Consider the following 63,363-nt stretch of genomic DNA (forward strand, 5'->3'; position numbering starts at 1 on the left):
TGCAAATGCAATGCATGAATATGATAAATGATGAATGCAGGAATGATATGTCCATTACGATGCCATGAAGAGATGCATGATGCGATCAAGGAACATGCCAGAGCGAGTTTACTATGTACCCCATAATTCAGGAACCTAATGGAAAGGATCCAAAAGTCAACTTGTAGTGATAATTCCCAAGGGCGATTCCATGTAACTTTACTGGCTTTTAGAGATATCTTCCTCTTAGGTAATACATTATGGCGATAGGGACTATCAGTGACAATGCATCACTAAAAGAGAAAAACTCTAGATGAGGCTTCACTGTTATCAAGCGAGTCAGAGACCCAACATGACCACAGATCAACCTCCACTCCTTGTGGCTCACATATACTCGAGCATAAGGCCTAATATCTCAATGTGTGTGTGAGGTGTAGGTGCCATGTGTGCATAGAAAAAAATATTTCTAACTATGAATGTAATCAATAGACAAACACACACAAAACACAATAACATAACAAAGGTTATATAAAAATATGGACAAACAAAAGATAAAAGGTAAAAGGGAACATAAATAAAGAAGAAGTCATGATAAAAAACATTGCACACTGACTGAATGACCTAACTCTCTAACAATTCCCCAGTGGAGTCGCCAACTGTCGCAACCTACCCTTCAACGGGGGTGCAAAAAGGCCAAAACACATGGGCCAAAGCGTCTCTCTCCAAGGGAGAAAACGAGCGGAGTCACCACCAACGTGCATAAGGGTTCGAGAGTTGTTTACGCATAGGGAAGGTATTAGCACCCCACGTGCCCGTCACAAGGGACGAAAGCCTTTAATCGAGTGTTGAAAACATGACTTCAAAATTATGTATTTTCCCTTTTTTGTTTATTATATTTTTGGGGTTGACAAGGGTGTTGCCCTTGCTACTATGTATCCTCAGATTCGATGATTCAAACCTACGTAGTTCTTTAAAAGTCTAAAAGTTTGTTTGTTAAATTGATTTTATATTTTTTTGAAAGATTGATTTTAATTGCGAACAAAATTCGTTTAAGGCGTTGGACCTCAAAATGATGTTTTGCCTTTTTGAAAAGCGGGGAGAGTCGTTTAAGGCGTTAGACCTTGAAACGATCTCTTGATTTTTGAAAAGAGGAGAGATTCGCTAAGGCATGGGACCTTGAAACGATCTCAAGTGATATTTGATAAAAAGAAGAGCTTATGAATTGGTTTTATCTTGATTTTGTTTATTAACCTTCAATCCTTTTTTAAAGAGAACTTCCGGTACTAATGATCAGTAAAAACTTACTTTACAAAAGAAAAGCGATTATTGATGATCGGAGAAGGAGATGAAGATGCACAAAACAATAAAGAGGACCCATAAGGGTCCATGAATCATGTTCAAATCCTTAAAGACAAACACTAACCAGATGAAAAACGAAGAATGAACAAAGAATGATGTACTTCGACAGTGATTTTGCTTCCTTTTCTCTTCTTTCTCTCCAATCCTTCACCTGTGGACCTCAGAACCTCCCTCTAAGCCCTTCTTCACGCCTATTTATAGCAAAACAAGGCATTTACGGTCATGACAGCTTGCCCAGGCGAGTTGAGCTCGCCCAGGTGAGTTGTTACTTCATCGTGAAGCAACCTTGCTTGCACAAGCGAGCTAGTTACTTCTTCATGAAGTTATTTGGTGGCCCAGGCGAGCCCAAGGCTAGCCCGGGCGAGCCAGGGATTAGAAAAAGCTTCGAAATGACCCTTTTGCCCTCCCTTTTGGCTATTTTTCGTATTATTTTCCGAAACATTGAAAAACCTTTCGGATTGCCCGAGAACTGGTGTCAACCAGCTCAATTCGGCTAACAAAAATCAAAACGTTCGCAAATAAAGGTCCCCGGACGAAATTAAGATATGACACAGAGCAATCATCACTACCCCAAATGATGCAATCCTACCTCGCAAGGGCATTGGGTAGAAGACTCCAAGTAGATTGGGCTAGAGATCCAAGGGAAGACCCTAGTGTTCTCATGAGCCTTAGGGTAGATTTCAAGCCCATTGGCTAAGTATGAGCCTGCTTATTTTTGTAAATATTAAAATAGGTTTTTCCTTCGTCTGGGCCTTGTATATTGGCCATTCTAGTAGTATAGGGTTTTAGCCTTGTATTTCGGGGCATTTTGAGTAGTCTTTGTAGTAAGGACTTTTTTTTTGTATTTTCATGTTTTTTGTCATGGGGTGAGCTTAGCTATTATAGGGGGTGTGTAGCTAAGCTCTAGCTTCTCATCTCAAGGAGGTGAGCTTAGCTATTAGAGAGGTATGTGTAGCTAAGCTCTAGCTTCTTTAGGAATCTTCTTAAGGAAGCTTCTCAAGGAGGTGAGCTTAGTTATGAGAGGGGTGTGTGTAGCTAAGCTCTAGCTTCTCAAGGAAGTTTTCTCAAAGAAGCTTCTCAAGGATGTTTTCTCAAGAAAGCTTCTCAAGGAAGCTACCAAGTCTATAAATAGAAGCATGTGTAATACTTGTTGTAACTTTGATGAATGAGAGTCTTGTGAGACACAACTCAAAGTTCAACTTCTCTCTCTTTTTCTTCCTTCAATTTAATGCTCCCCCCTCTCTCTTTCTCTCCCTCTTTCTTTTCCTCCATTGAAGCATCCTCTCCAAGCTTCTTATCCAAGGCTTATCTTGGTGGTAAAGCTCCTTCTTCCATGGCTTATTCCCAAGTGGATGGCGCCTCCTCTCACCTCTTCTCCTTTGTCTTCCGCTGCATCTCCATGGTGGAAAATCACCATTAAAGGACCTCATTGAAGCTCAAAGATCAAGCCTCCATAGAAGCCCCACAAGCAAGTTTCCATCAAGTGGTATCAGAGCACAAGAGCTTCAAGTAGGTGCTCCTTAAACCTCCATTAATTTTTTGCTTTACCTTCTCTTCCATTGTTGTTTCTTCATTTTTCTCCATGTATCTCCTCACATGTCTTGTGCTAAATGTTGTTAACATGATTCTTTAGATTTTCCACCAATTAAACTTGCTATAGAAGCTAGATTTGATTTTCTATGGTTCAAATTTCTTGTTCTTGTTCTTGAACCATGAATTGTGTTGAGTTTAGGTTCCTTTGAGTTTTGTCTTGTTATATTTTGTGGCTGAAACCTAAACCATAAAATTCTTACAAAAATATTAAAGTAGAAGAAAACCTCAAAAATCTAGAGTGACTTGTTCACCTATTGTAGTTTTGTCATAGAAGTCATGTCTAGTCATGAAACTTGTCACATAAGATTTCTTATGTTGTGGTGAATTTTATTTTTCTTGTTTCTTTGTCTAACTCATTTGTTCATGAGTGTATGAAATTCTCTTAGCCTATTATTTGATTTGAGTCAAATCTTTCATGTTAATTAGTCTTTAACATGTTCATGCAAAATTCTTAGAGAGTCTTTGATTGTGAACCTTTTCTTGAACTTTTAGGTTTCCTTATGATTGTGTCTATTGTGAATTTGAGTTTTGGTGATTGAATTGCTGGCTGAAATGTTGATCCTAAGTGAATATTGAACTCCTAAAACTGTGGTAAACAATACTAGTGAGCTCAACATACATAGGAAGGTTGAAAGTAAGCCCAAGGCAATCAATATACCATGCTTAAAAATAAAGAAAAATCGCTGGTGCTGGCAGCTTGGACATACAAACTTGTAAAAATTACTGAGAATTGGTTACTTCTAATTTTGAGCTGAAATTTTTACTGAATTTTAGAGACATCTGGACGAAAGTTATAAAAAAAGAACCAAGTGATTTGGAGAAAAGGAAAAAAATATAAAAATCATACAAGTTGGAAGAAAAAATCAGTATCCAGAAAAAAGAAAGTGAAAGGGAAGTGTGCTTGTTGTTTTGGCTCAAAATTTATTCTATAATTGGTGCCTATGTTATACCAATCTTAGTTCCGAAATTTCAATTGAAAATTACTGTGAAAACAAGTGCCAAAGCTAGAGGTTTGTTGAGTCTTTTTTTTATAGTTTTTTTTACTCTACTCTAGAGTCATTCTAAGTTTCTCTTTGAGTCCTAGCTTGCTTCTATGACCTTTTCATTGCTTTAATTGTTAAGTAATCCTTGAAAAATTGTCTTGTTAAAACTCCATTGGTTTAGCTTTCATTTCATTATTTTTGGTCTTTGGTTATTGCTTGTCTCTTTGTTTCCTTGTTTGTGGGTTGCCATATAGGGGATTGGAAGGAGGATTGGTGTCATCTCTCGAAGAATTTGAGTCAAGAAGAAAGGGGCCAACCACATTAAGAGCTATTGGACTAAGAAGCATTCCAAATTGATTGAATCACCAAAGAGAGAACAACCACCAAAATTGAGGACCGTTTTGTAATTTTGTAATTGGCAATTTACTTACCTTCATTGCTTTCAAGTTTTGTAACAAAAAGGCCTTTCATTGGAAGTGTGTTGGGAGCCTCCAATAGGTTACCAAACTTCCATTTGTGTAATAATTTTTGGCAGTTTTTCCTTAGGATAGTAAGTGTTTTGTTGGGAACCTTGAATGTGGTCATCCAAACACTCTTAGGATTCGCCTAGTTTACATTTCTTAGTTACTTTCATAGCTTATTTCCTTTACCTTCCATTGTCAAACCACCTAGATAGCTTTCCTTTTACCAATTAGCTTTTTACCTTATCTTTCACACCTCTTTTAGTGTTTATTTTGGCTAGTTTCAACCATAGTTTCTTTTACCTTTTGTTTTCAAACCTCCAACAATAAAGAACCACAACTTAGAAACCAACATGAGTCATCATTCATCTAGTGTTAATGGCGAGGGTACTAGTCATAAAGACCCTTTATCTAGAATCTTAGATGAGTTGAGTTCCCTCAAGTTATGGAAAGAAAAACAAGAGAGAAAAGAAAAAGGAAAAAAAGAGTGGAAGAAATAAGTCAAGATGAAAGAAAGAAAATAAGAGAGGAAGAAAGAAGAAAAATAATAAAAGAAATGAAAAGAGAAAAACATGCCTCCTATAGTAGTCATCACTCTTGCAAAAGCCTAAGTGAAGAACTTCGTGACTATTACGAAGGAAGGCATAGGTCACATCTTAGACCTCACTCCCATAGAAGAGAAAAGGAAAGAAAGCCTCAAGAGGCTAACATTAAACTCTCATACTTCCATGGGAAGGATAATGTAGAGGCTAACTTAGATTGAGAAATAAGGGTAGAGCAACAACTTAAAAAGAAGTCTACTTCAAAATCTTATGGCTCTCACTCTTATCCAAAGAAAGACCAAGGTCAAGGCATCTTAGGGGTGACACCTTCTAAGCCCAAAGATGATAAGGGGAAGACAATAGAAAAGCAAGCCCCTAAGGCTAGTATGCAAGAGAAAACTAGCTCTATAAAGTGCTTTAAATATCTTGGAAGAGGACACATTACTTCTCAATGCCCCACCACAAAAACCATGATTATGAGGGGCCAAGACATTTATAGTAGCCAAGATGAGACTACTACTTCACCTTCCTCTAGTGAAAGTGAAAAAGCAAAAGGGGAAGAATTTAGTGAAGAAATCTACCCTCAAGAAGAAGGACAACCATTAGTGGTTAAAGAGAAGTGTAAGGAGGTAAGTGTCTCCTCCAAGAGTTTAGTTAAGAAGGAAACTCATTTTACAATAAAGACAAACATTAAAGAAACTTTCCCTCTTAGACAACCTCCACATTTTCTCTTTTGTAAAAAGGCACTTGCTAGCATTGCCACACCTCTTGGGCTTGAGTTTATTCCTCAAGTAAAGAAGTTGTTGGATGAGGGTTTGGTTCGCAAGAGCTTAAATCCTTGTGCTTTGTTGGTGCCCAAAATAGGTATTATTAGGCACCAAGTCCCTAAAATAGGTGGTATGATGAATGTTTTGAGTGGTGGAACCCTCTTTTGTAAAATCACTCGTACACCTAACATCTTCATGGTGTGTGTACATAGGGACCCATTAGGTAGGTTTGTTCTTATTTTTAGTTTCAATACAAACATAGGTACTCATATGGGACACCTTAGGTTTGTCATACTTTTTGGTAGGAATACTCAATATGAAAATACAGAAAAAGGTATGTTTTATTGTGTTACTTTTCTTAATTTTTCAAAGAGTGATCAAGGGGTTCCCATGAACCCTAAGAGAATAAAGGTCATTCCTGAGTGGCCCACTCCACCAAGTATAAGAAAAATTTGGGGCTTCCATGACTTAACAAACTTTTACAAAAGGTTTGTCCCAGATTTTCTATACTTGTAGCACCACTCATTGAGTTGGTGAGAAACCATGTTCCTTCATGGGAAGATGCCCAGGAAATGGGTTTTCAGACCTTACCTTACTTCAACATACCAAACACCACTAATACATATGTTTTTTTTCTTTTTACAGGTGTTGAGGGAAGGAGCCCAAGGTATGAAGAACCTCAGGATTTGAGGTCAAATCCTTTCCAAGGTGGATGGAAGCTTGATGTAAGCTCCATTGGAGCTTGTATGGAGGTTGGATCTTTGAGCTTCAATGAGGTCCTTTAATGGTGATTTTCCACCATGGAGATGCAGCGGAAGACAAAGGAGAAGAGGTAAGAGGCGGCGCCATCCACTAGGGAATAAGCCATGGAAGAAGGAGCTTCACCACCAAGATGAGCCTTGGATAAGAAGCTTGGAGAGGATGCTTCAATGGAGGAAAAGAAAGAGGGAGAGAAAGAGAGAGGAGGGAGCACGAAATTGATGGAAGAAAAAGGGAGAGAAGTTGAACTTTGAGTTGTGTCTCACAAGACTCTCATTCATCAAAGTTACAACAAGTGTTACACATGCTTCTATTTATAGACTAGGTAGCTTCCTTGAGAAGCTTTCTTGAGAAAACTTCCTTGAGAAGCTTCTTTGAGAAAACTTCCTTGAGAAGCTAGAGCTTAGCTACACATACCCCTCTCATAACTAAGCTCACCTCCTTGAGAAGCTTCCTTAAGAAGATTCCTAAAGAAGCTAGAGCTTACCTACACATACCTCTCTAATGGCTAAGCTCACCTCCTTGAGATGAGAAGCTAGAGCTTAGCTATACACCCCCTATAATAGCTAAGCTCACCCCCATGACAAAAAACATGAAAATACAAAAAAAAAAAGTCCTTACTACAAAGACTACTCAAAATGCCCCGAAATACAAGGCTAAAACCCTATACTACTAGAATGACCAAAATACAAGGCCCAGACGAAGGAAAAACCTATTCTAATATTTACAAACATAAGCAAGCCCATACTTAGCCCATGGGCTCGAAATCTACCCTAAGGCTCATGAGAACCCTAGGGCCTTCCCTTGGATCTCTAGCCCAATCTACTTGGAGTCTTCTACCCAATGCCCTTGCGGGGTAGGATTGCATCACCAAACCTAGGGAGAAATTGTATGCAAGAAGGGTGAAACAAAAAGGTTGGTAGTTTAAAAGATCACTAATTGTAGGACTGATGTGCCATTATTTTCTCCTATTTCTTAACCCTTTTTGCACCATTTTAAGTACTGATTAGTCTAAATTGTCAAATTAATTAGGAAGTTTTATTATTTGGGCTCATTCAGCTAATTTGATGTTTTAAATCTAATTTCAAGAATTAATGAAGCTTTGGGCTTGAATCTAGAATTGGGCTTGAGCTTGAATCCAGAATTGGGCTTGGACTTGAAGAGGGCAGACTATTTTATTCTACAAAATTAGTTCTTATCTTATCTAGATTTGATTTGATTTGATTTTACTTATGGGCTTGGATTTAAAACAGATTTGTAAGCTTTGGGGCTGAAAAACTATATAACAGCACCAAGGTTCTAGTTTATCTCTCTCTTCTCTCTCTCTCTCTCTCCTCTCTTTCTTCTATTTTTCATTTTTTTACAATTCAAGTTCAGACTTTTAGTTTTATCAATAAAATTTCGTTATCTATCTGATTAATGGAAGGCTAAGTCTCCAGCGTTGTTTTCTCTTGAGGAGCAAGCACAGTTCTCTTTGAGGTTCTATTATTATTGTTAAATTATGTTCAGTTCTTTTTCCTCTTCACTAATTACTCTGAATTTGTTGCTATTAATTCATGCATGCTTAGTGCTTGATTAATTGTCTTTGCGCTTAATTTACGTTCATGCTTAATGATCGTTTATGAGTAATTGGTGTATGTGATGCTTAATCACATAATGAATGCCTTATGTTGAATTTCGCTTAGTAATTTAATTTAGGGTTGGATTAAGTGGTTGAATTGAATAAGGATAAATTCTCGCAACCTAGGATAAGAGACTTGCTTGTGAATCAAGGGGAAGCAACATATTTTAATTCTAATATTTTCTAATTAAATTTTACTCGCTGTTTAATTTACAAAAGCAACCACCCCCCCCCCCCCCCAATTTGTTACTATTTCCTACTATCTTTTATGAACATTTGGTTTATCATTGCTCGTTGGGAAACGACCTAGGATCACTTCCTAGTTACTACATTTTAATATTTATTTGATTCGGGTACGACTTCGATCAAGGACTCTGAGGGGTAACATCTCTCATATCATCATTGGGATCCTCCCTAGAATCCTTCTTACTACTTTCCTCAATAAGCCACTCAGCTCCTCCTTGGGGAAACTCCCCACCAACTGTCATCGCTACCTCTGCATGCTTTGGGCACATACTCTGGTGTGTGTGAAAAAGATGATGAAAACAGTGAAGAAAAAATCTATATGATCTCCACGGATGCTGTCATCTGACCCTAAAATAAAAATGTAAGGGGTGAGTTTTTCCACTTCATCAACCAAAACACAGAAAGACCTAGACATAAGTCAAAACACATGAGACTACAAACCACTATGTTGTGGTTATCTACTGGATGTCATACACAGCTTAAGGCATCACATTTTCACTAACTCAACATACACATAACACTGGTCAGCTGCCACTAGAACTCCCAAAACTCAGTGGTCTTACCATATTTTAGTTCAAATGACAGTCGGGAGTACACCTTCACCATGATATAATGGTAGACTCTCGCCAACCAACTATGTCTTGCACTTGTGAAGATTGCCAAGTAAACTTGCAGGAAAACATAACCACAAAATCAATGCCACATAAAAAAAAAAAACAAGTTAGCACGCATACCACTCTATAAGGTCATCCCAAACTCCAAGGACTCCTACACCGTTGCTCCCTGAGGGTTTACTCTATTGTCATTGTGGGGCTAGACTGCACAAATACAAAATGGCATCGAAAGGTGAACCAAGTCCAATAATTATATGGACTTAACATCACAACAATAGGAATCTCATCCACACCTCATGGTGGAAAGCGCCAATTTATCATCGTCTAGTGAGCTCTCACAACTTCCAGTACGTCCCCCTACATGACTCTCTTGAAGAAGTTCCTACTAGAATGAGGTCCTAGCTAACACCAAGACTCATGCCCAAGTCCCTATAACTACAACACAGGTTTTAACACACAGATCATTATTGCCCCAGTTACAAGCTAATTGGGTCACACACAATACATCACATGCAACAGTGCCCAAGGTCACCCCTCTGTTGGATCGAGTGGCCTCAGAATAATTAAGAAGGGGGGGTTGAATTAATTATTCCTAAACCTTTACTAATTAAAAATTACTTTTCTAAGGCTTTTACTAAGGTTTTAAGAGAATAAGGAATAGAAGAGAAACTTAACAGAAAGTAAAAGCGGAAATTAAAATGCACAGCGGAAAGTAAAAGAGTAGGGAAGAAGGAGACAAACACACAAGAGTTTTTATACTGGTTCGGCAACAACCCGTGCCAGTCCCCAAGCGACCTGCGGTCCTTGAGATTTCTTTCAACCTTGCAAAAATCCTTTTACAAGCAAAGATCCACAAGGGATGGACCCTCCCTTGTTCTCTTTGAAACCCTAGTGGATGTACCCTCCACTAGAACTGATCCCCAAGAGATGTACCCTCTCTTTTTCTTAGTCAAACCCAAGTAGATGTACCCTCTACTTGTACCACAAAGGATGTACCCTCCAATGTGTTAAGACAAAGATCTCAGGCGGTTAAACCTTTGATACATTGTGAATGGGGATACAAAAGAATTCTCAGGCGGTTAGTCCTTTGAATACTTTTGTATAAGGGAAAGGGAAGAATCAAAAGAATTCTTAGACTGTGTCGTTTTGAATTCTTTGACAAGGGAGAAGGGAGACACAAAAGAATTCAGGCGGTTAGTCCTTCGTTCTTTTGGAAAAGGGAGAAGAGAGACACAAAAAGAATTCAGGCAGTTAGTCCTTGGCAAATTCTTTTTGGCAAAGGGAGAAGGGAATGAAAAAGATGAATAGCACAAGTTTTTGAACAAAGAACTTTTCTTGGAAGAGAAAGTTTTGAACAAAAACTTTAAGAAAGATAAAGAGAAGATGAAACCGAAAAACTGTTGAAAGAGATGAAAGAAAATATTGAAAGATGATTGAAAGAAATGATTGAGATAATTGAATTGTTTCATGCCAAGGTCACATATTTATAGATTCTTGATGACTCAAGTCAAAACTTGTAACTCTTGGAAATTCCTTTAAAACTAATCTCTTAAAAAGATATGACTTTTGAAAGAATCTTCAGAAACAAGTCACTTGAAGAAATGTGACTTTTGGAAATGAATTTTTCGAAAACAGTCACTGGTAATCGATTACCATAAAGGTGTAATCGATTACACATCAATAGATGTGACTCTTCATTTTGAATTTTGAAAATCTTAACATTTTAAAAACACTGGTAATCGATTACATGATTATGGTAATCGATTACAGTTTTGTAAATCAATTTGAAAAACAATGTTGGCTACTGGTAATCGATTACTACCTTCTGGTAATCGATTACCAGAGAGTAAAACTCTTTGGTAAAAGATTTTTGTGAAAACTTCATGTGCTACTCAATGTTTTGAAAAACCTTTTAATACTTATCTTGATTGAGTCTTCTCTTGATTCTTGAATCTTGATCTTGATTCTTCTTGATTCTTGATTCTTGAAACTTGATTCTTGAATCTTTGCTTGAAACTTTGCTTAACTCTTGATTCTTTGGCATCATCAAAATAACCTTGGAAGGCATTGCTTCCACACCCTCCCAGTCTACAATTAAAGCCTCACATTCCACAATTACAATTGTCAGGGATTCACACTTCCCTAGTCCTTCAATCATACACAAATAAATTATAACTCCCATGGAAATTATCAAATCATCACACAACACTTAGACAAAAATAACAAGGCAAATAATCCATACTTGGTCAAAATTTAAACAATTCAATACATTCAAGTAACATGCATTAAAAACCCTAGCTTTTAGAAAACAGACAGATTCAAGCATCTATAAAAACTTTGCAAATAATTTTATAATTGAAAATTTTTCATACATAATTGAACAAAATTTTAATATCTTTCCAAAACCAAAATGACGTCTACTTTTTACACAAAAATTCATCCTATGTGGTTTCATGTAAAATTTTCTTTCTAACATTTTTTCCAGACCTAAAAATTGTACTTCATGCAACAACTTTGTTTGCCTTGGGCCTTCATAAAATGAAGATGAGATCCATATTTTTTGTTATTTACATCTTTGGAAATAATGTTTTCTCTAGTTTCATAAAAAGTAAACCTTTGGTTCAGATGATAGCCATATAAGCCTAAAGTTACAAAAAATATCGAGCACTGCCAAACACTCCTGGCACAACAAGATAGTCACATTGCATGTCATAGATGGACCTCAAAATGACCTCACCTCTCAAGGGCTTCAACACAAAAGTTTTTGCAATTTGTGTCTAAAGAAAAGAAAATACAAGATTCATTAAAATCAAACCGTTAGATTTTGTTCTAGGCTCGAAACCCCAAGACTTATCTAGAGTATAAAATCTACCAGTCAGCCTCTCCCTTCTCATAACCTAATTTCAAAAATACAAAATTGCTTTATAAAATCTAAACAAAAAAATTGTACAAAGTCTCCTTTGTACTAGGAGCTCTTCCAAAGAACAAAAATGATCAAAAAGAAGAAGAGAAGGCATGCATGAAGTGAAAAGATCTTGGCTTTGCAAAACAGTTAAGATAAACAACTTCAAGAAAGCAACTTTTGATGAATGCAATGCAATGGAGGATCAATACACCACGGTTGCCTCCTCCCAAAGGCAACCATGAGGGTTGAGTTCAATACAAAGATCCCTTTTACCAGTGATTTTTAGTCTCCAACGAAAAAGAAAGGACAGTTAGGGTACAAGTTCTTGACCTTGCAACCACAACAAAGCTTTTGCTAAAAATTTAGGTGTGATCACCCTTGGCTCTTGGTGATTCACGAATTTGAGAGGGGCAGAGGGGAGAATTCAGTTTGCTTTTGGTGTTGGTTCAGCTGAAGAGAGGTGAGAGAAGAGAGCATTCGGTGTTCAAAGATTGAAAAGAAAGAAAAAAGAGTGCATGTAACACCCTGAAATATTACTAGTTATAAATTGATGTTTAATTGTATTTATCGTGTTATTTGACTATATGGTTGACTTGAATGAGTTGAGGTATGACTTGAATTAGTCATGTATGAATTCCTTGATGTGGATGCTGAGTCATGGGGAGTTTGTTGAACTAAGTTGGAATTATGAGATTTTAGATTTTACCCAAACCTATCTCAGTAAAATCACGATCCCGGATTTTTTAACCGTTGGATCATTTGCAAATTTTGTCTAGAGCTTTCCAAGCCACTTGTCCACATTCTGACCGTTGGGATTTTGAACATAACAACTTCTGGTGTCTCGCTTGTTGGAACAAATGGCCTCGAATAATTAAGAAGAGGGGGGTTGAATTAATTATGAACGTGTCTTGACTAATTAAAAATTTATCCTTCTTAATGTTACTAGATTCAATTAGGCTTTACTACTAAGTTATGAGAAAGTAAAGAATAGAAACAATAACTTAGACAAAAGTAAAGCTGAAAAAAAAAGTGCACAGCGGAAAAGTAACGAGCGTAGGGAAGAAGAAAGCAAACACAAGTTTTATACTGGTTCAGCAATGACCCGTGCCTACATCCAGTCCTCAAGCAACCTCTAGAGATTTCCTTTCCTTGTAAAAATCCTTTACAAGCAAAGAGCCACAAAGGATGTACCCTCCCTTGTTCTCTTTGAACAACCAAGTAGATGTACCCTCTACTTGAAGCGAACCACAAAGGATGTACCCTCCCTTGTGTTCACTATTACAACCAAGAAGCTACCCGCTTCTTACACAAAATTCTCAGATGGTTAGTTCTTTGAATTTAGTGTTTGTGCAAATAATTCTCAGATGGTTAGTTCTTTGAATTCTTTGTTTGGGGAATCAAAAGAATTCTCAGACGGTTAGTTCTTTGAATTCTTATGGCAAGAAGGAGAAGGAAAGAAGAAAAAGAGAAAAATAGAAGGATAACACAATTTTTGTTTTATTGTAGAATTTTCCTTTCTTCAAGGAAAGATTGAACAAAAACTTATAATGAATTGGGCAAAGGTTTTGCAAGAGAAAAGCAGTGAAAAGTTCTGTGTAATCAGATGTGTTTTTCTGTGTTATTGTATATTTAAAATGCGTGCCAAGGTCTTATATTTATAGAACCTTGATACCTTTTGAGAAAACCATGTTAAGAGTTATAACTCTTAACATTTTCTTCAAAAACATTCACTGGTAATCGATTACCATAATGATGTAATCGATTACCATAATGGTGTAATTGATTACACTATTTGAAAATCATTTTGGAATGTCGCAAAGCACTGAAACCAGTTTGAAAACCATCCTGGTCACTGGTAATCGATTACTACCAAATGGTAATCGATTACCAGAGAGTAAAAGTTATGGTAACTTAGAAGATTTCAGAAAATCCTTTTTAAAACAAAAAAGTGTGCTATTTGATGTTTTTTTGAAAAATACTTTTTACTACCTACTTTGACTTGGCTTAATGCTTTTTGATTTCTTCATTTGATTCTTGAATCTTTTAGTGGAATCTTGAATGCTTGATTATTTAATCTTGAAACAACTCTTTGAGCTTTGGCATCATCAAAACATCTTGGTGAATCATCATGGTAACTTTGCTTCCACATCGCTAAGCGAGAAAGGCGTGCTAAGCACAATTCCAACTCGAGAGGGAATTACGCTGAGCGATATTTGGCCCACTAAGCGAGCCCTAGTGCAAAGGGAGTTACGCTAAGCCCGAATTGTTGTGCTAAGCGCGAAAAATGGACTCCGGCTTAGCGAGATGAGCTTGCTAAGCGAGATTTGCAAATTATGAATACGTTCCTCGGCGTGAAAAACATGACTTTTCACTCTCCTCTTCTCCAAAATGCCACCCAAACCATAACACCTTATTTCCCACCACCCACGACCACTAGTGGCTGCTGCAAGCCACCGTTGCTTGCTGCTGAACCCCCACATCAAGAGGAACACTTTAATCAGAGCAAAATTCTCAGAATCCTCCTCAAGGATTCAGTGGAGAATATCCCCCAATCCTCCATTTCATAGCTTCTCTGAGGTAATCTTGACTTCTAAGCCTTTCTCCTAGTTAGTTTGAGTTTCTCTTAGTGTCTCTTGTGTGTTGGGTACTGTAATAGGGTATTTTTATACTTCCTTTCAAAAACCCTAGAGAATGAGACATTGTAAAAGTTATCTTTTTATAACATTGATGTTATTTTTGTAACATTCACTGAACCCTGGTCACATTCGCGTGATCAGAATTTCAAAATGATGTTTCCTTTTTGTAGAATCCGAAACACCCCTCAGCCCTTTATGTTTGACAGGGGTATTTGACACCGAATGTTGTCATTACCTTGTTTCGGAAATCTATATTAAATTTCCTTCAATTTGGCATATAGAACCTTGCATTTGGACTGGCGAGCGTGAACGAGAGAGACCTTTGAGCAACGCAAAGAGGAACTGTGAAGGAGAGATCACAATAGGTGAAGGGAGTTTATTATAGTTTGCAGCTTTTAATGCCATAGTTGGGGTCAGGGAACCTAATTATGGGGATGTACGCCTGTCCCTGTTGCATGCTGGTTTTCAAGAAAACAATGTCTTTGACTAATGGGATGTGACGTATCTATTATTGATTAATAACCTTACTATTAGACTTGTGTGGTCTGAAGACCTGGGAAGTGTGAATCTCAAGCATGAACTGTAGATGTATGTATATGCGGAATGTGACTTACTGTTGATGTTGCTATTGATGGCATTCATTGATATGAGGTGAGGTTGATGTTTATGATGATATTGAAATGAGATGATGTTGTTATTGATGATTATGTCAATATGAGTTGATGTTGTTATTGATGATTATGTTAAATATAAGATGATGTTGTTGTTGTTGATAATGTCATTGAGATGAGATGATGTTGATGTTGAGAGTGATATTGAGATAAATGTTGATGATGTATGTTGTGTATATACATCGGGGGTGCATTGACCTTGTTGGATGTCCCTGGTGAGGGAAATAGAGTGGTTAAAGAGTTTTAAGTGTCTCTGGAGGGGGATGGCTTAGAATCTTTAATTATCCACGGTCAGTGCATTTGATGGTGTCCATGTTTCATACGTTGTATATTGTGTATGTTCATGGGGGGTGCAGTGACCTTGTTGGATATCCCTGGTGGGGGAAATAGAGTGATTAAAGAGTTTTAAGCATCTCTGGAGAGGGATGGCTTAGAATCTTTAATTATCCACGGTCAGTGCATTTGATGGTGCCCATGTTTCATACTTCATATGACATGGAAACAGTATAAACTTTGTCAGTAAGTACTTGTAGTTTCTCGTGAGGAGAAAGACTTGTACTAGGGGGCATGTCACTCAGTTTGGAACTCCCTTGAGACTCAGGCTGATCACCATGGGTGGGAGTTGCATGTGCACGACAGGGTGACCTCGACACTTACTACCTAGTTTTCCTAAGTGAGAGTGTCGTGTGGACACCCTTAGGCTATTTCCTTGGGGATGGTACCACATTGCATTTGAGAGTTGAGGTCAGGTGCATGCATCATACTAAGCATGATTGATTGGAAATATGGACTGATAATGACTATTTGTTGAGTGTGTGTTGGACTAGTGAATGTTTGTGTAAGCTTATGATATTTGTTAATGTTTTCTTATTAATTGTGGTTATTTGGTTTTTGTATTGATTTTCTTTTATAATAAACTCACCCCTCGCAATTTTTGTACCGTGTGGTTGGTACCTGTGATGATTGCGAACCTTTGTTCGTGGGAGCAGAATGATAGCAATAGAGGACGAGAAGTGAGATTCTTTTGTGGAGTCGCTGAGCCAACGTGATGACGTTGGGATTATTTTCCGAGGGAGTTGTGTTTTGTTAATCAACTCTTCCATAGCTGGTCCCATAACTCTTTTTTTGATTTGAAGATGTAAATCACAAATTTAATTATATGTATGAACAAATTTTTTTCCATTATGTGTATGATGAGTTCTGAGTTACTATTCCTGTGTGTGTGTGTATATATATATATATATATATATATATATATATATATATATATATATTTACTTAAGTAATGGTGCGTTGTTTGGTGAATGTATGCCGAAAAAAAATTACTTTTATTTTTCATAAGCAAATTAACAGAGTTTTCATCTAAAAATAGAAAATTTTCTAGCGGTTTAGAGTGGTGATATCGTAGTGACGAGGTGGGTCATTATAGTGCATATGTGTGGGAGTGAGTGGTTGTGAGTTTTGACAGAGAGGGAGGGAAGTGGAGTGTTGAAATGGTGAGTGTGTTGTGATTGGGTGAGGGTGGTGCAAGCATGATCATCCATGTTTGTGTAGATTCCATGCAATGATGGCTAAAAAGTGGTTTACATTGTGTAATTAATTTACACAGTGTAACCCTACACTATGAAAATAAATTTCTTCCACCAAAAACATTTCTCTGTTAACTTTCATAAATAAAACCAATAAACTAATTTTAATAAACTTACCACTTAAGAAGTTTCTTTATTTATATAAATAAGGAAATTCCCAATATCTAATTATTTGTTTTCTAAAAAAAGATTTAATCAATTGCAAATTATCATACGCAAAATAATTTGCGAGCAAACGCTAAAATGTAAGCAATCACAAAGGAAGAAATTCATTAAGGACTTACCCCTCACAGAAAAAAGAACTCAACATTGTGATTTTAAATAAAATTATAGCCCATAGTCAAATCAAACACATGAAATTACTCAATAAGGACTAAATACACACACTGATTAAGTTGTAATTTTCAGTGTGTTACAAAAGTAGTTCACGATAATCTTGTTTTCATGATTTAGGGTCATTGAGATCTACCTCCTCTTGTTCTGATTTTGATCCTTAAGAAGTTTTTTGGTCATTAGACATAGATTGGCTTCCTTTTCTCCTTCTTCATTAGAAGTGGTGTTGTCCAGGTCCTCCCAAGTGCTCATGAGACTTTTCTTGTCCTTAGACATGTAATGCTTGTATTTGTCCTTAGAATTCTTCATTTTTGGGCACTCTGACTTGAAGCATCTAGGATTTTTACACTTGTAGCATATTATAGTGCTGTTTTCTCTGTCTTTCTTATCTTTGAATACCTTATTGGAGGAGTTCCTCCATCTGGACCCACTCTTGTTCTTCCACATCTTTTGAATCTTTCTTGATATTAAAGCCAACTCATCATCCTCATCAAATTCTTCATCAGAAGAGTTGTCTAGACTCAGTGCTTTAGATGCGTTTTTGGACGATGATCTAGATGAGGATTCCTTGGATGATGGAACTTTCTTTGCTTTCTAGGATTCCTGCAACTTGCTGAAATTCTATTTCATCAACCTTTAAGTTTCGAACAAGTTTTTCAAGGGACATCATGTCGAGATTCTTTAGAACTTTCAAAGTTGTAACCTGTGGTCCCCACCTTCTAGACATACTTCTCAAAATTTTGTCAATAGTTATACCTATAGATCTTAGTTCATTTAATATGGTTTGAAACCATTTTTTCTGTATTAACATAGTGGTAGAAAGAGTACTACACTGCTTCTAGACTTCAAACTATTCACTTTCGCCATGGTAGTAGTCCAAAATAATTGGTTAATAGAAAGCTTCCAAACATACATTGTATGTCTTTACCTTCCTACATAGTAAATAACTTGTACTTACGCATGAGGAGACTTAACTTGTTCTTCTTTACCTATGATGACCCTTCATATGTTATGGCCAGTGTGTCCCATATTTGCTTTGCACTTTTGAAGTTGTAGACCTTGGTGTATTCCTCTTCAAAAGGCACACGATAGAGCATTTCAAGCTTTGGAGTAGAGCAAAAATCTATGATTTTGCTCTTCCGATCCGTCCATTGGTTTCTTGGGATCGATCTCATTTAGCTCAACAACGTATGGAATGTAGAATCCATTTTCTATAGTGTCCCATAGATCAGTGTGTGTGGACTTGAAGTATGCAATCATCCTTTCTTTCTAGTAGTCATACTTGACTCCTTTGAACAACGGTAGTTTGCTGGTAGCATATCTTTTTCCATTTCTTTCTTTGGCTAGATCTTTTCCTCTATACTGTTAAATATTCAACCTGAGAGGTTAAGCTCTGATGCCAAGTTAAATAACAGATATCTCATAAAAGAGAGGTTGAATAGTGCATTAGATAAATATGAAAACTTTTTCGCAAAGAAAAGTTTTTCACAGGAAGATATGCTTAAAACCAAGCTATTGAAGGTATCGTCCAATAAATGAAAAAAAAAAGTTTTGTTGGAAACAAAAGACTATTGTCCAATGCTTGAAGAAACAAATTTTTCACAAAGGTTATTTAAAAGCAAACTTGTGTGATGAGGTGTGCAATTTTGTTTATTTTGAGAAATGTCATTCAGCTATGACCTAGGGTAAACATGTGTTTTGTTCATTAAGTTGAAAGACTTAATATATTGTGATACATGAGATAATACTCATTACCATTGGAGGGCCTATAACCATGATTCATGTAACATCCTAAATTTATGGACTTAAGAAATATTAATAAAAGATACCTTTTAAGGATACGTTTTTATAATTAATGGTTAAAGGATACCCTTAAGCATTATTAAAAATAAATATCTTATATTAGGAATTGACGAGGATAGAAGAATAGAACTCAAATGGGGAGCCAAAGGCCGAGTTAGGCCAAGGCCCAAGAGACCCAGACACACCCACGATTTATATGGAAGAAGGATATGAGAGTTAGTGAGAGAAAAAGAAAAGAAAGAAAATTAGAGAGAAGGAGAAGAGGAGAAGAATAGAAGAAGAGAAAAGCAAGAAAGAGAAGAAGCAGAGATCAAAGACCCAGGGTCCCAAACTTCAACCCAAGACATCCATAGTGCAAGTGTTTTCCCCTTAGCTCCATTGATTCTTTATTTGTGTTGGTTTTCCCCTATTTCCTTTGGCTGCACGCTAGACGGTGTGGCGGTCACCAGAAACAGGTGACTGTGGTTGGAGGTCACACGTTGAAAAAAGGAGTGAGAGGGTGGCTACCAAATAGTGACATAGAGTGTGACAATGTTCATCATGGAGACTGCACGCACGAAGTGGAAGGGCTCAAAGAGAACCTTAGTCTTGAATAAAGGCGTCACACACCGGTGTGGTAGCTGTGTAAAATGCAAACACTAGAGCGGTAGCTGGAGTGTGGAGGTGCACAAAAGGATGTTGGCGGTGGTAATTAGGGGCAAGGAAACATAGCGAAAGAGGTGACTAATTGGAATTCCAAAAATTTGGGAACAGAATGCAATGCAGAATATATAGTGGCTAGACAATTAGTATATATAAATAGTATTACATAATTTTTTATATTTATATAATAAATATATGATTTTAATCATTTTTTTATTTTGCTTTCATAATAACAAGTCGTCTACTAATTAAAATTTATCCTTCATTATAAGCCTACTATGGTATTTTTAAACCTATTAAAATTCTTTTATATATACCACCGTTGTGCTAAGTATTAATACGAATTCCTCTCAAAAAAAAGGGAATAAAATGTCTATTAATGAATTTCATAAATTCTATGAAGAAACCAATTCTCAGTTTTTACCACAATTTTTAAAGAAGGACAATAGATTAGATTATAGGAGAAAAAGGAGGCTAATAAGCTAAAGATGAGTGAAAGTATATTCATTCATCTTCGCTTTAAAGCATATGCATGATCACACCTTCACGAATAGCCTATGTTAGCTTGTTTTACAAATATGAATCGGCTCATTAATTTTCCATCCCTAGTCTTTTTTAAATATTGTGTAGTGTTGTTGGATGGTGTCAATGTCAAGACTCTTCAACTTCACAACCAATTCAATGTGTCCCTTGAGTGAGTGTCGCTCTCTCAACTTGCAAAATTTGATAACATCCACATAAGCATGATTGAGTTGGATCCAACAACTTCACCGCCAGCACATGGAGCTGTTTTTCAATTCATAACTGTTTCTGCCACATTCTTTTAAATTGTTGAAATTTTTTAAAAATTATAAAATTTTGTGAATTTTATATCATATTTAATTATTCTGTCTTTATAATTTTTAATATATTTTAACCAATAAAGAACGTGTTTGAATGAGTATATTCCTAGCACTTCTCTTATCATTATATAATACAAGAAAAATGACATATGCCTACAGAGACTTTTGCCTACACATATAAATTAGTGTATGTAAAAGTCAAAAAATACTTATACCTACAATTGTTTGTCATAGGTAAATTCAAAAGTTTATACTTACTATTATTTGATGTAGGTAAAACTCAAAATAACTTCTACTTATAGATGTTAGTGTTGGTAAAATTTCAAAAAACTTATACCTACGATTACTTAGTGTTGGTAAAATCCTATCAAACTTACCTATAGTCTATTAGTGTAAATAAAATTTAAAAAATTTCTACTACAAATAATAGTGTAAGTAAAATACAATAAAACAAATATATTAAAATAATTATTTTAAGAGTTTATTTCTCCCCCGTAGATCTCTCTCACTTCTCTCTTTAGAGGGTCCAACTTGCTTCCAGATCTCGCACCGATTTGGATCACTCTTTTGACTCTTCTTCTTCCAATTCATTCGCCGCCGCAGATCTCACTCTCCTATCCAAGCCGTCATGGCGGCTGCCAACGCTCCGATCGCCATGAGAGAAGCTCTCACCGTGAGTTCTCCGCACTCTTCCTTTTTCTCCCTATTTCCTTAGCTCAATTCGCAACTCCACTTCGCTACTTAACTACAACAAAACCTGCTATCTTGTGATAAGTAGCAGTAGAATAATAACTATCATGCTTTACTAGATTCTGTTTTTTTTTCTCTCTCTCCCGAATTGAGTATTCCGCGATAGATTTGATCGGTGCCATTACGAAGTTCATTCACTGCACTACTTTACTTTCTTGCTTTTCAGTTTGCATAGATCTAGATGTTTCTTGTGTTTTTCCTAAACTTTAGAGTTAGCGTGTGTTGTGAAGTGAGAGTGATGTGATTTGTGATTGCAGTTGCCAAGCATTGACATAAATCCGCAGTTCATCACTTTCACGCATGTGACGATGGAGTCTGATAAGTATATATGCGTTCGAGAAACGGCTCCGCAGAATAGTGTGGTTATCATTGATATGAACATGCCGAATCAGCCTTTGAGGAGGCCTATTACGGCAGATTCCGCTCTTATGAATCCAAATTCTAGAATCCTTGCTTTGAAAGGTTGGCTACTATTCCGTTGTATTCTTCTCATGAACTTGTGACTCGTGTTTGTGGCTAGTAATGATGATGTGGATTTGTGGATAATATAACAACCGTATTTTGGTATTGATTTGAATTTCGTACGTCATTGTAGATATCAAGATTTATTGGAAGCTTAAATTCTTTATATATTTTACATTAGCATGTAGTTATAGGTGCCATCAATTCTAACAGTTACATTAGCATGTAGATACCAAAAATTTGGGCCATCAATTTTTAAATGCAGGGGAGATGCTGGTTGGACCAGCTAATGCTGATATATTTTACATTGTAGATACCAAAAATTTGGGCCATCACTTTTTATTTGTCTCTTTATGGGAACATATATGTAAGAGACTATGTATGCTGAACCACGGCATCCCTTGTGCTTCTATTCAGCTTTCTTCCGTTTTTTTTAATATATTACTCTCCTTTTTTTAAAGAAAGAAGTCATGATAATGCATCACTACATCTCTATATATCTAAAGTTTCGTGCATGCATGTTTAGGAATGAAAAAAATTTCAGAAGAGGAGAGAAACTATTTTTTGGAATTCCTAATTATCTTGTAAAATAAACCAGTCTAACATATGATGAAAATTAAGGGTTAACTTAATTTTTATAATTTAGATCATATGGATTGCTATCTTTGCTTAAATTTTAAATGATCTAATCAAGTTCTTAATAACCTAAACCAAATATAAAAAGTTAATAAAAATTAAATGGTAAGATGAAAAAAAATGATTATTTGTGACTTTGGAATAGGATAATCCACAATGTAAAATATATCAGCATTAGCTGGTCCAACCAGCATCTCGATTCAGTTTTTGTTTTCTACTTCGTTTTACATTTTTTTCTCCATAATAACTTATCGTAAACTCTGTTCTGTTGCCTCGCTTTTTGTTTCTGAGAAAAAACAAACAGAGGAACTCGTTTGCTGCTTAGGATCATCAAAATTTCTCCAGTATTCTCTGCCAAGTACATATCTCAACTATTGATTGAGTATATAAGGTTAATGATAAGGATAATGATGGAAACAAAGTATGTTATTGGCTTTTGTTTTTTTTGTTCATGATGCTTCGACCGATTGATTGACAGAGCAATCGTATTTCTAGAGTTAATTAATATAGTTTGTTTTCGGTGTTTTTTGTGTGAAACGTTAGGATAAGCTGATGGTACTGTGGTTTGTAAGTTCTGTAGTTTGTAATGCATTATTGAGTGATGTTTGAATCTATATGATGAAGTTAAAATTGCAAACTAGTGTTGATGAATTGGGTTGTGACTTGTGAGTGTTTGAATGCAGCATCATGTCTTAATAATTTTTCTTACATTGCTTCTTTTAATCTCTAACTCATTAGTTTCTTTTCAATATTTAGCCAAGATTCTAAGGTGATGACTTTGTTTGTTTTGGTTTGCTGAAGCATATTGTTTCCTTTTATTTGAATATGAACAGGTGGCAGTTTCTACTAGAAGAACAACAACATCACAGATTCCAAACTACCCCAATCTTCCATATCAGTTGCTGTGTCAAGTTCAAAATGTCACACTTCATGTGAGTGTTGGGTGCTGGTTGACTTGACTTGACAACTTGTTGCATTTGTCCTCAAGAGCTTATTGCATTCAGGGAGCATGTTGCATTTTTTAGTCGTTGTCCTCATTTTCAGTGTAAATTAGAAAGCTATTATTATTAAATATTAATTAGAGTCTGCAGGTCAAGCAAATATTATTATACGCTCATATATCTTAATTCCTCACTGTTTCTATTTGATATGTGTTGAATTAGTTCTTTCACACTTAAATTATAGGGATGCTGAATGTAATCAAGCATTTAATTTTTCTTGATGTCAAGAATCACAAACCAGAAGGTCAGGAAGTGAGTGCAGCACGAGTAAACATTGATACACCACAAGAAAAATGACATTTGCCTACAAACACTTTTGACTACTTGGGAAGCCGCTCCTGCGATTGCCGCATCGCTGTTCTCGTGAGCCACCACGTACACATATAATTTCTTTTTGAAGGATTCCTTTCGTTTAAATTTAATAGTGGTAATTAATAATTCTATTAGAAGTAATCATGGAGGTTTTGTTTTATTTAATTTGAGTAATGCTTTTAATGTGTTGCAGATTTAATTTCACAGGGTTCAATTCTAGGTGTTGAGGTCAGCATTTCTAGAAAATCATATTCTACTCAACTGGTTGTCATGGAAGATGAGAATGGGAACCAAAATTCCGCGCCACCTCAAAACGGAGGGTTTCTCATCCCGAATATATTTACTTTAACTATACCGAAGGTTAATGAATAGCTTAATACGTAGCTTTTGATTTCTTGAATAGTTTGGTTGAGTTTTCTTGTTGTGGTACTGATTTTGATTGGATTCTTACTGGTTTGTGGTAGGTTGATGGAGGTTCCAATTTATGAATTAAAGTTCGGTGGTCATAATAACTTCTCAATTTGAAACTTTTATATAAGTTATTGTCAACATAATAATAAGAATTCTGACTTTGAAAGTGCTTTTGCAATGCTCAAAATCTTGAGAAGCAGTTCTCAATTTTTGTTGTTGCCTTTTGGTATAATAAAGTTGTTTTGGACACTATTGATCATGATAGGGACACAAATGTTGCTCTTCACTGTTACCATCAACTAACTAGTGCTAACTTATGTTTTGAAATTATCAATATGAGGGATCATAATATTCATTTCATTTTATTTTTTTGTAAATAGTTATGAGTATTATTATTTTCCATTTCGGGAAAATTAGACTATCATAATATTCCCTTTTTAGTCTTTTTAATTTCTGGTTTCTACTTAACAATTTAACCATGACTAATCATTAGGTAGTGCTAATTTAACAGGTTTTGCAATAATGTAGCTTCAGAAAATCTATTAGAAAATTTTCTTTTATCCTTTACTGCAGTTATACTACAAGGCCACAAGTTGTAGTATCATTTCATGATGAACCAGCTGAGTGATAGCAGCAAACCTGTCATAGATTCCACAATTTTCTTATCTCATTAGTGCATAATGGTAAGATGTTTTTGTTCAATATGTGAGTCTACACATATCATTACTAACATATATTAATTAGAAGTTATCCAAAGAATTAACCCTTCTTGAAGTGTTCTTTACGGGGTGAATTTCTAGGAATTTTTTACATTTCTTAAGTTTTGTTATGCTCATTTTTGTTTGTTTTAACATTATTCTTGCATCCGGTGCTGTAGGTAATGAGTTGAGTGGTAAGGGCATTGGTGCAAGTGTTGGTGTTGCACAATATGGGAAAGACTTGATAAAGCTTAAACAAATTCTAAGCACGTTATACGAGAGCTCCAAGTTCAAGCCTTCACTTGTCGAACCTGGGGGATTTTATGAAAAATATTGGTATGAAAGGCTTCTTCAGGTTTCGGGTTCAGGCATAATCAATGTTCTGACTCATCATTTATATAATTTGGGCCAGGTTTGATTGTCACTTACTTAATTCTTTCTACTATATAGGCTTTGTTACCAAATATTTGATAGTCTAAAATATCTAGACAATCCTTCCTTTGTTTCTATTCTCATTTCTTGTGAGTAGTGGTACACTGGCATGAAATCAGTTGAGGCAATAAGTCATGCTTAATTGGTAGGTTTTTGCTTCTCTTTCATTAACATGATGATGATGTTTATTTTCATATTTGTTTGTTCCATTTCTATATATTACATTCAAAAAGAAAATGTTGTCATGTCTGAAAAACCATATAATTGCAAGAGAGTTTGCTAAAATAGACTATGAAAGGCCTCTTTTGACAAAAATTGATATTATCTGGAGAGATAATATATGAAGGTTGGATTTGCTAATTTATGTAGAGATACGTCTTAGCCTCCCATCTCCTTGATTGTCTTCAAAGCTACCGAAAGATGTTTACATTAATATGAATGCCAACATGAAATTGTGCCATGTTGAGCTATCCCATCATATACTTTAATACTGATCATTTCTGTTTAATTTGTTTTTCTCATAAGTGCTTACTTTTTCCTTGCATTGAAAGATATGCACTGGCAACTGATATATAATATATTCATTTCAATATTTAACCTTATCAGCTTATCTTGTACCAAGGGTGATATACTTTGTTCACTTGCTTGAAAAATACTATTGTCTGTCATTCCTGATCAGTGTTTCTAAGTTGATTTCTCTTTCAGATAGTGATGAGCATCTTGAAAGGAAGATTCTAGATCCTGAGCGCTTGAGCAGGGTGGAATCAATTTTCAGCAATCTTTCAGAAACCATTAAAATATATGGTCCTTGGTCTTCTGCATGGGTAGGAGAAGCTGGAGGGGCATACAACAGTGGTGGCAATCATGTTTCTAACAGATTTCTAAACAACTTCTGGTGAGTAAAATTGGTTGTCCATTCCTTCCATCAGTTTTTGTTCTTTTTTAATTTCTAAAGGATGTATTATGATGTTTTTTTCTGTTATATTTAGCAAAACATGTTGCTAAATATAAAATTGGTTGTGATTTATTGTAAGTTTTGAAATTTAAATGGCTCAGGTACTTAGATCAACTTGGAATAGCATCCTGCTACAGCACTAAAGTCTATAGCAGGCAGACTTTAATTGGAGGGAACTATGGCCTTCTCAATACCACCACCTTTGCTCCCAATCCTGACTACTACAGGTAAGTACTAATTGAAAATTGCAACAAACGAAAAGCGAATACTTTTTTTCCTTGAAGGTTACTTGAAGATTTCTAGTGATTATTACATCATGTTTGAACATATCTAATCCTAGGTTCTGGCCTTGTTTCTAAACAGTGCAGTTTTGTGGCATCGGTTAATGGGAAAGAAGATTCTTGCGGTCTCAAGTGATGTTCATATTAAAGACTTTTACATACAGTTAGAAAATGTAAGTAAAAGTTAATGACTTTTACTTACAGTTGAAGATGATAGATACATATTAAAGACTTTTTACCTACAGTTAGGAATTGTAAGTAGAAGTTAATGACTTTTACCTACACATTATACATAGTAGGTAAAACCTATAGTGACACACAATTAGTCGTCATTATACCCTCCCTCAAAGTTGACAGAAGAAACGTCCGTAGGACAAAGTCTATCATACATTTACCTACAAATTTTTTATTTATAGTGACAGTTTTTGTCTGTAGGTATATGTCATTTTTCTTGTATATATGGGTAAGATGCATAATTCTATCAAAGTTTAGGGTAAATTACTAGGATCGAATTAGAAGTGGGATGGTTGGGATAGGTGCATGCAGAGGCAAAAGGAGGGGAGACATGGAGGCCATGGCTTCTCTAATTTTTTTCCAAACTGCATTTAATATTTTGTAAAAGAAAATTATGCCTCGCCTAAAATTTATAAAATTAAATATTGAAAAATGATATATGAAAATAAACATATTAGTTGACACTTAGCGAGCAAAATGGAAAAAAGAGAGAAAAGTACATGTATGTATAATGGATAATATAATGCGATAGAAAGAGTAAGATAAAGAGAAATAAATATTTTAATAAAGTAGTTGTAATGTTAAAGTGTCAACATAATTATACAAAATTATTTTATACATCTAATTTATCTCTTTTCTATTAGACTTGTATTAATGTATAAAAGAAATAAATAACTAGCATATCAAGACCAACAAAAAATAGCTAAGTTAGTTAATTTTAATTAAAATTAATATCATAAATTTAAATTTTATTATAGTAATACCCATATAATTCAATAATTTAAGTATTGGTTATATTTAATAAAAATTTCTGAATAAATTTTTTCACCTATGAAATTGACTTAAATTGTTAATAAATCAATGAATATATCCGCTTGTATATGAAGTGATTGATTGTCTCATTAGTAAACTTCACAATAAATTAAAGGTATACATAATGTATTTGTTTATTCTTATATAAATGTTTTAATATATTTAAAAATGAATATGTACTTTTTATAATTACACTAAAAAATGTATCTATTTGTCTCTTATAGTTATATAATTGATCAAATTTGCTAGATAGTAAAGCTTTTGTACTGGATATAGTTATATATTTAGGTATGATTTTTATTACCACAATTGTACATTAAAGGAAAATGAGAAAAAAAAAGTCAAAGTTTAGGGTACTTGACCTAGAAACCTCAGCATATCTTTTGGCATGCGCAACAATTTTAGAATGCTCATGGCTATTGTTTAGCATTAATCCTGCACCCCCCATTTTGAATCATGCACCTTTCAAAGAAAGTGAATGAAAAAAAAATGCTCCGCCATCTTTCTTTTGTCTTCTTTCTCTCACGCATCGACCCTCCACCCTTGCACTGACCTCCACCCCGCCCTCCAGCATTCTCTAATAATGACATCGCCCACTGTGCTGCTCACCACTACACCACACATCACCCATCATCACAAAATGTCAAATCAAAATAGCACCATTGTGCCACACACCATCGCACCACACACCACCATAATCACACACAATTGAGGTTGGGGGTCTTGTCACCTATTCTGGATCGGTTATTCGAGAATAAGATACTTTTCCAAAATATAGGTTTTCATATTCCATGATAACAATCTGGAATAATTTTCTGGAATGCTTATCCTATTCCATAATAGCTATTCTAAAACACCAAAATCATATTCCATAATAGCTATTCTGGAATAGATTAAGGATTGTAGAAACCTACTCCAAAATAGGTATTTTGGAATGTGAAAATCCATATTCCGGAATATTTATTCTAGAAAATAACCCTATTCCAAAATAGTTGTTCTGAAATGGGAGTGTCTTGTAAAGTGGTATTTTTGTCTATTGGAGTATGTTAAGAGGTATAGGATATAAATACCCTATTGTTCTTGGGGACTTCATTGGCTTGAAGACCATGCATTCTGCGCTAAGCCACAACCTATTGGGCTTCCCTTTCACCTTTACTGTAGTCTTTATTGTTTGTGAATGCAATCTAGGTCGATACACACATTGATGATTGAAGTTGAAGATGTGAAATTGAAGAAAGAGTATGAGTAGTCCAAAAGACAACTTGGGAATCTAAATAGCTTAGACATGTTGTATTTTTATTTAAAAATTAAAAAGGAAATATAATTTTTTTTGAAAAAATATTGTTCTCAAACAAGTCTAGTAGTTTTAAAAATAACCAAAAGTAGAAAAACTTGACCTATGTTTTCCCTTTCCCTTTTATTTTATTAAGTTATGGCATTCTTTTATCAAGTTTTCAAACCAAATGGGAAAATTATATACGTCCACACCATTTTGAGATTGATTCGAGTGAAAGAAGAGAAGGCCAAGAAGACAGAAAGAGAAGGTAGAGACAAAAAGTGATAAATGTAACAAGTGATGTAACCTTGTGTTTGGATTAGGAATTTCAAATTTTCAAGGAATTTGAAATGCTTATAATTTGAATTGCTTTGATTTTAATTTTCTTTATTTTTCAAATGCTTTGTTTGGATAAATCAATTCAAATTTCTTCCATTTTAAATTCTTGTTTGGATAGAGCAATTCAATTTCCTCCATATGCAAAATTTTAATTTTATATTTTAAATAGATGAAATTTTAATATTAAACTTTATAGAAAATAAACACAATCTAATTTTGAAATATTAATTAAAAAATATTTTCAATTTTTAATAATTTATAAATACAAAATATTAATAATTTTAACTAGGGTTGTTTTGCTTGACCACAACCAGTGATGTTTTTAAACCAACATCAACCAAGGCTATTTTTTTGTCGACATCAAATAGGATTATTTTTGTCAAAGTATGTTAGGAATATTTGCCAACTGACATCAGTCGGAGCTATTTTTTAGCTAACGTTGGTTGAGTCTATTTTTCAGTCGATGTTGGCTAAATTTTTTTTACAAACATCGACTAGGGTTTTTTGGCCGACACCGGCTAGGGTCTTTTCGAATGACATTGACCAAGGCTATTTTTAGCCAACGTCGGCCTAAAAAATCCTAGCAGGTGTTGACAAAAAAATTAACCAATATCGGCTAAAAAATAGCTTGGTCGATGCCGACCAATAGAACCTACCCGATGTCGACCAAAAAACATCATTGGTCAACATTGGCCAAAAAATTCCAAGTCGAAGTTGGCTAAAAAAATAGCCCTGACCAATGTTGGGCAAATAACCCTACCCAACATCGGATATAAAATAGCCTTGGCTAATGTGGGCTAAAAAATAAAACCGATGTCGACCAAAAAAACTCTAGTGGATGTCGACTGTAAGAACCTAGTCGATGTCGACTAAAAATAGTCATGTCCGATGTTGGTAAAAAATACCTAGCCTATGTTAGCAGAAAAAACCCTAGCCAACATCAACCAAAAAACCTAGCTAATGTGGTTAAGAAATAGCTCTGACTGATGTCAACCAAAAAACCCTAGTCAATGCCAGCAAAAAAATCCTAACTGACGTCGGCTAAGAAAATCTAGTTGACATCAGCCAAAACACCCTAGCTAACATCGGCTAAAAAATAACCTTAACCGATATTGGCTAAAAATAGCTTTGGCTGATGTTGGCCGAAAAACCCTAGCTGACGTTAGCTAAAAAACCCTAACAAGTGTTTACTCAAAAATTAGTCATGACTGATGTCAGTAGAAAAAATCTAGCCAATGTTGTCCAAAAAAATCATTGGTCAACATCAACTGAAAAAATTTGGATGACAACGGCAAAAAAAATCCTTGGCCGACATTAGCAAAAATTTCCCATGAGTAACGTCAATGAGAAAATAACCATAACTAACATCATCTAAAAAAAATCTTAGTCGATATTGACAAAAAATAACTTTGGTTGACATCATACAAAAAAATTCTGACAGAAAAACTTCGGCCAATGTCAGTGAAAAACAACTTATGTCGATATCGACCGTAAAAACTTTGGTCACCTGTAGTTGTGAGTGTTGAGCAAAAAAGAGTCGCGAGCATGAACGTGAGTTAGAGTGAGTATCTCCAAAAAAAGAATTTCAAATTCTATATTTTTTGAGAGAATTTGAAATCCCACTATTTTAGTCAATCAAAATGATTTATAAAAATACCTGAAATTAAATCTCCTTTCAAATACTCTATCCAAACAAGCTATTTTATCATGAATAATTTTAAATTCTTTGAAAAAATGAATTCCCCTGCTAAATTGCTCCATCCAAACACAAGGTAATAAAAAATGAAGTGAGACATAAGAAGAGAATGAGATGGAAGTAGGAGAAAGGTAGGACAAAAGTGAGTGAGAATGTATGAATATAAGTAGTCAACCAAATAACACATGTGGATCCTTCTGTTGTCAACATTAAATAGCTTTCATCAAGAACAAGTTCCGAACAAAATAATGTTCACATGTCACTATTGAATTTGAGAACCTGATGTGTTTCAGTTTTTTTTTTTCACAAAAGAATGTCATAGATTAAAAAAAAAATGAAGATTAGGTATCAATTTAATACTTCTAAACCTTGTTTTGGTGCATGTTGTCCCCGGCACTGCCTGTGAGTCCCATGCGGATTAAAAACTTGAGGATGTCAAGAGGAATATAAGTAATAATGCTGTAGATCCAGATTACACCAGCCCATCTCCATCCAACTCCATTGATTCTTGCAAAGTCCCAATGTGCATACACAGCAATGACAGTGGCAACCTAATAAATTGAGAACACTTTCTTGGTTAAAACCAATTTGAATTTTCACATTGAAGACAAGAAAAATGAAAAAAAAATTGTTTTGTATAAAGAAACTTACCAGCTGCGCACAAATGAAGGCTACACAGAGCATTATGCCAGGGCGTTCAAAGTATGACCAGCTCCGTGACCTGGTCACAAAGATGAGTGCCTGACTAATGATGCTCACTTGAAGGTAGAGAGCAGAGTTCAGCTGCTCCTCGCTTTCTGCAATTGGGCTGACACCAAAAATGTTCTGAAAGAGGGAGAGAAAGCACACTTTCGTGAGGTGATTCTATAATGGGTAGTGTTGAATGATGCATAGATACAGTAGGTGTATCATACAATATGAATCTGATACAACGATAAATTATTCTAGCATACATTACATGTATGATGCATATCTTGATATGTATAAAAGAACATCAAAAATAAGAAAATGCTATTCAGTACAAATGTACTTTTCGTGTAACCGCACAGCTGTTGATTTGTAACAAATTCCAAATTGCATGTTTTCAAATTTTCAATGAATACTTCGTAAAAAAATAACCACTATTCATTTTCCTTTTCGTGTAATTCGTGTAGGATAAATTTCGTACTATGTAGCAATGCTCAAAACATTACAAGTGTAGTATATAGGTATAGTTTTGCAAATTTAAACTAAACCATGCTTCTACTTAAAACAAAATAAAAATTATAAATCATTGCCATCATAAATCTCTTTCTATTCTCTACAAATTGGAATAGTATCTGAATTTCATTCCTTTCTTGTGATCATCTATAAAGAGGAGAGATTCCACAAGGGATATGTTTCTAAATTATATATGCTTCTATGTCTCATATGTAGCTATATTAGATTTTAGTAGCTTTTCTAGACTTGGATACTTTGCATATATGTACTGGTCAAGCATCGAAAAGCACGGTATCAGATTCGGGAAGCAAATGAAAGTATTTGTGCTTGTGAATTTTGAAGTTGGGGCTGTGTTACTTACAGAGAAAAAACTAGTGTCATGAACAACATAAAAGAAGACTGCGGTTATGATGGCCATGTATGCTCCAAGAACAATTCCAGTGGCAAAGATTTCCTTAAGCTTCCATGAGTCAGGCAAAGGAGATGGCTTGACCCTGTCCTTTGAGATGGTCATGATGGTTCCATCGTTCAAGATTGCTATGATGAGAACCATGAAGGGAGAGAAGTCGAACTTCCAGATCAGAGCAACGAGCATGAAGCCAAACACGATACGGATTGTGATAGAAACAGCATAAATTGTGTAGTTCTTCATCCTCTGGAAGATAGCCCTGCTTGTCAACACAGCACTCACAATCACACTGAGTCCGGGCTCCGTCAAGACAATGTCAGAGGCACTCCTTGCTGCGTCGGTTGCATCATCCACTGCAATGCCAATGTCTGCTTTCTTCAATGCTGGTGCATCGTTCACACCATCTCCGGTCATTCCAACAATGTGATTTCTATCCTGCAACCTCTTCACAATCTCATACTTATGCTCTGCACATGTAGAAAATCTCATCAGTTTTTCTTATTAACCTTATTCATTTCTCTCTTAATTTGTTGTCATCAAGGTTTTACATTGTCAATTAATTTTGATAGGATCATACTATTGTTAATTAATTAGAAATCTTTAGTCAAATACTATAAAAGTCAATAATTTTATCATATATGACAATTTATGATCAGATGACAGTTGAGATATCAATGTTTTTAATGTATAAGTCAGGACAATCTCATAATTACAATTGCCTGTGTAGTTTATTAAGTGCAAGGCAACAATAAAGGCTACCACAACCATCATTTAAACCTGAGTAACAATGTTGAGCATAAATAGATGTAATGTCCATACCGGGGAAGACTCCAGCAAATCCATCAGCCTTCTCAATGAGTTCATCAATTGACATTGTTGCAAGGGCATTATCCTTGGATTCACCAAGGAGGGAGGATGAAGGGTACATATTGGTGCCCATTCCAAGTCTGCGACCGGTTTCTTTGCCAATGGCAAGTTGGTCACCAGTGATCATTTTAACATTGACACCAAGTTCAAGAGCACGACGAATAGTCTCAGAACTATCATGCCTTGGAGGGTCAAAGAGGGGTAGGAGACCCAAGAATTCCCATGCATCTCCTGCACTCTCCTTGGTCCTTTCAGAAACAGTCTGACAACAAATATAGTGCACTTTAATTGTTAGAATTTTCTCATTTTTTATTTCTAGTAATGAATTAATTCATGTCCTTTTATTATGTGAGAAATTATCATATAGTCTAGGACCATCACATGTCTACAGTCCTTATTAATCTTCACCAGACTAATAAAATTTGGTTGTGTCATGTGAAGATTAGCCGAGAGTATGTAATAATTTCCCTTTTTAACGTTTATACCCTTCACTCACCTGGCGAGAAACACCTAAGGAACGCAGACCACGGTTAGCAAACTCATCAATAACCTTGTGGGCCTTTTTCAGAGTCTCTCCCTTGAGGCCACAAAGTTCAATGATCTGATACACATAAATGGGTAGTCAGATAACACTTTATTTTAACAACAAATATTCTATGGTAATTCTAATGTTTATATACAAAGCCTTACTTCCTCAGGAGCACCTTTGCTGCTTCTGTGCCAGTCACCATTGTTGTCAATGAACGTAATAGCAGTGCGCTTGTCCACAGGATTAAAAGGCAAGAAATGCACCTCGGTGATTCCTGCTCTTGCCTGAAAGAACATAATAGATCCCAATTGCAATGTTAAGCCACTTAGTAATTGCATATGCATACTCTATTTCATGTTAACATAAAATAGTGTGAACCATAGTACCTCCTTACGGTCATCTAGCATTCCAACAATTGATGCATCAATGGCATCTTGGTTTTCAGTCCTTGAAGCCCTGGCTGCATATAAGACAAGGGTGTCCTTGTCCATGCCAGTGGGGAACACCTGCATTTCCAAGCAATCAATTATTAGAACCAAGGAAGCTCTTGTTTGATGATATTGGAATCTAATACTAATGGAACATTAATATGTTTAGCGTCTTGTTAACCAATGTCCTTAAGAAATTCAAAATAGAAGGTTTATTGGAATTTAAATTGAAAGTGTATTGGAAATTACAGTATATGTACATTAATGTCAATTTTTAATGAAAACATTCCATTTTGAACTCCATAAACATTAACATGAGCATTTGCCATATGGTTATTACTCTATTTAATATCCATAAACATAATAAGTTTAAGCAAATGCAGGATACTGTAGTCTTAAACCAAAAAAAGAAAAAGAAATCCATAAACATACCAAGGAAAAGGTTTCATTAAACATAGGAATAAAACAAATTCTATGCATCTTTGAAGATTTTGAATATAAAAGGCTCGTTAATGAGTGGTATTATTTCGTTATCATATTTTGAGCAAATAAAATCTTGTAGGTGAGTCACTAACCTCAATCAAGCTCTTGTCCACAGTAAGCTTGTTAAGGGTGAGAGTTCCAGTTTTGTCACTGCAGAGAATATCCATCCCTGCCATTTCTTCTATGGCTGTCATCCTCTTCGTGATGGCTCCTTGTTGGGACAAGCGGTGAGACCCAATAGCCATGGTAACAGACAAGACAGTTGGCATGGCAATTGGGATTCCTCCAATGAGAAGCACCAACAAGTTGTCAATACCATCTCTGTAAGACCTCTTCTGGATAGGGTACATGACAACGAGCTCAATCAACATGCCCACAGCAATTGAGCAGATACAAAAGTTACCAATGGATGTCAACACCTAATGCAAGCCAACCAAAAACAAATCCAAAAAATTAGTCCAAATTTGGATCATGCTCAATCTCATTTTTTAAAAAATTTAAAGCACTTGACTTTAGGGATTGTTTGGATAAGTTTATTCAGAAACACTTCTAGTAAAAGAAAATAAGAAAAAATATTAAATAAATTTCTCCATAAATTAAAAATTAACTTATGGATGAGTTAATTTGTAGATGATCTCTCATATAACTTCTCCAAAGATGAGAGAACTATTACAAATTAGCCCTGTGCATGAGTTAATTTAGCTTATTGAAAAACTTATATTATTTTCTTCTCCTAAAAGTGTTTGTAGATAAACTTAACCAATTAGGCCTTTAAAGTTTGAAGATATGTATGATATGATACCTTTTGGAAGTGACCAACATTGTTGGTGCTGTCTACAAGGTGTGCAGCCTTACCAAAGAAGGTGTGGACACCAGTGGCAATGACAACAGCCTCAATTTCACCTTGTTTGCAGGTGGAACCAGAGAAGACTTGTTGACCAGGGTTCCTTGTGACTGGCAAGGACTCACCAGTGAGGGCAGATTGGTCAATTTTGAGAGGATCTCCTTCCAAGAGACGGGCATCAGCAGGGACAATAACTCCCAATTTGATGCTGATCACATCTCCTGGGACCAAAATTGCTGCCTCTTCCTCACTCCATTTTCCATCCCTCAACACCTACACAACATTGGAATTTTTTTCTTAGCCAGTGAACGTTTGTACTTTGTAGATGAGTCTATGGCAATCCAATCAACATGGAAAATTGAAACAGAAATTCTAGTGGCACTCTTTTTCTAACACTCTTTATGATTAGCTGAAATTTATTATAAATAACTCATTTTATTGGATCTCATTTCTAAATCATCATAGAATATCATTAAATGATAAGTGGATCCACCAAAATCGGTGATTTCCAATAAATTTGAACAAATCATAACCTGAGAGTCAAAAAGAGTGTTAGTAGTGTGTCGTTAGTATTCTAGAAATTGAAATGACTGAACAAATGTGTGTTGCCTTGGTTTTGGGTGCAAGACCAGCCATCAAAGCGGCTGCTGCATTGCCTGCGTTGTTTTCCTCAATGAAACTGATTGTTGAGTTAATGATAAGCAATACCACAATGCCGGTGAAATCTTGCCAATCCGGTGGCTTGCCCTGTCATATTAAACTGATTGTTGAGTTAACTGATTTGTTGGAGACTAGAAACCATAGACACAACAAAAAACATGTATACAAAAATTCGATTTAAAAATTAAAGACATTAGACATGACTATAAATGGCCACTGGTGGCACCAATAAGGATAGCAAATTGCATGATTTTTAGTCTTATGTAAAAGGGGAGAGGGATACCAAAAATTAACAAATACAAGCATGATAGCTTTAGAAAACAATATTTTTGACACCTTGAGTTAATGCATGAGAATAAGGCTTCAACTTTGTATTACATGTATCAAACAATGCTCTAATTAATGCCCCCAACATTTCCCTTTCCTCCTCTTTTGCAGCTACTCTTGTTAAAAGAGGTCATAGTAAATAATATATGAATATTTAGTTTTTAACAAAGTCGAATGACACCATATAATTTATGTATTCAATCTTATCTGGTGGAACAAAGTTTTTTTTTTAACTGCAAATAAAGTTTTTGTTATTGTTTGCAACATGACTATAATACAATTTATAAAGTTAATATAAAGTTAACATAAAATGAAAATCTAATTAAATCAAAAGAAAGAATGGATCTATAAAAAACAAAGTCATTGACATTGTAAATGCTATAAAATGATACAATTTATTTATTATATCGATATCAGTTAAAAAGCATATAAGAAAAATTTGTAAAATATAATTAGTAATATTGTAAGTATTTGTATGTAGAGTGACCAACGTGAATACTTTTCTTTTACATGGCTATGACAAAATATGACTACTGTATCGAAGCCTATTGATTACAGAACAACTCAATAAACTCTAGAGATATGGGATGAGAGAATTGTAATTACCCCTCCATTGGCCAATACAATGGCCATGATAGCTGCACATTCCATAACCCATGATAATGGATTCCACATAAAACCTAAGAACTTTCGGAGCTTGCTATCCTTTTTCTCTTCTAATTTGTTGGGGCCAAAAATCTGGAGCCTCTTCTCTCCTTCTGCTGATGTCAGACCCTCTCTGGTACACTTTAGCTTCTCAAAGACCTCTTCAACGGGAATATTTTCCTACACATATACAATCAATGTAACACGTCATGGAAAGAAAGAGCAAATTCAAATTGTAAACTGAATAAACAAATTAATTGTGGTATTAGTTATTGTTGTCATTATTACTAGAGCAAATAACATGAATCATTCCTAAAATTTTGTGAAATTACACAATAGTTTTATTCATACACTTTTTAGCAGCCAAAAATATATCCCTACACTAATGCATAAGGGAGAATGCTGAAAATTAAATATTAAAAGAGAAAAAAATTATATAACTTCACGAAACATCACGAGTAATTAGTGTAATTTATTCTTATTATTATACTCACAAGATCAATATTCTCCTTCTTGAGGTCCTCAAATGAGATATCATCGGAGGCCATGCTGAAAGAAGGAAAGCCTTACAAAAATATTTGGCTCTTTCCTTCTTTTTATTTTATTTTTTTATTTTTTTATCTGTCTTCTTTGGTCGCTCTCTGGGCCTCTAACTACCCATAGGCAGGTAGAAAGAAACTGCGAACGAAGAAGCCAGACAGTAGAATAGAGAGATGTTTTAAATATAGAGGTATAAGCTACCCCAAAGCGAGACAGCAACCGTTGCCCTGGTTTTACTTTCATTTTATACTAATACTAATGTTGGAGACACAATAGACTACAGAGAACATGTGATTGCCCGTGTAATGCTACAATTGTTGATACTTGCATGCATGTTCGTGTTCCTCGGAGCTTGTTTTGTTGTGGGTTGCTAGGCTTTTGTGGCATACCTAGCTCCTCGGTATTCTTTGGGGTCTTTACTATTACAACATGGATTTCACCAGCTTGTACCTACAAAGAAATTGAACCATCTCTTTGGATCATAATTTGAGAAGAAACGGAATCTTTGTGGCACGTAACTAATCATTAAAAAGCTCATTTAATTTAATATAAGCAAATTCAATCTGTACGTCAACATTTGTTTTAACTACTATAAAAAAATATTTGTTTCATGCACATTCTTTCATCTTTACATATTACACGTGACACTCTCTTGCCCTTTAATTTTTAAGTTATACACCTTATTATCAATATTGTACAACAAAAAGTTACGCAAATGTGAATCGAAAATGAGAAAATGAAAGTTGCACGAAAATTATAAAACCAAAAACTATATTTAAGAATAGGACACGTAACGAGCACATCAAATTAAAGTCCCTTAACTTTATGCCTAACAATGTCTCCTAATTAACATTTTAAAATTACTAACAAACCATGATGGCAATTGCTATTTTAACTCTCCTGTTATACTAATACACTTTCCTTTCTCATTTTTTATTTCCAAATTACCTGCTAGACACACACTTCCCTCTTTCTTCCTCTCATATAACTCTTCTGAAAAAAACACACTCCCCAAATTTATTAAGGGTTTTCCACCAGTCCTCACTAGTGGAGATGTCATCCTGAAATGGCACGTGGTGTTGGGTGCACGGTGGTTATGGAGGCTTGATGGCGGCTAGGGTTTGCTGGGGGAGGCAGGGACGCAGGGTGCCAGGTGAAGGGTTGTATGCCCCAATTAGCCACTTTCAGTATTAGGATCCAGTTTCTTGTTACTCAAGGCGTGCCTGGGATGCTAATAAATTGATGGATTTGATGGAGAAACTCGGGGTATAAGCCTAATGCTAAGAGAAAATCTCCCTTTGCATCGCGTTATTTGACTTCAATGAAGAGAGAAAGAAAGGGGTAGGCAAAATTAAATCTGGTATGTGGGAAAATTGGTCTTTCAGTCTAAGAGATTGTTCCCACGAAGCTCTCAAGCTCAATCTTCCATGTTTGTTTGAATTTGTTGATTTTGAAGAGATTGATGCATGTCTATGATTCGATCACACAAAGTGCACCACAATTGAGTCATCGATTGACAGAAAGCTCGGGTTCCGGTGTCCCTACCACGACGGGTTTGTCAGTGATGGGTTTTTCTCCCAGAACAGGTTGCTGGATGTTGAGTGGGTGGAAGGGGAGTGTGTTATTCTAGAAGAGTTATATTCCAGAAATTAATTAAATTGGGGAGAAAGAAAAAGGGGAGTACATTTTGTATGGGTAAAAAGAGGAAAAGAAAAGAGGTAGTATATTAGTATAAAATGGGAGTGAAAATAGCAAGTGCCACCATGTTTTGTATTCGTTATCAATTTCAATTTATATAAAAAAATCGCTTATTTTACTTATTCCTTTTCTTGAAATATCAATTAATTTGTTACATAGATTTTTTAAAGAAAAATTAAGTAAAAAAATAAAATTGGGCATATTTTTTCCCTGATCTAGAAGGGCTAAGCGTCTAGAAACAAACAAATAAAAAAATTACAAATATGAAATATCATCCAATTCGAATAGGAAGTTCAGTCAAGTAAAGGCATTTAACTAGAGTGATTACCCTTTTGAGTCTCTTTTAAAAATTTATTACGAAAATAGATTTGTTTTAAAGGCTATTGTTATTTCTATTCCCTCCTACTAATGCACCCCTTTCTCAATTTTATTCCAAAACTACGCCTCCAAACACACTCCCCTTATCTCTTTCTCCCTCTCATAATTATCTTCACTGAGATAATTCTCTTCCACAGAAAAGAGAAAAACACTCTTATAACAACACTTTTGATAAATTAATTAATGTTGGTGTTTTGTGGGTAGTTCCTGGAAAAAAGAGAATTATTTGAGATAAGAGAATTATGAGAGGGATAAAGAGAGGGGGGGGGTGTTTTGTGGGTAGTTTTTGGAAATAACAAAAAATGTCAGGTGTACAAGAAAAAACATGGGGTGCACAAAGCAATTGTCCAAATTGAATTTGTTATTTTGGACTTTATATATTTATTGATTTTTTTTTTTTTTTGCATTCGGATTGAAGAATTTAATCAGATAGTTATATGAGTGCAATAAAACAACTTCTTTTGAATATAATTTATAGAATACTATATTACTTATAGTTAATAGAAAAGATGATGATTTTAAATTGCAGTAAACATATTGAGTCTCATGACAAAAGATGTGTCAACGAAGGGTGTTGCTAGGTGCACCCAACAACATTGTTGGTGCACCCAACAATTATCTGAATGGGCAAAATTGCCCTTGGGTTAAATTTAAATTAAAAAACGCGCACCCAGCCTTTACGTTTTGTCTTCTTGTGTGGTTCTTTGGTCTCCTTCTTCTCCGCACAACTTCTTCTCCCTTGCAGCCATTACAGTGCCTTTTTTGAGCTCCATTGTGGCCTTTCCGCCATCGAGGTTAGTACAACGTCTCTCCCCTCCCCTTTAATGGCCTTTGATGTTGTAGGTTAGATGAAGATGGTTGTAGGATACAGGATTTAGGTATTCCGTAGTTGGGAAAAAATGGAATAGGAATTGTTGTTGTGCTTATAGAAGAACTTCTTCCGTAAGCAGAAGTTCTTGCTTACGGAAGAACTTCTTCCGTATGATGGCTTATAGGTTCATACGGAAGAAGTTCTTCCGTAAACTCATACGAAAGAACTTCTTCCGTATGAACATTTGAATTTTTTTTAATAATTTAGTTATTTTTTTTAATTTAATTGTAGTTGTTTGTTTTGTATTAAAGATAGGTATGTTTTGTTTTTTAATGAAAAAAATATGTATGATTGCATGGAGTATGAAATAAATTTTGATGTTTAATATATTTGCATCAAAATAGTATATATTAGGTAACATTTTTGTTTTTGATGTTTAATATATTTGTATCAAAATAGAAATTAGGGTTAGTGGCTAGGGTTTAGTTAAGGGCGCCTAGGACTGACTGTGTGGTTAGGGCATAGGGCGTAAAGCTTAGGGGGTAGAGGAGTGTTTTATGTTAGGGTTAGGGTTGAGCGTAAGGGTTAGTTGAGATGTTAGTTTTTAATATATATGATGGTATGTAGTTAGGGTGGTTGTTAGGGTTTAGTTTAGCGGCTAGGGGTGGCATTAGGGTTTCGTGTGGGGCTTAGGGTTTAATATATGTTGTGGTATGTTGTTGGTAGGTAGTTTTAGAAATGGTAGATATGTAAAGGGGTAGTGTTGGTGGTTAGGGTTTATTCTAGTGCCAAGGGTTGAGCTTGAGGTTTGGGGTTAGGGTTTAGGGTTTATTTTAATGGTTATGGTTGAGCTAATGGTTTAGTTTAGTCGTTAGGGTTTATTCTAGTGGCTAGGGTTGAGCTTTGAGCTTATTTTAGTTGTTAGGTTGTATTTTATTCATTAGGGTTTAGGTGTAGGGTTAGGTTTTAATATATATATATATATATATATATATATATATATATACACACACATATGGTGTTATGTTATTAAGTTTTAGAAATGGTAGATATGTATTGGTTAGGGTTGAGGCTTGGGGTTAGTTTAGTTGGTTGGGATATTTTTAGTTGATAGGGTTGAGGTTAGGGTTAGTTTACTGATTAGGATTTAGGTTAGGGGTTAGTTTAGATGTTAGGGGTTAGGTTAGGATTTAGTGTCTAGGGTTTAGCTTATGTAGTGCATAGGCGGTAGTGTTTAGGGTAGTGTGATTAGGATTTATAATGTAGGGCTAATGAATTAGGGTTATGTAGGTTTATAAATATATGAATATTGAATTTGACAAAAAAAATACATGATTTGTTGATCATGGTTAGAACGAGAGGTTTAGGTCGTGCATTAATTAGGGGTATAGGCAGAGGCCGGGGTGGACAGGATGAGCATCATGCAGATGATGCTCCCTGGCGGTGTAGGCCTACCGCATCTATCTGTAGGCAATGGGTACATGTTTCTGTTGCTGAGGACGTTGCTGATATGACTGTTCCTCAGATGACTGAGGATGTTCCTCTGATGACTACGGACATACCTACAACTCGAGTAGAGGGCTTAGCTAGTGATGTTGCTATAGGATCAGTTGCTGATGATGCTGAGGGATTCCCAGGTGGGCCGCGGGACCCATCAATGCTGACTTTGTTTGCCGAGCATGTTGCACACAACATATGGAGTGGAGAGGTATTATAATTTTTACATAAAGTTAATTGTTAATTATTTGTTATTGTTGAGTTGTTTGTGATAACAAATTTTTGATATACTGTTATTTGGAATCATGTGTTCTTCAATTCAGGAACATCCTGAATTGAAGCTGGTCTCCCACGAAAGGAAGGTAGAGAAATTTGGGAGGTCAGCGCCTGAGATTGCAGGGTTAGTCGCTACCACAAGATTAACTCCTTTGATCGGGTGTTCAGTAGTCACCGGCGATCCTGGAGTTATATCCGCTTTCGTGGAGAGGTGGCATAGGGAGACTAGCACCTTCGATCTTCCGTTAGGAGAGGTTACAATCACACTGGATGATGTGGTGTCACTCCTCCATCTGCCGATCACAGGCGCCTTCCAGAGCTTCGAGCCTCTACTTATGGACGAGGCGGTCGTCTTGTTGGTGGAGTTGCTTGAGGTCTTGGGTGAGGAGGCTAAAGCTGAGACTGCACGAGTGCATGGGGCATATGTACGCCTGTCGTGGCTAGGGGATATCTATTTGAGGAGATGCGAGGCCGGACGGTGGATTGTAGCAGCTCGTGCTTATCTCCTCCACTTGGTTGGTTGCAGTCTTTTTGCTATCAAGAGTGCAACACATGTTAATGTAGTGCATTAATAGGCTTTTTGAGACCTGGGTGAGAGTGGGAGCTATGCCTAGGGAGCTGTCGCATTGGTGCATATGTATGACCAGTTAAATGAAGCTTCTCAGAGCAGTAGACGACAGATTGCTAGGTACCTGACTTTATTATAGGTAAATTTTGTGTTTGTAATATGTTAAATTGGATTATGATGTAAATATGTTTTTTATGTGTATTTGACATTGATTTTATTCTCATGTCATGTTTGTAGTGCTAGATAAATGAGCACTTTTCTAGTGTCCATGACTGCGTCATTGACGATGCGTACAATGAGACATCCCCACGTGCCTACCGGTGGCTTACGATGAAGGCTTATATGAAGGGATTACCAGCAGCGTTGTACCAGACATGTTTAGATGCTTTGACGATCACTGACGTGTGTTGGATGCCCTATGGTGACCACCAAGGAGTTAGGGGGTTTGACCTCATTTCTTGCTTCCAGGGCCAGCTTAGATGGGGTCCTATTATGGTCACAGTTCTACCAGAAAGGGTGGTATGATAGTTTGGCTACGTTCAAACCATCCCTCCACCGCCTGTTAGTGCCTCCTTGTCATATGAGGATATCGACGACAGGTGGATGCATTACTCGGACCATCTAGTAGCTGCGGGTGAGATTTTTGTTGTGCCTGGGCAGGTATCTGTAGATTACATGGAGTGGTTCTTCTAGATATCTCATCCGTTCGTCACACTCACCCAGGCAGGTGATGAGCCCAGACATCCACCTGCCCCACAGCATGAGGAATACGTCGAGCCAGGTATACCGGAGGTTCCAGTGGGAGCAGAAGGTGGACTGTCACATGCATCTGATCCCCCTAGACATGTAGTGGTAAGAATAGTTGCTTTAATGTTTTATAAAATGTTATTTATTTTAAATGTTGTAATAAATGTGTTTTTATGAATGCCATAGGATGGTTGTGAAGGTTGTGAAGCGATCGCAGAAAGGTTGGAGCGTGTGCTCAACCTAAGGATGGTCACCGAAGGCACAGAGTTACACGAGATCATGGAAGATTGCCTCAGGATCTCTACGGGTGACACCTCAAATAGAAATGTTAGGGCACGACGAAGACAGCGCACAGATCATTCAGAGATCATGTTATGTCTTGTATTTGACAACATTTTTGTATTTGTTGCATTATTTTGGTTATAACTTTTATTGAAATTATTTTTTACATTATTTTATTTTTTGTGCACTCTATATCACACACCTTCCAAAATTGATAAAATTAATAAATAATAATACGATGACGTAAAAAAGAAATATAAAAAATATAACATAAAAATGTACACAATAGAAATAAAATAAAAAAGATGTATTATTCTAACTTCTAAGTAATTTAAGATTAAAAATATCAAAAAGTTTAAAACATAACTAGATCTAGATTTAAAAAAGAAAAAAAAGTGGAAAAAGAATTAACTCTAGTAGCGATTACCAATGTTGTACAAGTAGTAGAACAGAACAAATAAAAAAATAATGTGAATATTAATGGTAGTGATTCTATTTATTCTTATGTACATGTTATGTAGTCTTTAAGATCACTTCCTTGCATCTTAGACTTGGCTCCCTAGTTGAGTAACACGTTAATTAAAAAATGTCAAGTAAATTCTCCTTACCTCTAACCCTTGAATTTCAGGGTTAGAGGTAAGGAGAATTTTGATGGTGGTGGTGGTCACCTACAAACACCCAAATGCTCAAGTAAGTAGAAGAATGAGGAAAATGGATGACGAAAAAATTGAATGCTACCTGGTAGCACATAAACCTTATATAGCCTTCATTGAGGTAGGAAAATTTGTTGGATGATTTGGCAGTTAGTTACACTACACATGGCGAACGTGATCAAGAAATGAGGTTGACATTTTATAGTTTTTAGAAATTATTTAAATTCAATTGATACAATTTTTATGACACAAAAAGTAGAGTGGTCCTTCGTTAGCTCTTTTGGTTCCCCTGTAAATAAATCTGGCATAGTCCTCAAACTATACGATTTATATATACTTAGAAATATAATCCTATGTATTGATGATTACTTTTGCAATATGTTTTTTTATATTTTAATTAAGGTGTGCCAATTCACTCGCTCCACTCACTGTCACTCACACAAGACAATCTTGTCCTTTCCTCTTCGGTTTTTTTTTTATTCCAATCTTTCTCTACTTACTTAGTACATAATTTTTACCCTCTTAACGTTGCAATCGGTGTATGTATTTTGAGCTTTCTATTCCTTGATTTCAAGTCTTGTTAGTTGCATATTCATGGTTAAGATAATCGCGTCATTATGTGCTATTTTTTTATGTTTTTTAATCGGTGTATTTTGAGCTTTTCTATTCCTTGATTTCAAGTTTTCTAGTAAGTGTTACATGTTGCATATTAGTGTTTAAGACAATCGCATCTAATGTGGTTATTTTTTGCTCAATGTTTATGAACTTGTTCCTTTTTCAGTTTCGGTTTTGCGTCGTGGAGGAGTTGTATTTTGGAAGTTGAACAGAGGTGTTTGCATGTCCGTGAATGGGTGTATGCATTTGACGACCTAATCAGTTTATACTTGTCTAGAAAGCTGAGTGCTGCAGCTGTCTCCATAGAGTTCTTCTTCCTTCCGCCACCGCCATCGCGACCTCCCCTTCCCCCTTCCGCCACTCCCCCTCCCCCTCCCTCTCCCCCTTCTTCCTCCCTCCCCCGCCTCGCCCAACGTCCACTCAAGGTATGTTTTTTATTTTTTCCGTTGTTCCTCTCCTGTTCTTGCAAATAGATTACCCCATATATTATATTAGAGTTACAATATACTACTATACTACATATATTAAAGCCCTGCAAACTAGTATATTTTTAAGAAATGGAAAGATTTTCAGTAAAAAAAAAAATGAAAATGGAAAGATTTTATGGGTCTACACCTCAACATCGTGTTGTGAATTGCGCATGTCAATAAGGAAATAATCAAGAATGAACTAATTTGATATTAGAAGGTGGAAGAAGTTATTTGGCCAGTTGTAGTACAATACATATTTATTCATATTTCTATTTTTGTGGTTCCTTTAGATGAAATTCGCGTTAAGCATTAAACTATCCTTGAGATAAAATTGACTTTGTTAAGTAAATATTTAGAAAAGACATTCTAATCTGCATTCAAACATTACATTCACCTCAACATGCTGGAAAGAAATAAAATTTGCATGAAAAACTCAGAAATAAAACTTGCATTCAATCCTATAGCGACGCAGCCACATCGTCTTCCATTTCCATAACTTGTTTAGTAAAAACAACTAAAATTTCTATTGGCCTAAATTGTTTCCAATAGTTAGACTATACTAAGACCTTCAACACGTCATTGTTAGTTTTCAGCTCAATAATTTCAAATTTGATAACTTTGTCTGAATACTCAAAATGACCTGGTTGTCGAAAAAACAATCGCCTTACCATTTGTGATTCATGAATTCCATGAAGGGGAATCCCTTGAGGTGCAACTTGCTTTATCAAATCCTTCAGTTCATCGATGGTACATCCTGAAGGAATGTCAATTTTTTTTAGATTTTTTCCTATAAACGCATAACCTACAAAGTTGTTTTGGTGTGGCATGTTCCACCTCCCGTTGTAATACTGAAGCGCATCATGAGTAGGGGTCATAGTGCCTTCAAGTAAGTTTAATATTCCATTTGGTGTTCTACCAATGGTGCATAATAACTCAATCGAACCAACACATGAAAATTGATGATTACACATTAACAATGTGTTGACATCGTCATCATTTTTCAATTGCATACATTGAAAGAGAATTTGGTTACATGTATCTATGAATGACTGTCGGTAGTAAATTTCATCCAAAAATTGTTTGTCGATTAGCTGAAGGGTATTGTGCATTCTAGTTTTTAGCATTGCAAAATCACAAGGGTTTGGTACTTGAATGGCTACTGGAGTGAAAGTTTGAAAATAAACACCACTATCATTGTGAATACTTGATCCATTTGGAAAAATGAAACCCAAACTTGAGTTCACAATCGTCTGACTGCTAGTTTCTCCTAAAAATGCCATACTTTGTTGTAAGAATTGGGAGAGAACGTCTGATTTTTTAGCGTGTTGTTGTGTCTCATATATATAGATGGTTTTCACCAACATTGCTTCAGTTTGTTTTTTTAAAAAATAGAGACGCATGCAGATGTTTCGTGTTTGTGTTTCCAACTAAACCAATATGGCGTCATGTCAAGCTGTCAATGTGTTGTCAAGTCAGTCAATGTCGTGTCACGCTCAAACTTTAATATGCATGCATTTGACTATGTGTTGTCAATTTTGACAACGATGTATCATACATGGGTAATTGATTTTAGTTGCACCAACTAATTTATTTCTTAACACAACAATTACTTGATAATTAAGGATAAATGTCTGACAAAACATTATATCACATAATGAATAGAATTAGATAAACAAGTATCACAGTCCATAACAACGATGCATGTTCAGTCTTCATTTTGGTCGACATAGTCTCTTTTCAACTTCTTGAAGCTACTGTACTGCTGCATTCTACTAATATATGGAGTTGACCACTACTTTGCTTGAGGATGACAATTCCTAGACCACAATAATGCTAGAGGCGGTAAAGGACAACGGTCTTTCAAATAAACATGTTGTACATGAACAAACATTATTAACTCAAATGAATACAAATGATTGCATAAATCTAAAAATGAGACTAACTATATTCAATGTACTTGAAAAAAAATCATTTCCAAACACATGACTGACACATATCATGCGGTGCACAAAAGAATCTGGTGGCGATTGACTTCTAAGAGGAAAAAATGTCATGCTTTGTTGTCGGGACAACGATACAAGGATTACATTATACCATGATGCAATGACATATCCCATCTCTGTTATATCCATCCACTTGTTGACACTAACCTGAATCAAACAAACATACACATGTAAGTTATTTAAATTTTGTTCTTAAAAAAATAACCTGAACAACATACCTTGGAAAACCCATCAACAAGTAGGGACAACCTTAATTCTTCAAATCTCTCCGTGCCACTGAAGAGGTTGATGTAGTCATGCGACCATTTTCCAAGTTCTTTAATCAATTCGTTACGCACCAACGACCAAGAATCTTTGCCATACTTAATAAACTAACAATGGACCGATATCCACAGTTACTGTCCGCTTTCACATCCACAACGTCGTGAATGAAACCCTGTATAAATGACTCAAATTGATCCAACATCGAGATGATCCTTGTTGGCTTCGGTGGCTTTGGCGGGTTAGAAGATGATGCACTATGTTTCACTGAATAGTTGTTGTTCTGAACAGAATGAAAATCGTCAACATACTTCCAATAAGACGGATCACGCTTTGTGGATCTTTGGCTTCTGTTCATTGATTTCTTCGGTGCATCTTTAGTGTTGACCTTTGACGGAGGAGGACACATAGATTTTTGATCAGGGTATGCAATTTCTCGAAGTTCACTCTTGAGAGTAACTTTACCACCAACATCAAATTCCTCAAATCTTTTAGATATGGTCTCCATCTCTTCCTTGATGCTAACTTCGACCTCACATAACCCTTGGTCTGAAAAACTATGTCTCCTCCAAAACATATGGATTGAATCAAGTGGGATGCTACCAACAACATACCTAGATAGCTCACATGCACAAGGAAGACCATGTGTGGTTCTCATCACACAACCACAAGAAGAGGGATTGTTGCCAGCATAATGTACACGCTCAAACTCAGCAGCAATCTTATTTAAAGCGTACCTTGAAATCATTCCAAGAAGTCTCTTGTATAAGGTTTTTTTAAATACATGTCCAACCACATGTGTACTTGTTTCAAAGGATGCTTTATTTTGGGTGTGCTACAGCGTGATCATGTTGTTCATGGCATCCCAAACACTACACAGGTCTCCAAGGCTATTATGTAACACTCTTTTTAAAGCCCAATAAGTAGATTCAACCCTACATTTGAAATAGACAAAAAACAGTAAACATACACAATAATTAAATTCCATGAATTAATAAACATTACTATAAAAATGAAACATTTTAATACCTATTTATTGTTGTGCTGCCTAGGTGCATGACCTTATTTGTCCAGGCTGTAATAAATTTTTCCTTGTGTGGGATAATCTATGTTTCGTTAACATAGTCAACGAACATTGGCCAAGGTGAACAAGCCATTTGAAACTTCTGAAGGCACTCAGGGAATTACTGTTCAGAAGGACAATCAACTAGAGTACCTCAGTTATCCATGACATACTCCCAAGCATTTTTGGGGAATACAGTTTTCACTGCATTCATCAATGCTAGGTCTCTATCAATAACAATAACTACAGGGAGGCGATTACGTCTTAAAAATAGACCTCGAAACTGTTCCAAAGTCCATACAAAATTATTAACACGTTCACCCTCCAGATATGCAAACCAAGCAGAGAATGTCATCCCCGTTGGTGTCATCCCAACAAAGTCAAGTAGTGGAAGTCTGTACCTATTTGTTTTGCAGGTACTATCTATGAAAAACACCAAATGACATGCATTGCATAACTTCATTACATCTGGGTGACACCAAAACAGATCGCGTACCACAACTTCATCCTTCAATCTATGCCAATAAATATATTGATCACGTTCAAGAAGCTTCACTAGATGTTGCATTTTAATATCACTTCCTCTAATGGAAGAACAATATGCACTTCTTTCATTGTAAATTTGTTTGATTGTGGTGCAACTGTTGGCATTGTGCTCCTTCAACGTTAGCAGGATGTTTCTTGGTTTCACCATCGACTTTGTCATATCAGCAATAATATTGTTCTCATCCTTAGTCAATCGCCTAACGTATGGATGTCCAACTAAGGACTTGGCCAATTCATGATTGTGAATCCCACAAATCAACTTCACCATCCAACCTTCCCCTCCATGCACTGGTTTCCCACGAAGTTTAAAGGGACAACCACATTTCTTACTCCCAGTGTCTCTTCTAACAAATTCTTTCTTCCTACACTAATACTGACCTCTCCTTTCACTGTCAATTAACACAAATGAACTTCTTGCTCTACTACCAGTATGTGTGTCAGACCTCGTAATGATTGCAACAAATCCATTTTCATGGGCAATCGATCGAGCCCACTGCAAAATATCATCTCGGGTACCAAAGACCTTCAACGTAACGCCGACATATTATTATTTTATACAAAACATACATCCAACCAAATGACTCAAACTAATGAACATAATTACTTGCGAAGTATTAAAAGCATCCGAACAATCAACATGTGGTGGTTCATTCACACCACATTCTTGTTCATTTTCATAATCCATATCAACTTCTTGAGACATCGTATTGTCATACGTCCATTGATCTTCGTCCATCTTAACGACAAATAAATAAATTACACATCATACACAAGTACATTCAAAATTTACAACTACATACAAATTACCATATTAGCAAAACTAAAAATAGACTAAATAATAACTACATACATATTACTAACTAAGACAACTACATTAAAAATTTATAACTAAATAATTTACTTAAACTAAATACAAATTTTGGACCTAAATAATTTCAATTTTGACTTATCATATATTAAATTCTTAATAACTAACTAATTTTAAATTTCTATAGCAAATTACCCAATACGTACTAAAAAACACAATAATAATAAATTTTACCAAATATCTAATTTCACAAAAAATACTTCAAACAAATACAAATTTTGCACCCTAATTAACAACTAAAATATATACAACTATAACTAACAACTAATTAAACATTTTACTACTACAACAAAATACAATTATTATACCTAAATTATTTAATATTATACCTAATTAAACCAATTATCCATAATTATCCATAAATACAAATTATTATACTTCAATTATATAATATTCATCAATATTAATTTTTTCACAAATCTAAAACAAAAACTAAAAAAATTTAAAAAAAACTAAAAAAAAATGAAACTAAGAAGCTTATCAAAGAACTTCTTCAATAAGCTTCTTACAGAAGAAGGTATTCCGTAAAAAGCTTATAGAAAAAGGTCTTACGTAAAAAGCTTATGGAAGAAGGTCTTCCGTAACTGTAAAATGCTTCTTACGGAAGAACTTCTTCCGTAAGCTTTTTACAGAAGACCTTCTTTCGTAAGAAACATTTTTTTACAGTTATGGAAGAAGGTCTTCCGTAAAAAGCTTACGGAAAAAGTTATTCCGTAAGCTAATTTTGGAAGACCTTTTTTCGTAAGAAGCATTTTACAGTTACGAAAGAAGTTCTTCCGTAAAAATCTTACGGAAGAACTTCTTCCGTATGTTACATCTTACGAATAGATCTACCAAAATACAAGATACCCAGAAAAGCCATAAAATGTGTACCTCCGTTGAAAAAAAAAACACCACTCGGTAAGAGTTTCATCGAACCGAACCGCTAACTCTCTCAACACTTGCAAAAACCACCACGAACGGCAGAAACCGGACAAGAATGAAAGAAACAAAGCTTGAAACATAAAATAATACACACAGCGCTGCCAATTTGAAGAAAAAAAGGGAGGGGCGAAATTGGCATTTTGATAAAATGCTGGGTGCACCTAGCAACACCCGTCAACGAAAAAGAACCTGGAATTGCATGTTCTTGTTTCACATGCACATTTCAGGCTGATGCTAGGTGCACCCAGCGTTATTGTTGGTGCACCAAGCACTTAATGCGAAAAGAAAAAATACCCCTTTTGTATTTCAAAAAAAAAAAAAATTGTGCACCAGGCTTTTCTTATTCTGCCATTTTCCTTCTTCCTCTCCTTCCGTGATTTCCCCCGAGCTTCCTCTTCTTCTTCCGCGAGCTATGCCTGGGTCTTCCGCGAGCCTCCTTGCTTCATCCGCGAGGTGGCTGTTCTTCTTTTGCGAACTGCCTCTTTGTCCCTTGTGTGAGTGCTTCTTCTTCTTCTGTTCTTCCGCGAGCTTCCATTATGTTCTTCATCGAGGTAAGCCTAATGTCCCTTTTCTTGTGTCATTCTGCTTCCATTTTTATTTGTGTAGTGCAGTTTGTAGGTATGTAGTTGATCCGCTTAAGGATTTAGGTCATCCGCAGTAGAGACGTAGTTGATCCGCAATAGGAATAGATGATCCGTAGTAGGTGTTGAACTTGCGGATCAACTTGATCTGCAATAGGAATAGATGATCCACAGTAGGTGTTGAACTTACAGATCAAGTTGATCCGCAAGGAGAATAGGTTGATCTGCAAGCTTCTTGCGGATCAAGTTGATCCACAAGCTTGTTACGGATCAACTTGATCCGCAAGAAGCTTGCGGATCAAGTTGATCCGTAACATGCAGAACGAAATATTTTAAGGCTTGCAATGTTATGCTTTGTCAATTTTAATAAACTATTTTTTTGATGATGTTATAAAATATTTAATAGATTTATCAATAATCAATTTCTACTAAATTTTTTGACTAGTTGTTGATAATAAGATTTTTTTCTCTCAATTATATGTTTTTGTCTACAAAATATGAACTTAAGACTTAGATGATTTAAGTTTAATTTTCCGATCAATGTAACTTCAATAGTTTCCAAATAAAATTAACTAATTGATTCTAAATTTGTTTGAGTGATGAATTAGAAATTAAGAGATAAGTATAGTATCCTACTTGTGTCTTGAATAAACACAAAAGTGGGAAGCATCATGAGAAGAGAGGTTGTCTAATACACTAGAAATTAATAGCTAGCTTTGTAGTATCATTTTGCTCTTCCAATTTCCATTTCATATATGGATTGATGTTGTCTTTAATTTTTTGCTTAGCTTGCCGCATGAAAAGTTGGTTATCGTGGCCTTAGAGATTCTTCAATTTTTTGAAAGACCAATACACTACAAAGTAGTGGAATTAAAATCCTTTTTTGATTCCACCAATTCCATATTTTTTCAAAAGCATTATGATTAGTAGTTTTTCAAACAAATCCACTATTTCATAAATATGACGTGTAGACATCATATGCATGCACCAAATTTCAAACACATCCATTTTCTAATGGTGGACACAAATCCAATATTGCAACAATCCAGAAAAGCATATATTCTCCCCAAATTTGTACTCATTTTAAATCAGGTTTCTTCATGGATCAACTTGATCCACAACCTTGTTACGAATCAAGTTGATCCATAAGCTTCTTTGCAGATCAAGTTGATTCGTAAGAAGGTTGCGGATCAACTTGATCTGCAAGCTTATTGCGGATCAACTTGATCCGTAAATGTGTATTTTAATTTTAAAAAATGTATAACATTCTTTGATATTTGAGCATATGTTTCCTTCTATTTTACTGCACAACCCGTTGCCTTCTATTTTACTGCACATCTTTGATATTTGAGCATTCCCATATGTTGTACATTCTTTTCACTGTGGTACTTTATTTCCCATGCATGAATAACATGCCTATAATCTGGTTAAATAATGATTGGAACGTATGTCCTCTCTTAAGGAACTTATGTTAAACCTATTTATTGTGAAAGACATTCTCTTCGATTTTACATGTGTTTTACATTGTATATACCCATTACCTTAGACAATGAAAATACTCAGTTTTGTGTAGCTTTTTCCTCATAATCAATTTATCATTTCTTCTATTGTTGAAATAAGTCAACGAAGGCTGCTTAGAGGGATTCTCATTTTCAGCCTTCAATCTCACCAATTAGAATTCAAAACCTTTGATGGTTCAAATGTTCAAACTGAATTTCCAGAAAAAATATCTCCTTTAATGCTTTAGTCTAACTAGTGATATGTGTTCACAATTCCTTTTCATTGATCAATTAGGTAGACTAAAAGGAAGTAATTGGATGCGATCAATTAACAATGGTTTATATGAATTCCTTTGAAACTAAGAACAATGGTGCAAAGTTTTGGCAATAAAAAGCAAGGTTTTAAACTGTGGTTGCTGTTTGAGATTTTGTTGCAATTGTTGGTATTGTGGAAAATTGCAGACAAATGTAGCAAATGTATCCACAATTGTGATTGTAGATACCCAAAAATTGTTGTTTGAGGTTTTAAACTGGGACATTCCTAGGACTAACACCTACACCCAAATAAGTTTATATCCCCCCTATAAGGTAGTGATGGCGGTGCTTAATTAGCAGCAATGCTGCACAGCGTGTCAAGTAATGAAAACTTAGGGTTTCTAGGACAGACTAGGGAAAGTGTATAGGTTGATAAAAAAAGGCACTTCCACCTATGTGTACAAGGCCTTCTGTCATACCCTAATTTCGTCCGGGGACTATTGCTTGATGGCATGCAACCTTTAATTGACCGCTTCAATTACTTGGCACCCTTTGTTGCACAATATGTCAAGTCCCGAGACGTGCCGACATCAAAAGGAAGCGTTGTTACGCAATCCGTAAAATTCCGTAACATAACGGAAATCAAAAGGAAGTATTGTTACGCAATCCATGAGTTTCCGTAACTTTTTTGAAAGCTAAAAAAGAGTAATTACATGATCCGTAAGGTTCCGTAACCTTACGGAAAGAAAATAAGTATCATTACAAAATTCGTAAAGTTTCGTAACGTTACGGAAAAAGAATCACCAAAAAAAGTAAAAGGGGGTGTATTTAGTAAAAAAAGGGGTGCAAATAGCAACCAGGCCCACTTGGGCCTTCCAGATTCTTCCTCCAGAAGGCGGTTGCTTCTGGAGGAAGCAACCTGGCTCGCCTGGGCGAGCTGGGTGGCAAGCTCCTCCCCTATTTTTCTATAAATAGAGGGAGGAGTGAAGAAGAAAAGGGTTCAGCCTTCTTGGCACTTCGCATTCACTTGAAATTACTGAGGAAAATTGTTTCCGTGAAGAAAATCCAAGCCGAGGCGCTTCCGTAACGTTTCCGTGGGTAATTACGCGAAAATTTTCAACCGTTCTTCGACATTCATCGTCCGTTCTTCGTTTTTCTTCGGTCTTTAACCGGTAAGTACCCCAAATCGAGCTTTCCAATTCATTCTATGTACCCGTGGTGGTCCCTATTTGTTTCGTGTACTTTTATTCTCGTTTCATTTACTTTCCGTACCCCCTTTTGACGTGCTTCAGTTATTTATTTAAGTTATTTCTCGCCTAATCAAAAAAATAAAATAAATTTCCACCGATCGTTTGATTTGTAATATCCATTAATTTATGTAAAAATGAAATCCGACTGTTCGGTCGTGCCGTAACCACGTTGGAAATAAAAAAAAGAGGTAAAATAATAATATAATAATCAAAAAATACCTTTTAGTAAAATAAAGCAAAAAAATCAATCGGACATTTCTATTTGGGATTTCTCTTTCTTAATTGAATTGACTAATAACTAAAGTGAAACTTTGGCTAAAATCAACTCGCAAAGTCAAGCTCGTCCACAAAAAATCACTAAAAAGGATTTGAAAGTTCAATATCTCAGTTTTTCTTACCAAGTAAATGGATCATTTTTAAGGTCCAACGCCTTAAAATGATCACCTTCCAAGTAAAAAGAATCGCTTGATTCACCCTTAAAAAGAACTACGTAGGTCTGGTTTCCTCTTCGATGGAGGGTACGTAGGAGCAAGAGTCCTGCTTTTGTCGACCTCAAAAAATAAAATGAAATAAACGTTTAGATACACAATTTCACACAATTCTAAATTAAGGCTGTTGTCCTTTGGGACAAACGTGAGAGGTGCTAATACCTTCCTCGAGCGTAAATACAACTCCCGAACTTGGAATGTTCTTTATGGCCGGTTTCCTTTGGTTTTTCCGACGTTTTCCACAAATAAACGTTGGTGGCAACTACGCGCATTTTCCTCCTTTGGAAAGCGCACCCGTGAGCCTCGCCCCGCTCTCCCGCAAAAGGGCATGTTGCGACAGTTGGCGACTCCACTGGGGAATGTTTTTTGTGAGTTAGGCCTATTTTAAGGAATTGTGAAACTTTGTGTGTGCATTTGTTGAAACTGTGTAAAATGTAATAACTACTGTCTATTCACATTTTTACACTGCATTCTAAGCACCCACGGGTTTGAGTAAAAAAGGGACCCTATACCCGGGTTCATGGGAATCTAAGGAGTGGAGGTGAATCTATGGTCATGCTAGGTCTCCGACTTGCTTGACAATAGTGAAACCTCATCTAGAGCTTTCTCTCTTTATAATATGTTGTCGCTGGTATTCCATACCGCCACAATATTATTATCTAGAGTGATGACACCTCTAGAAAACAGCCGTGTGAGTTATGAATCGTTGGGAGTAGTAATTATAGACCCCTAGATATTATCCTATAGGTTCCCAAATAGGGGCATGGAGCAAACACGCTCCATGCCATTTGTTCTCATGCATTCTTCTGCGAATAGCACGTAAATTATAGTTTTGCTAGTGATATTTTGTTTCTCTAGAGTAATACGTCACTTTTTAATACTTACGTTGAGGCGCCATGATGCCTAAAACGTAGTATTAAAAAGATGGATCTTTTTGGTCTCGTATATGTAAATTACCCCTTTGTTTTGTTTTCTTTCCGTTTCATGCATACGCATTGCATCATTCATATCGGAGTCTTGATCCACCCCTTTTTTAGGTAAATGATGGGGACAAATCAAAACGGAAAAAGATTTTATCAAGTCAAGATTAAGAGTCTAGATGTCACCAGCCTTGAGGAGTTGGGACGGTTGATGGGACCCCTCCAAAGGCAAGCCTTCCGCAAAGTGTACGGAAAGATTTTGGATTTGATCGCAGCAGAGGTATTTACGGAAGCTGTTGTATCCCTCGCCCAATACTATGACCAGCCGTTGAGATGCTTCACGTTTGAGGACTTCCAAATGGTACCGACTGTTGAAGAGTTTGAGGAGATATTAGGATGCCCTCTTGGGGGAAGAAAACCGTATCTTTTCTCCAGGTTTCTTCCCTCCTTGAGTAAGATTGCAGCTGTGGTCGGAGATTCAGCAAGAGAGTTGGATCGCATGAAGAAAACTCGAAACGGCGTAGTGGGCCTACCATAGAAATACTTGGAAGGCAAGGCAAGAGATATGGCAAGTCAAGAAAAGTGGGTCCCGTTTGCGGATATACTAGCTTTGCTAATCTTTGGGGTTGTCCTCTTTCCGAACGTGGACGGTTTGGTGGACCTAGCCGCAATTGATGCTTTCCTTGCATATCACCATAGCAAGGAGAGCCCAGTGGTGGCCATCTTGGCAGACTTATTTGATACATTTGACCGAAGGTGTGAGAAGAACAGTGCACAGATCGTCTGCTGCTTACCCGCTCTCTGTGTGTGGTTGGTTTCGCACCTATTCCAACAAGACATAAGACACCCGTGTCCGCTTCAAAGTTATTGCTCGTGCGTCGAAAAAAGAAGAGTCGATAGGGACCAACACTTGGCTGGGGACGAGGGGTTGTATTAACTATAATCCCGCACTTGCCATAAGACAGCTAGGATACCCCATGAGGGGAGAGCCAACGGAAGACAGCCTCTCGCCTTTCCTTGTGAGAGATTTCGGCGCGCAAAGTCTCAAAGTTGTACAAAGAGTCCACAAGGCGTGGAGAAGTCCGTTGAGGAAAGATAAAGAACTTAGGGGCATCCGTAATGGCATCATCGATGGCTATCACGAATGGCTAAGAGTTCATACGCGAGGGTTAGATTGGCTCTCCAAGTTGAAAGTTGTCAATGAGGAGAACTTCGAAGCTTCAGAAGAGGATGAAGAAATCCAAGCTCTAAAATTAGAGCTAGGGAAGACAAGACTCGCCACAGAAAAATTCAAGTCAGCCGCTACAAACATCCGGAAAGAGTGCACCGAGTTACGAGAGGAAAACGCGGCCACTGCAAGAGCCCTTGAACAAGAAACCAAGAGGGCCCGCAAGGAAGAACATGGTCGAGATAAATTCTGAGGAGCTTTGTAGGGTAGCAACAATGAGCTCAAGCTCCGGAGAGAGGAAAGAGACCAGTCACGGGTACATGGCATGATCTTAAAGGAAGAATTAGCTGCTTGCTCAAGATCCAAGAGGAGTTTGGCTCAACACTTGGAAGCCACGGAGCGAAGAATGCTAGCCATCATAGGGCAGTACAAGGAAGAGTTAAACCAGTCTGTGACCCATGAACAAAAGCTAGTAGAGGATTTCGCACAAGTGTACGCCGAAAAGGAAGCAAGAGGGAGGGTGATTGATGCATTGCATCAAGAAGCGACTATGTGGATGGATAGGTTCACCTTGACCTTAAATGGAAGTCAAGACCTCCCGCGACTACTAGCCAAAGCAAAGGCCATCGCTGAAGTGTGTTCAGCCCCTGAGGAAATTCATGGGCTAATCAGTTACTGTCAACACATGATAGATTTGATGGCCCATATAATTAGAAACCGTTAGGTTTTGTTGTTGTAACACTTTTGTATGATCTTGGCTAGATAAAAGCTTTGTTCTTTTTTATAAAATGAGAAGTTCTGAAACTCATCATGTTATCTAAAAAAGACCTTGAGGTGGATCCAAGTGCTCTGATCATTCATTAGCATATTCATGTTTTTGGTGGCATACTCACCATTGTTTGTTTCTTTAGGGAACTCACCATAACTAAGAAAGCGCAAAGGCACCCCTATAAGGTGCCGTTCAAATATAAGGTGCAACACCTAATAAATGCCGGTTGGCTATCATTCCAAGAGGAGGGTCCCAATGTTAAAACCAATCCACTAGCCAGTCATGGAGGGGCTAGCGTAGACGCCATTAAAGAGGGTAGGACGTCAGGGGCAAAGAGATTAAAAGATGTGGCTACATCTAGACGGTTCATCTACCAGTCGCTGCAAGCGGCATGCATGGTCTCTCGTGGCGGAGATGAAAGGGACAAATGCTTGTTTCACCTCGGGGAATCACATGACATTGAAACCTGTCCCGCGGTGGAAGAATTGCTTCAACGAATCATGGACTGGGGGCAGCTCGAAGTATCCAAAGGAGGTAGGGAAGAACCATAGATTTGCATGCAGTCGGAAGAAAAGAAGGTTCCCCCAACCCCCAAAGCCCTAGTAATATGTTTCACTAGGAAAGGGACCGGCTCCAGGCCTATGTACCCGCCGACAGCGCCCAAGCCAACACCGTTTGCATATCAAAGCAATAAGGCCGTTCCGTGGAAGTATACTCCTCGCGCTTTTGGAGAAAGAGTTGCAACTGAAGTTGACTCTTTATCAGCCAAGGTGACCAACATCACCGGCCTTAGTGGCGTAACCCGCAGTGGTCGGGTGTTCACTCCCCCTCACTCGGCGGAATTGCCCTCCAAGGGGAAGGCGCCCATGATTCAAGAGCCCACAGACGTAGCCACCCCCTCAAAAGAAGTGGATTCTCCGGTGGTAAAAGGAGCTGAGAAGAAAGATGGTCTTCAAGGACAGGCGGTGACTTTGGAAGAGGCTCATGAGTTCCTTCATCTCATCCAACAAAGCGAGTTTAAAGTACTTGAGCAACTGAATAAAACTACCGGCAAGAATATCTTTGCTTGAACTGCTCATAAACTCCAAGCCCCATCGTGCACTATTGATGAAGGTCCTCAACGAAGCCCACGTAGCACACGACATCTCAGTAGAGGGTTTTGAAGGAATTGTTAATCATATAACCACCAATAATTATATCGCGTTTGCGGAAGAAGAGATTCCCATTGAGGGGAGAGGGCACAACAAGGCTCTACATGTGTCAGTCAGATGTATGGACCATGTCGTCGCTAAAGTACTCATCGACAATGGTTCAAGTTTAAATGTGATGCCAAAGACCACCTTGGAGAAGCTTCCTTTTAGTGCGTCGCGTCTAAAACCCAGTTCGATGGTGGTACGAGCCTTTGACGGAAGTCGGCGGGAAGTGATGGGGTAAATCGACATCCCCATTCAGATAGGCCCCCACACTTGCAATGTGGTTTTTCAAGTGATGGACATAAATCCCGCCTACAGCTGCCTCTTGGGGAGACCTTGGATTCATGCGCTGGGAGTGGTCCCTTCGAGGCTTCACCAGAAATTGAAGTTCGCGGTTGGTGGACTTTTGGTGATAGTGTCAGGCGAAGAGGATATGTTAGTAAGCTGCTCCTCCTCCGCACCATATGTAGAAGCAGCGGAAGAATCATTGGAAACAACTTTCCAATCCTTCGAGGTGGTGAGTTGTGCCTCTGTGGAAACGAGCCCGTTGCTACCTTCTCTCTCTAATGCGGCCATAATGGTGGCACGGGTGATGCTCAAGCACGGTTATGAGCCCGGCATGGGTCTGGGCAAGGACGACCTCGGGAATGCCGACGTGGTTGATATTAGGGGAAACCCGTACAAATATGGGTTGGGATATGAACCCGGAATGCCGGGAAGGAGGAATGCGCCGTCAAGACTCCGGGAGGATAGGGCATGGCCCGGCCATGTAAACCAGTGTTTCACCAGTGCCAGAATAATGTTCGAGGAAGAGGTGGCATCAATAGGAGAGGAGTTCCCTTAAGACCCGCCAAATTTCGTGCAAACCATGCCATCCTGATTCCCAAGTGGGGAACTGGCGCGTGATAAGCCAGTCAGAGGTCTATACCGCTGATTCAATGTAATTAGAGGCTATAGTTTCCTTTCTCTTTTGTTTTGTGAAACCTACCTTATTAAATAAACAAAGAGATCTTGTTTCATCTGTTCTTGTAGTTCCACGTTTTCTCATATCATTTTGCATGTTTTTGTTTCTTTTGTCTTGATTGGTATAGATATAAGGGTTGATTCTTTGAGGATCCTAACAATGAGGGTTTGGCAATCGATTTCGATCGAGATATAAGCTAAATGATGAACGAAGAAGAGGAAGAGGACATCCTTTCACCAGAGTTGGAGAGATTGATCGCTCAGGAAGAATGCGAAATGAAGCCTCACCAAGAGGAAACCGAACTGGTAAACTTAGGGACCGGAGAGGGAAAGAAAGAAGTAAAAGTAGGAGCTGGTATGACCGCACCTATCCGCCAAGGCTTGATAACCCTTCTTGAAGAACATCAAGACGTCTTTGCATGGTCATACCAAGACATGCCCGGTCTGGACTCCGACATTGTGCAGCATAAGTTGCCATTGAATCTTGGATCTTCCCCAGTTAAGAAAAAGCTACGAAGGATGAGACCCAAGATGTCTTTAAAAATCAAAGAAGAAGTGAGAAAGCAGTTCGATGCGGGTTTCTTAGCTGTAGCTCGATACCCGGAGTGGGTGGCCAACATTGTCCCGGTCCCAAAAAAGGACGGCAAGGTGCGAATGTGTGTAGACTATCGGGACTTAAACCGAGCCAGTCCTAAGGATAATTTTCCCCTGCCACACATTGATATACTGGTAGATAATACAGCCAAGTTCGCCCTTTTCTCATTTATGGATGGTTTCTCGGGGTATAATCAGATAAAGATGGCACTCGAAGATGTGGAGAAAACTACTTTCGTCACCCTATGGGGAACGTTCTGCTACAAAGTGATGGCCTTCGGGCTGAAAAATGCTAGGTCAACCTATCAGCGTGCCATGGTAGTGTTGTTCCATGACATGATGCATAAGGAGATAGAGGTCTACGTAGATGACATGATTGCCAAATCTCGGACTGAGGACGAACACCTTGTCAATCTGCGTAAGCTGTTTGGAAGGTTGCGGAAATACCAACTGAAGCTAAACCCAACCAAGTGCACCTTCGGGGTAAAGTCGGAGAAGTTGCTGGGATTCATCGTAAGTCAGAAAGGGATAGAGATAGATCTCGAGAAAGTGAAGGCCATTCTTGAAATGCCGGAACCACGCATGGAGAAGCAGGTTTGAGGTTTCTTGGGCAGGTTGAATTACATCGTGAGATTTATCTCGCAACTCACCCCTACATGTGAGCCCATTTTTAAGGTATTACATAAGAACCAGGCGGTCCTGTGGAACAGCGACTGCCAATAGGCCTTCGAGAAGATCAAACAGAGCCTCGCAAATCCCCCAGTGCTTATGCCATCTGTAACAGGAAGACATCTTTTCCTATACATGACTGTGTTAGACGAGTCTATGGGGTGCGTGTTGGGTCAGCACGATGACTCTGGGAAAAAGGAACAAGCCATTTACTATCTAAGCAAGAAGTTTACTATCAAAATTTGCACCGTGTAATCGATTACACATATTTGGTAATCGATTACCAGCAGTTACTGAACGTTTTTAATTCAAATTTTAAAGCTTGTAATCGATTACACACATACTGTAATCGATTACCAGAGGAGATTTTCAGAAAATATTCTCAATTGTCACATCTTTTCATTTGGTTCTTGAATGGCTATCAAAGGTCTATATATATGTGACTTGAGACACGAATTTGCTAAGAGTTTTTCAGAACAAAAAGGTCTTATCCTCTTAAAAAGAAAAATCGTTTTATCCTCTGAAAAATTCCTTGGCCAAAACACTTGTGATTCAATAAGGAATTATTTGAGTGCTCAAATTGTTCAATCTATCTCTTTCAAGAGAGATTTCTTCTTCTCTTCTTCTTTATTCTGAAAAGGGATTAAGAGACCGAGGGTCTCTTGTTGTGAAAGAATTCTAAACACAAAGGAAGGATTGTCCTTGTGTGTTTGGAACTTGTAAAAGGAATTTACAAGATAGTGGAACTCTCAAGCGGGTTGCTTGGGGACTGGATGTAGGCACAAGGGTGTGGCCGAACCAGTATAAATCTGAGTTTGCACTTTCTCTTCCCTTAAACTCCTTCATTTATTATTGTTTTATATTCATATTCAAATTGTTCTATTTGAATCAATATTTAAGAAATTCATTATTAAGGGAATTAATAACTTGAATAGAATTTTTAATTGGGGAAATAATTTGTAATATCTTAATTCAACCCCCTCTTCTTAAGATATCTGAGGCCACTTGTCCAACAAGTTCCCGGATGAAGACATCATGGCCCTGTTCGAAGAGAAGCGGATGCACGAGGAGATAGACAAATGGATTGTTTGCTTCGATGGGGCATCTAATGCTTTGGGCCATGGAGTAGGGGCAGTCCTTGTATCCCCAGATGATCAGTGTATCCCTTTCACGGCCAGGCTAGGTTTCGATTGTACCAACAATATGGTCGAATATGAAGCGTGCGCCCTTGGGATTCAAGCGGCCATTGATTTTGATGTATAACTGCTCAAAGTGTATGGAGACTCGGCTTTGGTGATACGCCAGTTGAGAGGAGAATGGGAAACTAGGGATCCGAAGTTGATACTTTATCAAACTCACATCTTGAAGTTAGCCAAATTCTTTGACGACATTTCTTTCCACCACATACCTCGGGAAGAGAACCAAATGGCCGATGCATTGGCCACCCTGGCATCCATGTTTCAACTTGCCCCACACAGGGATCTGCTGTACATCGAATTCAGATCTCGGGCAAGCCAGCACATTGTTGTGTGATAAAGGAAGAGCGAGATGGGAAACCATGGTACTTTGACATCAAACAATATGTTGAGAACAAAGAATATCCACCAGGGATCTCCGACAATGACAAAAGAACGTTAAGGAGATTGGCTACTGGTTTCTTTGTGAGTGGTACCATCCTGTACAAACGAAACCACGACATGACCCTCCTATGATGCGTAGATGCCAAAGAGGCAAACTACATGATTGAGGAAATCCACGGGGGTTCATTCGGAACACATGCC

The 63,363-nt window shown here is 36.8% G+C and overlaps 4 protein-coding genes across 4 annotated transcripts; 2 read left to right on the forward strand and 2 right to left on the reverse strand.

Moving 5' to 3' along the window:
* Window positions 1–20,848: 20,848 nt before the first annotated feature.
* LOC106796147 (clathrin heavy chain 2) lies at window positions 20,849–23,670 on the forward strand. Its single transcript, XM_014767716.2, has 4 exons — window positions 20,849–21,018; window positions 21,353–21,557; window positions 23,027–23,125; window positions 23,379–23,670. Exons 1-3 carry the CDS (start codon window positions 20,974–20,976, stop codon window positions 23,041–23,043), a joined length of 267 nt encoding a protein of 88 aa, XP_014623202.2. The 5' UTR covers window positions 20,849–20,973; the 3' UTR covers window positions 23,044–23,125; window positions 23,379–23,670.
* LOC102662422 (heparanase-like protein 2) lies at window positions 23,381–26,818 on the forward strand. Its single transcript, XM_041009595.1, has 7 exons — window positions 23,381–23,438; window positions 23,700–23,866; window positions 23,971–23,980; window positions 24,795–25,027; window positions 25,617–25,942; window positions 26,104–26,229; window positions 26,366–26,818. The coding sequence occupies exons 1-7, from the start codon at window positions 23,381–23,383 to the stop codon at window positions 26,469–26,471; spliced, it is 1,026 nt and encodes a 341-aa protein (XP_040865529.1). The 3' UTR covers window positions 26,472–26,818.
* Window positions 26,819–30,785: 3,967 nt separating this feature from the next.
* LOC102668626 (ATPase 8, plasma membrane-type) lies at window positions 30,786–35,668 on the reverse strand. The gene is made up of 9 exons (XM_006597901.3): window positions 35,360–35,668; window positions 34,650–34,976; window positions 34,033–34,152; window positions 33,808–33,930; window positions 33,614–33,718; window positions 33,070–33,379; window positions 32,203–32,717; window positions 31,293–31,466; window positions 30,786–31,192 (listed from the first exon to the last, which is right to left on the reverse strand). Exons 2-9 carry the CDS (start codon window positions 34,926–34,928, stop codon window positions 31,004–31,006), a joined length of 1,815 nt encoding a protein of 604 aa, XP_006597964.2. The 5' UTR covers window positions 34,929–34,976; window positions 35,360–35,668; the 3' UTR covers window positions 30,786–31,003.
* Window positions 35,321–37,581, reverse strand: LOC121173543 (ATPase 2, plasma membrane-type-like). Its single transcript, XM_041009596.1, has 4 exons — window positions 37,528–37,581; window positions 36,995–37,213; window positions 36,011–36,148; window positions 35,321–35,674 (listed from the first exon to the last, which is right to left on the reverse strand). Exons 1-4 carry the CDS (start codon window positions 37,579–37,581, stop codon window positions 35,321–35,323), a joined length of 765 nt encoding a protein of 254 aa, XP_040865530.1.
* Between the last annotated feature and the right edge of the window lie 25,782 nt (window positions 37,582–63,363).

This window comes from Glycine max, chromosome 15, assembly GCF_000004515.6.
Source record: "Glycine max cultivar Williams 82 chromosome 15, Glycine_max_v4.0, whole genome shotgun sequence".
NCBI classification, from domain to species: domain Eukaryota; kingdom Viridiplantae; phylum Streptophyta; class Magnoliopsida; order Fabales; family Fabaceae; genus Glycine; species Glycine max.

What these genes read in the sequence shown, in the direction of transcription:
- LOC106796147 (XM_014767716.2), top strand. Translation starts at nt 20,974, where the DNA reads ATGGCGGCTGCCAACGCTCCGATCGCCATGAGAGAAGCTCTCACC. An exon ending in CCATGAGAGAAGCTCTCACC is followed by an intron (nt 21,019 to 21,352) that starts GTGAGTTCTCCG and finishes TTGTGATTGCAG; the next exon opens with TTGCCAAGCATTGACATAAA.
- LOC102662422 (XM_041009595.1), top strand. Translation starts at nt 23,381, where the DNA reads ATGCTGAATGTAATCAAGCATTTAATTTTTCTTGATGTCAAGAATCAC. An exon ending in CAAGAATCACAAACCAGAAG is followed by an intron (nt 23,439 to 23,699) that starts GTCAGGAAGTGA and finishes AATGTGTTGCAG; the next exon opens with ATTTAATTTCACAGGGTTCA. An exon ending in ATTTATATAATTTGGGCCAG is followed by an intron (nt 25,028 to 25,616) that starts GTTTGATTGTCA and finishes ACTGGCAACTGA; the next exon opens with TATATAATATATTCATTTCA.
- LOC102668626 (XM_006597901.3), bottom strand. Translation starts at nt 34,928, where the DNA reads ATGTTGATTGAGCTCGTTGTCATGTACCCTATCCAGAAGAGGTCTTAC. An exon ending in GCAAAGGTGCTCCTGAGGAA is followed by an intron (nt 33,719 to 33,807) that starts GTAAGGCTTTGT and finishes TATGTGTATCAG; the next exon opens with ATCATTGAACTTTGTGGCCT. An exon ending in ATTTGCTGGAGTCTTCCCCG is followed by an intron (nt 32,718 to 33,069) that starts GTATGGACATTA and finishes CTACATGTGCAG; the next exon opens with AGCATAAGTATGAGATTGTG.
- LOC121173543 (XM_041009596.1), bottom strand. Translation starts at nt 37,581, where the DNA reads ATGGCCTCCGATGATATCTCATTTGAGGACCTCAAGAAGGAGAATATT. An exon ending in AGAAGGAGAATATTGATCTT is followed by an intron (nt 37,214 to 37,527) that starts GTGAGTATAATA and finishes GTATATGTGTAG; the next exon opens with GAAAATATTCCCGTTGAAGA. An exon ending in GTCTTGCACCCAAAACCAAG is followed by an intron (nt 35,675 to 36,010) that starts GCAACACACATT and finishes AATGTTGTGTAG; the next exon opens with GTGTTGAGGGATGGAAAATG.